Source organism: Manihot esculenta, chromosome 4 (genome assembly GCF_001659605.2).
Source record: "Manihot esculenta cultivar AM560-2 chromosome 4, M.esculenta_v8, whole genome shotgun sequence".
Classification (NCBI taxonomy): domain Eukaryota; kingdom Viridiplantae; phylum Streptophyta; class Magnoliopsida; order Malpighiales; family Euphorbiaceae; genus Manihot; species Manihot esculenta.
In genome coordinates, this window is record NC_035164.2 from 27643053 (window position 1) to 27715141 (window position 72089).

Sequence of the window (72089 nt, forward strand, 5' to 3'; positions counted from 1 at the left end):
ATTAAATGATATATACACCTAGCTTATAAGACAGCTATTAATTTAAATTTGAATATTGATATACCCTGATTTTGAACATTATATTAGTTTATTTGTATTTCTTTCCAAACATAAGAATTTCTAATTAATAAAATATTTTATTTTGTTTAGATATTAAGTATAGTCATAATTTTATTTTGACTTGATGAAGTTGAGATGTGAATTGAAATCCACCACCACATGCAAGTTGGAGTCATGAATTCAAGCTCATGTCATTTCTCCGATATTTCTGCTTGCTCTCTCTCAATATTTGGCTTGCTTTATCAACCCAACATAATTATTACCATCTCACTTGCTTCTTCTTTCAATTCATTGCAAATTATAAACTATTCTTTATTAAAAATAGTATTTTAATAAAAAAATATAAATGAAAATTTATATTATATTAATTTATAAGACAAATGAATTAAATAATATAAATGAAATCCTATTAAAATAATAAGAAAAATATAATTGATAAGAAAGCTAAAAAAAAACTCTTAAACTCTCTTTTTCTTTAAAAAAATTATTATTAAATTTCATAATTTCAGAAAATTCACAATAAAATTTTCAAATTAAATTTTGTGATAATTTACGGCTCTAATTTCACTTTTAAAATTAATGTCCCTCGATGGATCATAAAAATTAAATTAAATTAAATTTAAATCTATCATATAATTTAAAATTAATTATTTGATATTAAAATAATTTTACAGTGATCCTTCCAAAAGTAAGGAAAGTGGTAGGACACAAAAGAGTAGTAGTTGCTGCTTTGAAACAAAGATCCAAAAAACACCACTACCAATAGGGATTCGTAAATGGAAAAGGTACACACTTTTCAACTATTCACCTCTCTTTTTCTTTTTCTTTTTCTTTTTCTTTTTCAAATGAATTAGGTAGAGACATTAGAAGCTTCCATGTGAGATTTTTTTTAAAAAAAATCTCATAATCTGAAGAATAAATTATTTAAAAGCATTGGGATTAATTATTAATTTATTTTGCTTCCATCTCTATTAATAGTGTAATTATTATCAATTGATTATAGTTCAACTTCTACCAATATCACATGCATTTGACTTTTGGAGAGTCATCTAAGCTTTTCTTTAACTCACTCTCTATTCTTCATTTTTTAACATCAACTGTCTGTGTTACATTTAATTATGCATTATTTTAATTAATTTTTTTATTAAGCCACTAAAATAGCTTTAACTTGTAATTTTCTTAATTTTGTTTAAATTATTTTAAATTATATTTAAATATCTCATCATCTATTTCAAATAGATATTAATTATTCAATTGTTTTTTAATAATAATAATAAATTATATTATATTATAAGAAAACAAATTTCCATTCAAACTATGGAATATTATTTTCATTAATTAAATTTTGTAAGTGTTTCAAACGTCAGAAAATATGAAAAATAGTTTTTTTCGTAAACTTAATATAAAGAATTTTGAGTCTTATTGTCCCTTTGAATTGCTTAATCTATTGGTCAATTTTGATGAGCTTGAGACATAAATTGTTGTTTAAAGATATTTATAATATTTTATCATTTAGAAGATAATTTTTTCTATGAAGTTTCCACTAAACTATATGGTATCATCATATTATGTGAATTCATAGTTTATATAGTAATTTTACATTTACATCTAACTAATCAATAATTATTATTTTCATTAAAATTATTATAAGTCCATATAAAAGAGATTAAGAATTAAAAATTAATTATTGAAATCATGCAGAAGCAAAGAGCAGTTTTTCTAAAGTTGTTGTCCGACAGAGTGATTGAATTGTCTTTTCTTTAATAAAATTTTCTTCACACATAAAACCTTCAGAACCACAACTGGAGAGTCATTGCTATTACTTATAATGCAGAAAATAAAATAAATGTTGTAGTTTAAATTTTATGTAAAAAAAACAATATTTTTATTTATGAATTACTAAAAAAATAATAATTATATTTTTTTATACTTGAACGAGATTATGCCTTAAAGGAAAATATAGATGTAAGATTCACTAGACTTTTTTCAAAGCAAACTAGCCCCAAGTGATGCGACTCAGTCCAATAACGAAAAATCGGTCAGTTAGACCACACACAGAAAATTTAGCTTGGTAATGTGATAAAAAATAAGGGTGTAGATCAAATCATCTTATAGTTCTACCTGTATGCGCATCGAAAAAAATTAAATGATCGATTGGTATAAAAATGGATTATAACATTTCAGTATCTACAGATTTGAGTGATAGAAATAGATGATTTGTCGTTACGGGTGGATCGGGTGGATAAAAAGAAAAGAGATTAAAGGTAATAAAAAATAATAAAAAGAAATTAAAATTTTTTTTATTTTAAATAATTTGTATCCATGTCACTCAACTTAAATAGTAATTTTATTTTAATCAGTCAACTTCAATTTATTAAAATAAAATTCCCCAATTTAATATTTGTTTAAGTTGAACCATGATTAATGCAAATTATCCCAAATAATCTAAACACCCTTGCAATTTATCTCCATCTCCTTCATCGGCCTAATCTCTCCTCTCTCTTTATCCACAATTATCAAATTAAAAAAAAAAATGTAATTATGTCAGATGTGATATAAATGCTTCAACGCCACCTTAACATCATTTAATAGTATAATAATTTGAAAGATATTTACCAATGAAGATAAATATAAACATTAAATTCATAAAAAAAAATATTTCAATTTATTATCTAACAAATTGGAGGCCTCAAAAAAAAAAAAAAAAGAAAATCAAAGGAATAGAAAATGGTAGGATTGTAAATAGAGAGTGCTTAAGAGGCAAATAATAAAAGGTAGGACACGTCTGTATCCTATGCGATACCAACTCCTCTCGTTTTAGGCGGTGGTTGGCAGCCATCTGATGTAAGCTCATGTGATAGGTTGCGGCGGTGGTCCCCACCGTCTGTAACCTTTTTCTCCTACCTCTGGTCCCCACGTCCTCCCTTTCCCGGATCAACTCCTTTCTCATACTATTTATTTTTAATTTAAAATAAATTATGTTTTAATTTTTAAATTTTAATATAATTAATATAGTAATTTTTATATTTTTAAAATTAAATATATAAATTTTTTAATAATTAATCTGTATAAATTATAATTTTTTTATTTTTATTGTTAAATATATAAAATATTTTTATTATTTTTAAAATAGATAAATTATAATTAAAATTTTAAATTTTAATATAATTAATAAATTAATTTCTATATATTTTTAAAATTATAAACTTAAATTTTTTTATAATACGTCTATACTCATTTATTATAACTTAAATATTTTAATTTTTTTTAAAAAATAATACTTAAATTTTTATTAATTTGTATATAAAATATCCTATTTAAATAATTTTTAACGCTCTTTATTATTAATTTTTATTTATTAAAAGATTTTAATATTTATAATTTTAAATAGATCATAAACTACTTTTAAGAGTATTTTAGAAAAAAAATTATATTTTTAGAAAAAATTTAGTTATTCATTAACTCTAAATTAATGTCTATAATAAACGAAAAAAATATAATTTTAAAAAAATTAAACATACAAAAATTTAAATTTAATTTTAAAAATATAAAATTTATTCCATTAAAATTGAGAGATTAAAATATTATTTATATAATAAAAATTTTTTACCTATATTAAAAAATATTTAAATAGTTATAAAAGTATTTTAAATATTTTAAATATTTATTTTTCTTTTAATGATTTTATTAATAGAATTATGGAGGTAAAAATTTAAATGAAATGATTATAAATAATTTAAATATTTAATTTTAAAAATATAAAAATTAATTTATTAATTACATTAAAATTTATAGATTAAAATATAATTTATTTTTAATTTAATTATACAATAAATTTCACATCGATGATTTTGAAGACCAAGTAAATTTCTTAATGGTGGAGAGAAGAAGAAGATTAAGGGAAGGAAGAACAATTAAGGTTGTCCAAAAATTCCAAAAACACTTAGTGATGGAAGTCAATGAAGAAGCACGAGCTCTTATTTCCAGGAAAATTCTGATTCTAATATTCAACATCCTCATTGTCTCCTTTATGTCATTTTCTATTAAAACGTGAAAATTGGCAAACAAATTGTTGATTAAAAAACAATTAAGTTAGAAATCAGAGTATAACCTGATTGATTGATTGATTTTAATAGTTAAGATCTTGAATTTGAATTTCTCTAATTATTTGTTATGAATTATTTATTTTTATAATTAAAAATGTAAATTACTTTTTTTTAAACCGAAAACTGAAAAGTGAGGATTATAAATTGATAATGGAAAATAAAAAATTATAAGATAAAATTTTTAAATTTATTTAAATATATTTATTATTAAATTGAATCTGTGAGTGTATTTTTTAATATATTATATTTATTTATTTTAAATTATTTGATTAAAAAATATTAAATTAATTTTACATGTATTTTAATATAAATAATTTAAATATTTGTATTTAATAAATATTAAACGCTTTTATCTTTTAATTATTATTATTAAGACCAGACATTGATCCTTATTTCACATTTTTCAAGCTTTCTAAAAGTTTTAATTTTAAAATAAAAAGATTAATTTATGAATTATAATAAATTTTTAAAAATTAAAATATAATTTATCTTCCATAATAATGTATGGTGCGCAGGGTACACACAGGCGTAAGTTAGGAAAAGACTGATAGGTAAGAAAAGTTAAGGAAGTTTGGTGAGACATACGCGTAAGATGAGGCATCGGAAAGAATTAAATAATAATAAGAAATAATAGGAGATAATGTTAGTGTGTGGTTGAGGTGTATGAAAGTTTTTGTATGATTAGGCTGTGGTCGTTTAATTGAATGTGATTGATGTCGTTCAATTGTATGAGTCAACTACCTGTCGTTTTCAAAATTAAAACTTGACCTTTATTTTCCTATAAATAAAATAAATACATAATTGGACCGTCCTTTCACTACCTTACTATTTAACATTAATCTCTCTCAACTGCCCATATTTATGTGTATCCCTGCACCACTGCCTATGGATTAATATCATATTTTCATTATTTTTTTAAATAAAAATTAAAAATTAAGAGAATAAAATATAAAATTTTTTAAATTTATTAAAATATATATACTATTAATTTAAATATTTGGATATAATTATTTTTTATTATATTTAAATTAATACTTCATTCATTATTTTATTTATAATTTTTATTTATTTTATTTATATATATATATTAATAAAAAAATTTATTTTATATATATATTAATGAAAAATCAAGCCAGATATGATAAAATTTAATTTTTAATAATATGAAATAACTCTCAATATATTCAAATTAATACCACACAATGATTTTATAGGGACGACGTACCTTGAGGAATTTTACAAATGATCTTATCGAAGAGAGGACACAGGGAATGGGCCCACCACACGATGTACATGAATTAATCGAGGCCGTCCATTGGTGGTAAATATTATATCGGAAGTCTCAAGTGAGACATGTCAATTTTGGTTAGGTGGAGTCTTCCATAACCTATGAAGTTGCATGGTTTTGTTTCCCCAAGGCTACTCAATATAGGTTTCTTTTTCTTTGGACCCATTGAATTCGGATTATTAATAAACCTAAAGGATACGAATTTGATAAAAAATATATATAATTTTAAAAATAAGAATTCTACTAATTATTTTTTTAATTTTATAAAAAATCTATTAATAAATACTTTTATATTAAAAGAATTTTAAAAAATTATTCAGTAAATTTTTTAAACTTAAAAAATTAATTAATATATATATATATTGAATTTAGAGTTTATTAAGATTGATTATTGTTTTTTTTTATTCATCGCAAATTAGATGTCATTTTCTTAATTTTATACAATAATTATTTAACAAATTTTTATTTAATATATATTGAAAAATAAAAAACAATTAAAATTTACTACTTTTAACTATATTAACTATACATTTTTAATTCATATAAAAAAAAAAAAACAAATTTACCTATGTTTCAGGCATGGAGGGGATATAATAAAACTGTTTTTTTTTTTTTTTTACCTCTATTAAAGAATGTATGAGTCAACTTATTCTAAACATAAATATTTATAATCTATAGTTTGTATATCTTAATGCTATTAGTCCTTATAATTTTATTTTTTTTCATAAAATATCTAAAAACTTATTTTTATAAAATACAGAATTATTTTAATTAAATTTAAAAGTATAATGAATTGTAATCAAATAATAATTTACTTGTTGGATGTGGCAATAAAGCTTCTCAAGTTGAGAACAAAGGAGGCTGAGTGATTAAAAGTCCAGAATTGCAAGGCGAATCCGGTAATAAAGTTTCTTTCAACCTTTTAGGCTTTTCGTCTGAATGACTTTTTGTATTCCCATAGTTTGAAATTCCCATAGCTTTAAATCAACAATTCGTAAGAATTTAATGATTTCTTTTTTAATAAAATTTTTATTTGAAATAAAAGATTTTTTTTTAATTTTCATTTTTTATTTTAAATAATAAAATTTTTTACATAATTCTACTAAAATTCATTCATTTACGCGAACAAATCATGTCAACGAGGTATCGTCTCATGACCTTTTCGTTTGTTTGCTGCACTTTCAAACAACTGCTTTTCTTTTCTTTTGTTTTCTTAATTGGAGAAATGGCTTCAACGTTTCAATACCATATGCTTCAATTCATTAAATTAGTCCATTTTACATTGTTCATTTTCATATCTTACAAACATTTTACAAACAATAAGGATATTGGAATGATTTGCAGACAAATGGTTTGCTGGTAAAAACTGGTGAGCCTTTGGACAAAAACAATGATACAAAAGAAAGAAATTATGAGGGGGGGTTAACAGCTAAGGCACAGATGAGGAATCCCACCGACCTTTTAGGTGATTTCTGATCTGGAAGAAATCTAACTGGCCAATGCAGCCGCAGGGAGATCAGTTACTACTACTGCAATATCATAACTAAAACTGCAAATTCACCTTCTCCTACCCACTGAATTCAGTAGAAACCAAGTTCTTCAAGAAACGTCAACATTTTCAATTATGCCTATAATCTACCTAATCTTACCTACACTCGCATCTTGTGAGGGGACTGGCCTCGGCCTCATACCATCATAGAGATTTCAACTTTCAATTATTACTTCGTTGAATAAGCCTTCAGGTTTGTTACCAAATGTCAAAAACACAAAAAAAATCAACAACAAAAGCATTCAGGTTCCAAACTAAGCAACCATTTCAATAAATAAAGCAATACCCATAACATCCAATATATTAACAGATTAATCAAAACAGCAATCATAAGAGAGAGAGAAACGCTACACTTTAATCATGAAATAAGGTATTGCTTTAACAAGGAAATTAATCATTCAGTACAAGATGATAAATTAGAACTGCAGTAGCTCTAGGTTTCCTTTGATGGAGCTTTCTTTGCAGCCTCTGCTGCTGCTTTCTCTGCTTCTATCTCAGCAACAATTGCATCAATCTCTGCTTCTTCAAGCTGTCGAAGGCCATGCTCTTTTGTCATCACAGCTATTTCTATGTTCTTCCCCCCACTCTCAACAACCTAATAAGAAAAAACACCAAACATATAATAATACAGTCCAAAAAATTCACTCTTTTTTCTTTGACAATCTTTTTCAATTACAAACTTAAAATTGCAGACCTAAAGCATAAGAGAAGTTGCACATACCTAGCCTGGATAGATGATAATCTAGCATTAGCAAAACAAAAATTCGTAGTTAATTCAGAAATAAGTCACCTACACATAAACCGCTTCCACTAGTGTTCATTGATGCTAAACTAATAGATAGGCAAACCATACATTAACAGAAGTTGCAAGCAACTAGCCAACTACACTCCATTTTCAGTTAGATTTTCACCTGATGCAACATTGCACAAAATAAATCTCCATCATGTTTTACCCACAAATTAAACAAACTTTTTATGTGATGCGGAGAAAGCATAAACAAACACAAAATTCATCAACTAGATCATCATAAAATTCATTTAATGCTCGACTGCACGTCTGGCACTTGGTTATTCGTTCATTTATCGAGCAGGCAACTGTTCTTCAGCTGCTAGCATACCTTTTATGTCCTAATAGGAGAATATATCCAATTTCAATTTTCAATGGTAGAGTCAAAATACTTGTAAACAAACAAAATAGCAAGGGTCTGTCCATCAATCAAATTGAAATTTACCCAAACCTATTTTAGAATCAAGTTGCCACTTAAATCTTAGTAGATGACAATTTTTCTGCTTCCTTCTTTTCTATTTTAGATCCTTGTTACTGGTAATTTTTTCCCTTTCCACTTTAGTCTTGAGGCAGCTTAATTAAAATAGCTCAAACACATTGGAAAAAGGAAAGGGAAAACCCTTACAATTACTTGATCTAGATTAAAGGCAAGTATAAGTTAGATTAAATGCATCTTGCTAGTATGATCAATTGCTTCTTAATAGCTTTCCCTTACAAACTAGCACAAATATAAGCTTTGACCTCAGATGGCCCATGGTTTGCATCTTTAGACTTGTGTTCTGCTATGCAATAAGAAGCTACAGGTGATTACTCTCAAAATTCAGAAAAGCCTGTGATATGATTGTGGTTCATCTTAACACAGGTCCAAATGCTCCATGAAAGAAATGCCCCACTAGTTATTCATGGAAATGATACAGAAAATGAGCTAAAATATCTAGAATTCCAGGATAACAAATTTAGGGAAAAAAAATCAATTGCTTATATGAACAGTTGTTCTGATAGGTCCAGAGTACACATTAGGATAACCACAGCTTGTCACAGTTTATCTGCTGGTCACTTTGCAGTCAGCATTTAATCAGCAAAGAAGAGTTCTTACCTCAGATAACCTGGTTTATGGTTTGAGTTCTGCCCCATAGAGAACATTTTGAGTTTATACCAAGTGACGTGCTAAAGGTAGTTCCTCAACACTTAAAATTTAAAAGAATTTATTCAATGGTTATTTGATCATTATTCATCTTTGCCAGATGCCCAACAACATTTTATAGTTATCCGCTTAAAGTTCTATACATACATGACCACCTCAGGAGATCAAAGATGTTCTTCAACAAACACACTAGTTTTACAGGAAGAACTATACACAAGGAGGAGGGAACCTTCAACAACCAATGCATTAGACTTTCTAAAACAAAATGAAGGATGGTTGGATGATGCTGCATTGCCAGATATTCATATAATACCCATTCACAAATTGACTTATACAGGGCATACTGAAACCCACTCAATCAAATGGCAAGATTTTGTTCAAATAGAAAATTCAGTTCTGGGTAGAGGCACCAGGAACATGTCACAAATAAAAGCCTTAGAAGGAGGAGATATAAGAAACAGAATGGCAGGAATGTAAAGGGAATGCAGTTAAAAGTTTGTTAGTTCTGTTTCTGTTCTGTTCCTGTTAGTTAGACAGCTATTGAGAGAGCTAGTCAGCTTAATTGATATATAGGGAAGTGAGAACCTGTTGTATTCATTCAGAAGACCAATAATGAAATACTTTCTCTCTTCTCTTTCCCAATCTCCTCTTTCTCGACTCTAATTCTCTTCTTGCTTCTCTCCTTGTTTTCTCATTCTCTTCTCTTCTTCTTCTTCTTCCTACCTTCTTTCTCTCTTTCTTCACTCAGTTAAGGCGCGATACCTTAACAGAATGCTCCCAACCAGAGAAATTGTGCACTTGTATCAATTGGATTACAAATAAAGTAGTTCAAAGAAAAGATGAATAAGCAGAATTGGCAAAAACAAATAAAAGAATCTCTGCTGACCAAAGTAACTGAACAGAAAGAAACAGCCACAGGGGCCTCAGCTTGGAGGGAGAGAGCGAGGATAGACTAAGCCAACAGAAACATAAGATAAGAGCATAGGAAATGTTAGAAAGGACATTACAAATTGAAACTCATGAGACCAAGTAGCAGTCTCATGGTATCTAACATAGACAAAGGGAAACCCGCCATAAATAAAAAATAAACAATATCATGAGCTTTGTTTATCCTTACTACTCACAGATCTGTTCCTAAATATGAACTAATAAGGATAACCATAAAATAAGACGTAAGACACAAACAACCTGAAGCTGCCATGTAAAGCAAATACACCGTGAACCAGCATAAGCCATGGTGCAGGTGCAGGTGCAGGTGCAGCTAATTAGGCCAACAACACTAGCTACTCCAGATGTGGAAACTTCTCCCAAATTTCCTTTCTGTAAATTTTAGCATTTTATGCATTCCATAATCCATTCCATAATTAGGCCAACAAGATTAATAGAATAGACACAAAAAACATCCATCATAATGAACTAAGATGGTGATCAAAAGCAGTAAGGACAAAACAATTACAGACTACGTCACTTAGACTCAGATACGGGTGTCAAAAATGGTTGCATATCCCTATGTCTGACTTGTCAACTTTCTAGATGCAAAATACAGGATATGGATCTAAGTTTAGATCACCAACTTAGTTCAGACATGGATATTTGGATACGTTATGTTATATAAGATAAACTAGAATAAAAAAAATAAAGTTATATAGTAATTATTATAGTCTAAATAGATAATCAAATACAATAGAATTATCGAAAAATACAACCAAATAACTATTTTTATCTTAACCCATGCTCTTCATCTTGACAAAAAATTATGCTCAATTAACTATGTATGAATATATCACTCAAGTATTCGAGTGCATGAATATGTGTTGGACACATAATCCATATCGTATCCCATGATGTCAACACGGGTATGGCATGGCAAAATAAAGAGTCGGAATATCATAGATTATTGAATAGAACATAGTCAAAGCATACCACAGTTTATACAAGTCCCTATAACTCTTCATTACACCCATTCACATATGCAGCTAAGTTAAAAAGCAACTCACCAACAATATATGATAACACCTCATAATCAATGGCAAATTGATCATTAGCTTATCCATATCAAACTACAAATACTTTAAAAGTCAACTGCATATGATCAAGCCATTCCATCAGGCATTGCCTCATATTCATAAACTAAAGTGGAACACATCAAATGCAACTTCAATCAAGAGGTCACATTCCAATGAAGAATATGACAGTTCAGGCAATTTGTGGCATACAGAATTGGCAATAGCATACATAGATATAAGCATTAACTTACTTCCAGCAAAGCACGAATTGCTAATTTCACGGTTTCTTGCCCAGATGTTTCTTTATAATTCTTTTCTAGGAACTCCCGCATTGAATTTGAATTTCTCCCGGTAGCATTGGCTTTCCATGCTGAAAATGCTCCCGATGGATCTGTCTGGTACAGAGATGGGACACCAGTATATGGATCAAAACCAACAATCAAGGTTGAAAGACCAAATGGTCTCACCCCACCACTTTGTGTATACTTCTGTTGTAGACCAGCAATGTACCGAGTAATATATTCAACAGTTACAGGATCCTCAACAGTAAGCCTATGGCTTTGACACTCAATGCGAGCCCTATTGACCAAAACACGTGCATCTGCTTTCAACCCAGCACATACTAGTGCTACGTGATCATCCAAAGAAACAATTTTCCTCACCGTTCTGCAGAAAAAAGCAGCCAACAAGATGGTGAAGTTGAACTTGAACAGATAATGATGCGTACTAAAAATTACATAAAACTTGAACTGATAATGATGCGTACTAAAAATACATAACACCTACAAGGATATGCCAATGAAGTATAGCACTAGAGTCTCAATATTATCATATACAAAATTATGGGTTCCCTCAAGCATGGACAAAGCATGCTAACAACTGCAAGAAAAAATAGTAAAAAACAAAAGGTAATATAATAATGACAAGACATAAATAAGGATCTGTAAAAAAAGGGCCAAAAGTTGAGACATCACCTTAGAAAGAAAAAATAGTCAATGTGAAGCTATTGTCCTTAATTTTAGGTGAGGTTACTAATACAAAATAATTATGAGTTCAAGGAAGAAACTATGGGTTCATTCCTGATTTCATCTGTGAACAAATTGCACTTAAGGTATTAACTCAAAATTAAAATGAAAAAATATTATGCTAAACTCAACTGAATCTTAATCACAAACTAGTTGGTGTCGATTATATAGATACCATTCCCTCTATTCCACTTCGGGAGCTAGTAAATCATTTCTCAGCTCAAATATGTCATCCTAATTCAGTCATGTACCTTTATCTATTCACTCCAAGATGCTCAATCTTCCATAAAATGCATTGCTCGTCTACAATCAATGTGCTCAGTTCAATCCAACTCAATCTCCAATCTCTTGACTTTTCCTCAATGATATTCAAATGACACTATGACAGTACATCCCAATGCAATTAATCTGAGTTTCCAAGAGTGTAGAACATATACACAAACAGTATACAAAAAATCGTTGGCTCGCTACCCAAGCATCATAATGCCCATATCAAAAAAATTCTCCAATGTCATTATGAACTCCACTTATTCAAAAATAAGGACAAACAAAAGGATAAAAGAAAAATTAATAATAACCAACCCTCACATCACCATTAGTCTACAGAAAATTCCAACCAGCAATTACCGTAACGCAGAACTCCTTCAAACTAACATACATAAAGGTGCATATACACATTACCTAGAGTCTTGAAGTTTGGCAGTAGATTTCTTCTCAACACCGAGAACGACGACATCGGTGCCGCGAACACCTACGGCAGCGTTTCCCTTGCGGACGGCTTCGAGAGCGTATTCTACTTGAAACAAATGTCCATCCGGCGAGAACACGGTAATTGCGCGATCGTATCGAGCCATTTCAGTTTAAGCCTCTGAGAGTTCCTTTGCTGCGCGATCTGGTCTTTGTTTGCTTTTGGTATAGAGGAGAAAGGAACTGCTCGACTTAGGCGGCAAGCCACTGCACTGATGCGCAGCGCAAACTATCGTCACCCCGCCGACGTCGTTTGCATTTGTTCAAAATAACGATCGTGGCCCAAGCCAATTATTTATTTTTGGGCCCTCTTTATTGGACTTTGGGCCCATACTTTCAAATTCTATTGATTTCTACTTCTGAATTCGAGTTTTGCTAAATTTTGCTTTTTCATTGTAAAAAATTCGAGAAAACGGCAGGTGAGTATAAAATGTATGATAAAAGATTGATTAAACCGGTAGTTTTGATTAATAATATTTGGTTAAATGATATATAAGAAATGAGAGATTAAAAATTGAAAAATTTTATTAAAATTTTTAAAAAATTAAAAAATAACTTTTAAATAGTTAAGAAAATACTATTTATAATAAAAAAATTTTTATAAAATTATAAAAATATTTAAAAAAAAATTAAAATATATAATTGATTCTTAAACGGTGAAATTTTTATTTTCAACTTTATTATAGGTTTATGATTCTCAGCAGGCATATCACACTTTTAAAAGTAGTGCATTTTAAAATTTTCTTTTCAAAAAATTATTGTAAATTTTCATCAAACGTTGCAGTAAAAATTAGAATCAATCTAAATTTACCATAAAATTAAAGATTAGTTACTCCATATCAAATCTCATATCCTCTCTATTGAGCTAAAGTTTTTAATGAACTCTATCACATTTTCTAGGTTGTTTGGCTCGGCATGATATTTATAATTATTCTTCTTTCTTTAGTTCTACTCTTTCCTTAAGTTTTGGGTTACTGTGAAATGAAGCTTATCTATCTATTGTTTTATGCCTATCATGCACTTGGCTAATTGGGACTCTGTTACTATGAGATGGATTTCTATATAATTATAAGAGATGGGGAAGCAACTCCCTTGACTTCTAGACCCTTTTTACAGGTCAAACCGAGTCTACATTTGGGACTTTTGTTTCTTGGGCTTTTGGCTTTTATGGGTTTTGAGCCAGTGTATGGGATTTCTAATTACTTTATGCATTGTTTGAGTCCGTTAGTGGATCTGATTTCTAATTATTTTATTATTTTATTTTATCATAATAATTATAAATATATTATTTAATTTAAAATAATAGTATATATAAAATAATTAAAAATAATATTTATTATAAAATTTTCATAATTATTAATACAAAATAAAATTTATTTACTTGTCAATAACATATTTAATACTGTTACTTTTAAAATTAAATATATCATTAATTATAATTAAATATTATTTAATTTATTTAATATTATTTTTATATATAAAATTAATTTATATTTAAAAAATAATAAAATATTATATTTACAATTTATTTAAACTCTTATATTTTAATTTTTGAAAATCAATTAAAATTACTTTCAAATATAAATATTAAGTCAATTCATTAATTTATATAATAATAATAATAATAATAATAATAATAATAATAATAATAATAATAAAAATAAAATAAGATAATATAATACGTGACATGTCAGCTAAACTATCCAATTAATACTATTAAATTTAAAATTTTATAAATTAAATAAAATTATATTTTGTTAAATTAAAAAAAAAGTAAATTAAAATATAAATACATGCAAATGTTAGGTTTTTTAAAACAATTGACTTATAAATAAGTTTTTTAAAACAATTGATTTATAAATAAGTTTACAAATGGTTGCATATAAAAATAATTTATGATATTATAATAAAAAATAAAATTATTATTTTTATTAATTAGTCTTTTAACTTTAAAAAATATATTAAAATATTTTCGAGATTTTAAAAAGTCTATTAGTTAATTCATCTATATATTTTAGCTTTTAAGTACTAAAAAATAAAAATTATTATTTAATTTTTATAATTTAGGAAAACTTATTAATTAGCTACTAAATTCGAAAATATATTAAAACATTTAAGAGTTTTTAAAAAATTTACTAATTAATCTCTTTGTCAATTTTAACCGTTAAATATTATAAAAAAATTTAAAATACTCTCTATATAGAAGAATTAATTATTATACATTTTTATAAAATTGAAAAATTAATTAATAAATTTTTCATACTATAAGTATTAAATAGTAAAATATTTAATGAGTAAAACTAATGGAAGGACTAATTGATATATTTTAATACATCAAGAATATTTTAATATAATTTTTAAAATTGAAAGACCAATTAATAAAATTTTTCATATTAATCTATAATAAATTATTACACAAAAATCTATTATTTAATTTCTGTAATATAAAATATTATTAAATATTATTCATAGCCTATCTAAAGTTATTTGGTATCACTTAAAAATAGCTAAAATTATTAGTATTTTTTGAAAGTTTTAAAGTTATCGAACATTAAAATATTTTAATGAATGAAAATTGAAGGATAAAAAAGGTTAAAAATTAGTTGAATGAAATAAATTAGACAAAAGTTAATAAAAAATTAAGTATTTTTTCAAATGAAAAATGAAGTATTAAAATATTTAAATTTTAATAGATGAGAAAAAATAGATAGAATTTTAACTTCTTAATATTTTTAATTTTAATAGGGAATACTGAAGATATTTTCAAACTTTTAATTGCAAAAAACAGATGAAAGAATTAAAGTTTGGATAGAATAATTATAAAAAGATTTAAGTGTACGATTTTAAAAATATAAAAATTATTTTATTAATTATATTAAAAATTAAAGATTAAAGTGTAATTTATTTATTAAAAAAATAATAAAAATATTTTTAGACTTAAATACATTTAATTTGGATAAAGGGAATATCTTCGATTTTAAAAATATAAATATCGAAAGATTAATTATATTAAAATTTAAGAATTAACGTGTAATTTATTTAAAAATTTAAAAAAAATTTAATTAAAATAATTATTATTTCATAATTTATGTGAAAAAGTAAAATAAATAAAATTGTATGATTTTTAAAGTTCTAAAATCGATTAACCTTGCTTGGTTAAAATTTTACTTTAAACATTCCAACTCATCTAAAACAGAATATTATAGAGATATCGGGTTGTGCCTTCTGGGTCTTTTGGATGGCCAAGGACTGACTTAAGACAAAAAGAATCCTACCACCTCCACTTAGTCGTCTGTACTTTGAAAATCTGCAATTCCAGTTCATGGTTTTGGCGCTCCATTTGCTTTCGGCCTACATATCTTAAATCCCTTCTACACCTTGGATTTTATTTTTTCTTTCGCTGATCTATTGGCTCTATGGCTGGGGTGGCTGTTGATTCCAAGACTTGTAAACTTGTCCAGAATTATAGAATTAGAGACCCAACAACATATATTTTCGGATTTATGCTTCCATGGTGAACCATATTTACCTTAGAATTCATGTACTTCTTTTGAGACGCAGGTCAACCTTTAATTGAACAAATCATTAGATATAAAGATCGAGATATAAACTAAATATTTCATATATTGTGATTGTTATTAGTAGGTTCATGTAAGAGCCAAACAAGTCTTACTTAAAAGCTGTCAGACGAATATTACATCACATTAATGAAATTATTGACTATGATGTCTTTTGCAAGAAAGAAAGCATATGTGAACTGCATGGGTAATGTGATACAAATTATGCTGAAGATCGAGATATTCTCAAATTAACAACTGAAAATGTATTTAATTTTGGCTCAAAAATTATTTCTCAGTGCAATAAAAGACAACTAACATGCTTTTTATCTGGCACAAAAACATAATACAGAGTAGCAGCTATGACAATATCGGAATGCAACTAGTTAATCTAATTATTAAAAAATTTACACCAACCAATAGATTATGCAGTATAACTATACTCTGATTATCTATCAGCAATACATCTTGTCGAGATTCCAATATTTCACAGCATGTGAATATACATTATCGCTATATGAGGGAGAAAATTTCTATAAGAACATATTCAAATAATGCCAATAAAAACAGAAGACTAAGTAATCGATATTTTTACAAAGAATCTTAAGGAGATAATTAGTGTTGCAGTCAGTGTTAAAAGTCAACAATAATTATTGAATTTTTAATTTATAAGAATGAATGTTAGAGAATAAATTTAATGTATTTATGAGGACTTGATGGGTTTTGAGCCATTGTTCTCCTCTTGAGTCTAGCCTCACTCAGAATAGAGAAAGTCTGGCGGTCATCATATAGAAAGTTTAGACTATTCTCTAATTACGAAATTTCTCTAATAAAAAAGAGAGAATAGTTATGATTTTGAAATAAAAATTAAATAATTATATTTTAAAAAATTTTAAATTGATAATTATAATTTTAAAACTGCATAAACTAATTAAGAGTAATAAAATTATTTTACATATAATTAATGGCATATTAAAGACTAAATAGTTTGTGATTTAAAAAAATAAAAATAAAGTACATGATCTTAAAAAAAAAGTAACTATAGAGTTGATTTCACTAAACTGTGACGATTTTTTTAATAATTAATTAATTTCTTTGAATATTAAAAAAATAAAATAATTACGTATTAATTTAAATTTTATTATTTATTTTTAAAGTGATTCCACCAACAAAACATTCTGAGTTTTTTATTCTTTATTCTTTGTTATTTTCTTAAGTATTCAGAATTTTTGATTTATTACTAAATAGTCTCTTATTTATTAATATTGAATTTCTCATAAATATATTACATTTTAATATAATTTAAACGATGAATTTGAGTTAAAGGTTATGTACTACTTGAGCTGATGATTGCCTCTATTATATGCGGTATTATGTTTGCTTATTTGAAAGAATTTTTTTTTCAAAAATAAAAATAAAGAAATTTTTAAAAGTTTAAAAATTTTACATTCGTGTTTGGAAGAAATTAATCTCTTTTTATAAATTTTGTTATTTGTTTAGAACCTCTAAAAACCTCCATTTTCAAAACACTAATTGTTTGATTGAGAAAATATTTTATTTATAACTTTCAAATACCTTAAACAATTCTAAACAATAAAAATTACTCAGTCTAATATTTTTTTATCATTTTTTTTATTTTTAATTATCCCAAAACATTGTAATTTTTTTTTATAATGATTCTTTGCTATTATAATTTTATTTTATTTCAATAGAATCAATCATTAATTACATTTTTTCCCAAATAAAACTATTTTAGAGCTTTTAATTCAGACTATATGTTTGTATCAATAAAATTTAATATCTCATTTTATATTAAAAATTATACAGAAAAAATTATATTTTAATTAAAATAATTATATTTCTTAATTTATATAAAACAACTAAATGAACGATACTTATAAAATAGGAAGAACAATAAAATTCTAAAATCTACGAAAAACCATACTTCATAAAAATTTTACTTCGCATAGTATTTGATGCGTAAATTTTACTTGGACTTTCTTTTTCTTCCTTTTGCTGATCTATCGGCTCTATGCTGGGGTTGTTCTTGATTCCAAGACTTGCAAGCCATTTGAAGTTGCGTGTACGTGCGTGAAAGAGGCAAAAATACCCAAAGGACCAACCCACATCAACTAGTTAAAAAGTAGTAGAACACGCACACACATGGCTCTATGACGGAACACAACGCTGCTAACCCACATAAGCCACTTGCACACACCCACGTCCATGTGGCAATTTCAGGTTTCGAATTTGCGGTATTTTCCCTAGAATACATCCACAATGGCAAACCCACCTAAAGCAATTAATGCTGCAGAATACATGGCAATAATAGTTCCCGTCTTATAAACTTGTCCAGAATTATAGAACTATGCATCAGATAAAATAATAAGCCAACAAATACAAATGACCCGTTCACATTCTCTAGCATGCTACCAAAAAGACTTAACTTCTACAAACTCAGAGCAACAAAGATCACAAGTGTCGTATAATTTTCTGTCCCTTCTACCCATAAAAAGCTATGCAACATTTACTTCTTGTTTTTAGACTTCAATTCAGTAGAATTAGCCTCTGCAGCAGCCTTGGCAAGAGTTGTGGGTTTGAAGACACTCTTTGGGTTAAGAGCATTTCTTAGCTTGAGAACTGCCCAAGCAGTGCCAATGGCGTGTCCTGCAGCATCCAGCCCTTCATTTGTCGCCTTCGCTGCCTGTTCGCCGTACCTAAAATTTTATGAAATATAGATCAGTAAGCAACTTAAAATTTTAAGAAAACGTTCCCCCCATACCGGCGTGCAAGACGCGTCTCAATATCACTAGTAACCTCACAGAAAGGGAGTCGTTTAGAGACGTACTTCTCCGAGACCAGACCCGTTGTCACTACTGATGATGTTGACATGACATTCTTTCCAGCAACCTCAATAGCATCACAGACCTTATCTGCACAAGCGCAAGGCACATAGAAGAAAACAACATTGTAAGAAAAGGCTATAGTTATGTAACTAGGGCTTAAAAGGGAATGTCAGAATGTAAATATACCCAAAATAAACTTCTACTTCTCTGCCCATCTTTTGTATCAAGGAAATATCCAATCCACTGAAAGTTTTAGAGCTTTAGTTTTGAATTTTTCAAAATATTAAAACGACATTTACCATTACCATCTTTGCTGAAGTTCATTTCCCAAATTTAAATTCTTTTTGTTACTGATACATGATGTTCTAAATTTCAACTTCCTAAAATTTAATATGGGGCACGTACTTGAAAAAGGTTGAAGATAGAAGGACAAATAAGAAAAACATTATGGCTCCTAAAGTTGCTGAATGCCACTAAACAGAACCTTAATGTTGCAACTCTTAGTTCAATTTTGCCATGTCTGCTGCTAGATTTGTGATTTAACAAAGCACATGTACACTAATTGACCATAGCAAACAAATGGGCACAAAATGAACAATCCACAAATTACAAGGAATGAGATGAAGCGATTCTCTCTGCAGCACTTTTAAGAGAAATCTATTATTACACTGTTCATTAGCTGGGATGCCTGAAATTGGGTTCGCCATGACATTACACCACCAGTGAAAACATTTGAGCAAAGTATAGATACTTATAATAGAAAGATAAATTAGTTGCAAACATACACACACATAAAACTGAATTCTCAAATTGCAAGAGACCAAAGAGTTGGAAATGAATGACTTACTAAATCCTTCCAAAGAAGCAAGAAGAATTTCTCCAGGCAACAGACTAAAAAATTTCTTCCCAGCTTTAGAGTTCACAATTGAACTTGTAACAAGTCCTGAGACACTCACAACCCCTGAAAGGATTCCTGTTGCCACTTTCTCAGACATCCTTGTCAACCTCTTTACCCTGGAAATATCCCAACACAAAAATTGCATTACAATACTGCTAGATACTATGGCATGAACTTCCAAAGAAAGAAAGAAAGAAACCATAGTTTTAATTTTCTCAAAATGAACATCTTAATCTTAGGTATTTGCCCCAAGGAAATGCCTGAAGCCTGCAGCCTTTAGTTAATTAAATAGACATTAGAACTCAAAATATGTAAAAAAAAGAAATCAAACCTTTTGATTCTCCTTATTGCTGCTGGGCTAATCTCTGTATCTGATTTCTTCCCCATCCTCTTCTTCAAGAACTCATTCCCCCACTTCAGTCTATCGACAGTCACATCCCCACACCACAGAATCCCCTTAATCAGCTGCCCTGATCCAGCTGCAATCATCCTGGAAACAGACCCACTGTAATCCTCCACATTTGGGGCCAAAACAGTCCAATACGCAGCTGAAGATTCCTCCATCAACTCTTTCTTCTCCTCCTCCATCTTTAACTCCTCCGGCGATATCCCCCTTGCCGTTTTCCCATATATCAACTCCCAGTTCCCTTTCTCCTGCACTTCTTGCACCGTGAAAGCACTATAACGCTCCAATATATTATCGAATTCCTTCAATAAACCCTCCTGTCCTTTCGACGCAATTGTGACTCCATAATTCAACAACTCAACCTCCTTTTCAATCTCACTCTTACCTTCATTCGCCCCTCTTTCATTTGCAGGAACGCGAAGTGTAAAGAAATAATGGGATTCATCGAGTTTAACAGCTGCCTCATCTTTAGCTAAAGGCCACTGAATATCATCTCCAACACGAGCAAGAACAGCAACTACTGTGTCACCCTGTTTAAGACTGACGATGGTGAGGTCACCACAAGCGAGCTCAACGCTACGGTCTCTCTCAATAAGATGGACTATCGTTCCGGGGATGGTGATGAGAGGTTGCTCATAAGGTTGAGAGTTGGAAGCCTGCAAAGCGGCGTCGTTTTCAGGGACGAGATTGTCGGCCAGGTCTTTCATGTCAAGAGAAGCGTACAAAGAAGAAGAGGAAGATGAAGAAGCAGAAATGGCTTCTGGGTTTGAGAGAATGACTTCTGGGTAGAGCTTATTGGTAGAAGACATTTTTTTTTTGTGAAGATGATGTTGAGTTTGCTGAGACGGATTTAACGGGTGAGTAGCCTTAATGTGGAAGAAAATAAAATGCCTTGTCGGTTTGGATTTGAATAATCAGATGACGTGGCAGGCAGAGGAGTAGCCGCGTAACAACCGTTTTCTTAGCACTTGGGTTGCTCATCTCTCCCGCGCTTTCATTAGTTACGGACACTGAACAGCTGCTTGGAGTTTGGGCCACCATCTGCTTGCATACTGCCACGTTGGTGTACATTAAAAAAAAAAAATCTAAATAAGCTCTATATTTTTCGTCACTGTGTAAGAGTCCGACAATTTTTTTTTTTTTACTAAATAAAATCTTTAAAGTTTATGAGAAACTTTTGTGTTTATGAGCCTTCAATAACTAAATCAATTAAATTTAAGTGGTGTAAAACTTGGACTTTTTGTAAAATTAGGGTTGGGGCTGCTTTTATTTGTGAATTTGGAGTTGTGGAGATTTTATTTGTGATTTTGGAGTTCAACTGCCACGTGACAGCCGAAAAGGGCGCCTAAGAGACGCCAAGCGTGGCCTGACGCCTCTTTAAGAAGCACTAGCTAGAGTCAAGTTGGCGCTTCTTGAAGAAGCGCCAGACTGACCCTGACGCCTCGGGAAGCTTGGATTGACGCTTTCCGAGCCGCCAGGGTCAGTCTGGCGCTTCTTTAAGAAGGATCAGTCTGGCGCTTCTTTAAGAAATGTCAGCCTGCCTCGAAAATTCACTTGGCGCCAACCCATCCCAACATTTTCCTATAAATACCCCTCCAACACCAGTGATGTTCCGCCTCTGATTTTACTTTTTCTTAATTCTTTCGTGGTGATTTATTTTCACACTTATTTTCTTTCTTTTTCTGTTTTAATTGATTTATAGCTTATATTTATGTTGTTCCAAAAGTTTTACGAGGTAAATTGGTTAAAAATAGAGTGAAAAAAATATAGAGAGAAATATATAAATTAAGAATAGATTCTGAAAGTAATTTTTTTCAACATATTTTATGACTTAATTATTATTTACAAGAAATAATTTGTTCTGGTTATAATATGCGGAATATAGAAATGGTTAATATTTTGATTGAAACTGTTTCGTTATGTTATTTTAAAATTTTAAGTTTTATTTGGTTAAAACCCAAAATAAAAAATTATTCTGATATAGTCAATTATTATTTTCATATTTACGAAAAATTGGATTATGCACTTTGGATGCGTCTGCAACACAGTCTTCCTGTTTCGCAAAAAGAATTCTGTAAAAGAGAGAATAGAAGATTAAGAGGTACGTATTTAGTTAAACTTAATATTTAATATAATGTATATATTTATTGACTTATTAATTTCAACTGGAGGTGAACGTACCAGTTATAAAGCAAATATGTATGATTATTTGGAACAAAGAAGGAGAAAAACATTTAAATCTGCTAAACGTTCAAGTGAAGGTCGCAAATTTGGAAAATGTAAAATTAAATAGAAAAATTAAATTCTATGTAATTAGTTAATATTTTAAATTTGTAATATTTTTTTATTTTAAAATGTATATTTTGTTGTGTTTAATATATTTAATATTAATATTATTATTATAATTTTATTAGTAAAAATTTGATTTAATAATAATTTAAATACAGGTTTTAGAATAAAAATGTAAATATAGTTAATTTAATTTTAATTAATTATAAATGCATTAAAAATTTAAAGTATATTAAAAATTATAATTTTAACTTACATATGTAATTAATTGTAAATTAATTGTAATTAATTGCAATTAATTACTAATGACATTATATTAAATTATACCATGTTATTTTGATAATTATGGAGAGAAAAAAAAAAAGCTAAATGTTCTATTCATTTTATAACATAATTTGGACTCATTTTAAAATTTTTATTTGAATTATTATAATCATAAAGAATACAACACCAATAAATTAAAAAAATATATTTTAAAAATATACGAACATTTTAAAATTTAAAAGAAAAAAAAAAGTTAAGACAGCATCCTGGCGCCAATATAAGTGGCGCCAAGTTCTATTCATGGCAGAGATTCTCTGCCATGAAGAGACTACTCTTCATGGCAGAGAATCTAAGTCTTTTCATGGCAGAGAATCTCTGCCATAAAGAGAAGAGCCGAAAGTGGCGCCAGCCCTTCAGTCCCGAGGCGTGTACCAGTACACGCCTCGGGACTGCTATATGACAGCATCCTGGCGCCACTTAAAGTGGCGCCAGGATGCAGTCCCGAGGCGTGTACTAGTAGACGCCTCGGGTCTGCTAGAAGACAGCATCCTGGCGCCACTTAAAGTGGCGCCAGGTTGCAGTCCCGAAGCGGTCTTCGAGCTGAATGGAAACTTGGCGCCGCTTTAAGTGGCGCCAGATTTCCATTCATAAAACCCCACCCATCTCATCCCACTCCACCCTTACTCACACTATTTTCCAACCCCCTTACTCAACTCCTCACATTCACTCTCCTCTCCTCCACTGTACTCAATTTCCCTAACAATTTTCATTCTCAATCTCAACACACCATCAACCATCCTTTCAATCTTAAAAAATTTGTGAAGGTTAGTTACATTATTTAATATATTTATTTAATAATTTATGTGGTGTAATATAATTATTATTATGCTTCAAATTTTATGATATAATAAATTTATTTTAATGATATTTATGTAAAAATATAATGTATTTGGTGCTAAATATAAAATTTAAATTGATATTGCAGTTTGGGGTACAATTTTTATTGTAAGGCTATTAGATCAAATTATTCAAAACAAACAGGTATGAGTACTTATTTTGCACTTAATTTATAATTTTAATTAAAAACTTACTCCATTTTTTGTTATGTTTGAAATGTGGACTAGATTTGACAAAAATGAGTTTTCCGAGTTATGGAATTGTACACTGGGATTGTCATGTTATTAGAACCGAATTAGGTTATGACTATGCTGGTGGCCAGCACAATTTCTTCCGTATGAAACGAAGGTTGACTTATGAGGATCTTCTTTTGAAAATAGTTCGTTTCACAAATTTGTCAGACAATAATCAATTCATATGCAGGATTGAATATAGGAAACCAATTATTAGTGATAACAATTACAAATTTGAACTAGTTAAGCTGCTCAACGATGCCGATGTAGAGATGATGTTCGATTACGTTTGTACACTAGGATCTGAAAGCATAGTTTTTTATGTCGATGTCGCTAGAGATATTCATAGAAATTAGAAAGATGATTGTGCTGGTCCCTCTTATACTGATGATCCAAAGATGAGTTCACAATGTATTTTGCGTCCGAATACTGAAGAGCAAGATGAAATTATAGTATGTCCTACTAGTCCGTTTTGTGCTGAAGACTTTAACATTACTAGTGTTGACCATATTGTTAATGAAGTTGTGGATGAAGTTGTGGATGAAGTTGATGAATATGTTGATTCAGAGAGATTATCTGATTCTGACATTAATGAGTACGAAAGTGGTTGGATTGAGGATGACGAATTATCATCAGGTGATGATATTGTTGTTGCTCAGTATTCTAATCCTATTTTACCACTTGTGCATCCACCGCCATTTTCGGAAATAGATTTTGAATTAATGCGTGCCTTATGCAAAGCCACCGACTGATATGTTTTGGAGTCCGAATATGGAGTTTTCTGTTGGGATGATTTTTCCAAACAGAGATGATGTCATGGCAGCAGCAAAGGTGTATCATTTGCGTAGACATTATTAGTTTTGTTTTGATGAGACAAAGAGAAAAACATATAGTATTAAATGCAAAAATAAAAAACATAATTGTAAATGGCATATGCGTGCATTAATGAAGGAGGGATCTGAGGTTTGGAAAATTGTATCGTATAATGGGCCGCATACTTGTTCTAATCCAATGGTTGAAAAAGACCATCCTCAATTGGATAATAAATTTCTATGTCAATTTATTTTGCCTATGATAGAAGAATAGCCACACATAAAAATAAAAACACTTCAGGCAGAAGTTAGAGATAAAATTGGATATGAACCATCATATTCAAAGACATAGAAGGCAAAACAATTTGCAATTAGAAAAATTTTTGGTGGATGGGATGAATCGTATGGAAGGCTCCGTAAGTACATGAATGCAGTGTGCCACTTCAATCCTGGTTCGATCTTCGTAATTGAAGATGATCCCCATTATGTAAACGATCGTTTGGATCGTACTTCTCGTGTATTTGATCGCATGTTTTGGGCTTATCGTCAATCTATTAAAGGATTCAAGCATTGTCGACCAGTCATTTTTGTTGACGGTACATTCCTATACGGGAAATATAGTGGGTGTATATTGTGTGCAACAGGGCTTGATGGAAATAATCAGATATTTCCATTGGCTTTTGCAATTGTCGAGAAGGAGGATTCAGATAATTGAGGATGATTCATGTCTTGTTTGAGAGCTTATGTCACAGAACGCGAAGATTTATGTGTCATTTCTTATCGTCACATTGGAATAAAGAAATCTATGGAACAAGATTGGTGGCAACCACCAAGTGGACATCATCGATACTGCATACGACATATTTTGAGCAATTACAATACAAAATTCAAAAATGCAACAATGAAGGAATGTTTGCGAAAGGCTGGTAAAACTTCACCCCACGATTACTTGTAAAACAATTTAAATTTTTATTTTATATAACCTATTCATATTCAATAATATATTTTGACCGTAACAGCTAATCATAATCAAAGGAGGAAATTCTATGAGGCGATGAATAAAATTAAGGAAGTAAATCTCGAGACCTTTGAATGGGCTGTGAAGATTCCTTTGGAGAAGTGGACTCGTTCGCACGATGGTGGGAAGCGATATGGATCAATGACGACTAACACCATTGAGTCTGTCAATGGAATGTTGAAAGGCTTTCGAGCTTTGCCTATTACAGTAATGGTTGAAAAAATATTTTATCAATGTGCGCATTACTTCGATACTAGAAGGAGTCAATTTTTTCGGCAGCAACAAGATGGCTATAGATTCACCCAGTCAGCTGGTGAAGTCATACAAAAAAATGTATAGTCAGCAAATAGCCATCGTGTTACTACATTTAATCGTGATGATTTGGTTGTCGAAGTCCAAAGTGCAAAATCAGGTCAAAAACAAGTTGTTAAGCTTATAGAAGGGACCTATAGTTGCTGTAAATTTCAAGAGATGCGTATCCCATGTTGACATGCCATAGCAACATGCATGTCGAGGTCTGTTGATTATGAGCAATTCGTTGATAGCTACTACACTCTGGAAAGGTCACTTAAATGTTACGAAAACATGTTCATTCCATTAGGTAATTCAGACTATTGGCCTTCAGATATGGAATTACCACTAATTCCAAACAAGAGCCGAATTAGGAAAAAAGGGCGACCAAAGTCATCGAGGATCCAAAATGAAATGGATTGGAGGGTTGCAAAAGTTAATATTCCCGAAAAAAATCACTGTTTTATATGTGGTCAATCGGGACATAATAAAAAGACATGTACTGTGAATAAAAATTAATGATTTTCACATGGCCTATTTTTTGCAAATATCTGTAATTTGTTATGATTCATTGATTGTTTATGACATTTAACCATTTCATCTTACGCATGTTACATCCAGAAAATGTCATCCTCCAAAGATCTTCCTGAGTCATCAGCATGCCAATCAAGCAAAGGAAAGAGAAAATATAATAGTCATAACACTCTAATAGACAAATATATTGATCCAAACAATTGTTCATGGTATGGTCACAAGCGATGTTTTTCAAATCAACCAATTAATGCTTGTTTGGAACAAGGTTTTGCTAACCATATATTTGTCGGATATCATTCCAAAAAAATTTCTGATTTCGAAAATGCGACAATTGCTCCTCAACCTAATTGGCAATGTTTGTGGGAGATCCGATGCGAATTGGAAGCTTATTGTGGCTACCATGAGTTGCCTATTCCAAAAGCTAAATCGGCAGACATGGCTCGCAATACATGTAAAGAAGTTAAGAAACTCAGTGATCAACTACTTAAGGAAATTAGGCTTATGGAAATTAGGCTAGATAAATATCATGCTGAGCAAAGTGAAATTCCAAGTGTATACGACGATAGTCAGTTATTATGTTCCAGCAATTTCAACGTACACGATAATGACTTGTCCGATTATAGTGACAATGATTGTGGCGATTTTACAAAATATTTACCACATTGTCTACCGAAATGCTGTTGAAATATCTACATGCATTTATCGTATTATGTAATATGTTACTCGGGTCGGGTATTAGGGTTTAGGAGGTTAGGTTTATGTCTTCATCACTTGTACCAAAACAAAGAATTGCCTACTAAATTCACATTATTCTTTTATTTCTGTTATGTCATCCTAATGTCTAGCAATAGAAATTATTGACATAAGGAATTGATAGTTCTAATAACCCTTTGCAGGAATGGAGGGCTCAAATGACAGTAGATTATTCATCAACCCAGGACCACGTGATACTTCATTGTTATATTTCCAAGCATCTCATAGGTCCCAAGTCGTGTGGGATGATCCACAAGAGGCTGGTGTAATCACATGCCGACGATCATCTACCGTATTACACGATCATGATATTGATGAGAGGCTTATCCCTTATCTCTATGCTAGTGGATTTAACGGAGCTGTTCGATTAGGCTTCTTCCACTTAGATCACCACCTCATAACGGCTTTGGTTGAGAGATGGAGACCAGAAACACATACTTTTATGTTACCCCATGGAGAGTGTACTGTTACACTTCAAGATATGGGACTGATATCTGGATTGCCTATTGATAGTAGTGTTGTTACTGGGACTACGGGATAGCCTTGGCAATTAATATGTCAAGATTTGCTTGGATTAGTCCCGGATCATAAAGTTATGGAAGGAAATACTGTTGCACTTACCTGGTTGAGAGATAACTTTGACCAAATTCCAGAGTACGCTGATGATGTTACTATTCAGAGGCATGCTCGGGCTTTCCTTTTACGACTAATAGGTGGATCCCTATTTGTTGATCGGTCTGCTCATAAGGTCAATCTAATGTTTTTGCCACTACTCTCTAATTTCAACACCTGTGATCAATATAGCTGGGGTGCAGCCTGCCTTGCTTGGCTTTATAAAGAGCTTTGCAGGGCAACATCACCACAAGTGCAACAAATTGGCGGGCCACTGCATATTTTACAGATTTGGGCATGGGACAGAATAAAAACAATTGCCCCTACCATCTCCCAGATAAATCCCCTTCCAGATACACCGATTGGCAATCGGTATGTGCTATAAATTGTGTACTACTATACTATCAAGTCCAACATCTTGTTACTAATTCCAAACTATAAATTGTATAGGTGGAGTAATGCTAGAAGTATTACTGAGGTTACAACGCATGTGCTTGTGCAACTTTAGTACCAACTTGATCGCATGGAAGCCGAAGAGGTCATCATTCTATACCTTTAAATTACATGTCAATTCAAATTATACAATTTTAACCTTTGACATTATCTTATCTACACAGTTTATATGGGAGTCATACTCTGATGTTGTGGTGGACGGTATGTCAGATTACTGTCTACAGAGTAGACAAATATGGAGATCGGTTGTTCCACTGATTTGTTTTCATATTGTTGAGTGGCATCAACTTGACAGGGTGCTGAGGCAGTTTGGATTTTCTCAGCCCATTCCACAACCACCCCGTCAAACAGCTGATATGCATTCAATAAAATTAACTTCTTCAGCTACGAACTGGATAACCGAGAACCAACATTGGATTACACTCTGGAAATCAAGGCACCGACGGATTATCGCCAGCAATACTCTGACCCAGCCATTACATTACTATTCACAGTACATGGAATGGTACAGAATGATTGCACGTCGGTGGGTGTCTCAAAGGGGTGCATCAATCGGCGCTGTGGTAATGGGCGATTCACTATGATTTATGTATTAATTATATAAATATTTACATTACTTAACTTTGGGGATAGAAATCTTAATAAATACATTTTACAGGAGGATGGTCTGGAGAACTGCCGCTTATGAGCGAGTCAAGTTCGTCACCCAACAGTAGACAAGATTGGAAATGCGGTCAATTCAATGTTTCATGCACTTCGTTTGTTCGATCGCATTTCCCAAATACCACCTCCACAGCCGGCGCCACCTTCCCAACCGCTTCCAGATGATGTACACGACGACGCACCCTCCTCCTCCAGGAATCCTCCACGATATCGTCGCCACACTACCAAGCCATCAAGGGAGACGGAGATTCCACGGCCTACGCCAAACCCTGGTGTAATGCAGATACCATCACTAGTTGCATTCCATCTATACGGCTCATACACAGAATTGGGCCAATCTTCACAAATGCCCACTTATGGAGACGATTTTCAGAGTCAGTATATAGGATGGACATCGGGGCCTTCTTCTATGCCTTTTCAGTCATTTACTCCAACTCCTCCCAATTACGATCAGATTGGAGGGGAAGGCATGGCTAGCATGTCGTTCGACTTCTTCTCCCCTGCGCAACCACATACTCCATCAGAGTTTGTTTTTCCGGCATTCCCTCGACAATCACTGGATGATCCCTCAAGCCGACTTAGCTTGTTTTCTTCAGATTTTTCTGAGTTATTTTCTGCAACCCCTTATTCAGGAGATTTCGACTTTCCAACTCAGAATCCAGTTGTTGAGGAGAGTTCAAGACCTCGATCTCAACCTCCTGATTTAAATATATCTACGGCTGACGATGATGTTGGAAATTCTGAAGAAGCTCAACAGGAGCCATCATTTGACGGACGTCGATACAACACAAGACGCTCTAATGAGAGGAGACCACGACATTGTGGCACGGGTGGTCATTTACATGGTCATCGTTAGACATAATTGAGAATATTACTGTCAATTTTTATATAATTAAATTTAATTATTATTAATATCATTCTTATTTCTTAAATTATATTTAGTGACATCATTACTACTAAATTCACTTTTATTTTTTTATTATAAATTATTAATTTTATTTAAACATAATAACAAGTGTGGACATTTATTATAATTTTAGTTTAAATATATACAAATACCATAATATTAATTTCTTAATTCTAATATATTCAAATAATAATATATAATATATTTAATTTTATAAATATATTATTAATAATATATTTTAAAAAGGTACAAAAAGGCCCTGGCGGCTGGCGCCTCTCAAAGAGGTGCCAGCCCACGCAAAGAGGCGCCAAGCGTAACCTGGCGCCTCTCAAAGAGGCGCCAAGCGTGGCCTGGCGCCTCTCTGAGAAGCGCTAGGGTCTGGTGCCTTTCAAAAAGGCGTCAGGCGCCCTTTTCGACTGCCACGTGACAACCAAACCCCAAAATCGCAAATAAAATCTCTCCAACCCCAAATCTGCAAATAAAAATAATCCCGACCCTAATTTTGTAAAAAGCCCGGAAAACTTATAGAGAAAATCTAAATTATTAGATTGAACTTGAATTTTAATAATTAGATATAAATATAAATATTTAAAGATCAAAACATAGACATTTAAAGCAGTTTTGTAAATTAATAAATAGTTTTTATTTTTTCTAGTAATAAATATGTTAATTTCTCTTTATCATTCTTTTCTAGTAATAAATATAATTACTATTTTTTAATTGTTCTAAATACCATCTCCTATCCTCTACTTTCTTGTTCAACTCTCCAATCTCCAATCCTAATAGGAAGTGCATTGGAGTGAACATGAGTTCAACTCCTTCAATTTCCTATCTTTTTATAATTTTGAAAGAAAAATAAAATTATTTTTTATAATTTTGAAAAAAAAAAAGAGTTAGAATTAAAATATGATCATCGAACGTAAAATAGTTATTCGTTAATTTATTAATAAAAATTACATAAAATAAGATTAATGACAAAAAAATACTATATTTTTATTTATTATAATTATATCATGTATTTTTTATTAATTAAAATTTAATTTTTTAAAATTACTTTAATTATATTCTACTATTATTTATGTCATTAAAAATTAATAAAATTATCACGCATCATGTGAGCAAATTTTAAAATAAAATTAATAATAATTTAAAAATTTAAGATGGAATTGTAATCAAAATAAAAGTGTAGAATTTTTTTTATAATTATCTATTATGTTTTTTAAGAAATAGAATAATAAAAACTAAATTTATAATTTTAAATGAATTATATTTTTTTTTAACCTATACTATATATTAACTAGGCTACTTATTAATTTTTTAAAATTCACTCTAAATATTAATATAATTTGAAAAAGTAATAAATTAACATTATACTTGAAAATTAAAATAATAATTTTTAAAAAATATTTTATTATTTTTAATATTTTTAAACTGAATTATATTTTTTAAGAAAAAAATTAAATTATATTAAATATTATTTTAAATTATTTTTTAATACTTCATATATTTAATAAAATTATTTTCTTAATGTAATTCTAGATAGTAAACATACTTGAAAGATTTAACAAGTTAAAATAAGATCAAAATAAATTATTATTATTATTATAAAATTATTGATAAAAATTTAAATAATAATTTTTAAATATATTTAATAGTAAAAAATAATAATTTGATAATATTGTAAATTTTCAACACTATACATTTAATAGTGGATTTGATCAAACATTAAAAAAATAAAGTTTAATTAACAAAATATAAAATTATATAATGGAATTACAATATAAATAAAATATAATTTTTTTATTTCTAAATTTTACTGATGTGGTGTTAATATAATTAGTCAAATGATAATTTTATTAATTTTTTAAGAATACAAATAACAATAGCTCATATTGCAATTCTGTTAATTTTTTAACGGATAATATTATTGGAATAATATTTTTTTTAAAATGAAAAATTGAAAATCGGAGGAGTAGAATCTAAAATCTTTTAAATTTATTTAAATATATCTACTATCAGACTAAATATGTGAGTGCACGTTAGAGCAATTTTAAAAATTAAATTTTAATTAATAAAATAATATTGAGTATAATTACCATAAAATTAAAAATATAAGATGATTTTGGGATTAACTCCATAAAATATTTGTTTTATTTTAAAGATTGCTTTGAACCACAAAAATCCAATGGTTTGAAAGACTCTTTCATTTAAGAAAATCTAAAAATCTAAGGACTTTTTTTTCACTAAAATCATGTTTGGCTTCAGCCTCTTCAAGGTCCACCTTCCTTGAATATATAAAGCATTATTATTTAACAAAAATAATTAATTAAATAGTTTAAGTTTTAAAAATAGTCCGATCATATAAGTTTTTTTAAAAATTATACTCAGTATCGAATCTAAATAAAATTAATTGTATTGGAGGCAATAAATATAAAGAATTAACTTTATATTTTTTATAATAAAAATAAAATCTATTTACATGAAAATTTTAAAATTTTTCACTATTTTATAATTTAATTTAAAATTTTAAAAATTATTTAAAATTATAAATTTTATTATAATTATATTCAAATTTTTTGCTACCATAATAATATATTATGTGTATTATTTTATTATATTATTATGGTACATAAATAAAGGCTATTAATATAAAAAATTTAATTTTTTATTATTTTAAAATTTAATCTAAATATTTAAAAATTAATATAGTTTAGTGGCATCCTGCAAAAAAAAAATCACAATTTTAATTTTTTTCTATTTATCATTAATTTTAATAAAAATTAAAATAATTCTCACATTTATTAGTTTTTTACTTTTTAAATATATTATTAAGTATCTATTATAATAAATTTCACAAGAAATCATTTTAATAATGAAAAATAAAAATTATAATCTTTTAGTTTACAGTTGTGTTATTAACTTTCTATTACTGTTCAATAGCATAAGTCAATATTTGAAAATAAGTACAGATATTACATTAAAAATATATATAATGAAAATCTAAAAAAATTAAGAGAGAATTAAAAAAATAGAAAAAAAGTCTTATTATGATTTCTTGAGCTAAATAAATGAGAAATAATAGGGTTTTAAAAATTTAGTGACGAAAGATAATAAATTTAGAAATTTTAAATTAAATTATATTATTTTTTAAAATTTTAGATTAAATTATAAAATAATTAAAATTTTTAAAATTTTTATATAATAACATTTATTTATGAGATGTATACGTGTAATAAAATAATTTACATTATATTAACACTGAGACACACTATTTTCGATTTAAAATTTAAATTTTAATATAATTGTAATAAAATTTATAATTTTAAAATTTCTTATTAATTTTTAAAATTTTAAATTAAATTATAAAATAGGGAACAGTTTTGAATTTCAATTCTAAATAGGCCTATAAGTAAATACTTTAAAATAAAAATATTTAACCTCAAAATTTTACCAACTTATTCAGTGAAAGAAGAATAATAAAACTGTCCATATTTAGCATTAAAAGAAAAAGTCAGTTTCGATGTGACGATTTGTAAGATATTAATTTTTTTTAAAAATATTGTTTATGCATAGTTTTGAATTTATTAGACTTGGATTCTCTTGAGTAACCTAAATTTCGCCTCAAACTCGGATAGACCTAAGCTTACATGAAGGTTAGGCTACGAAATCCAAGCCAAATATTATGGATTTAATGTCAAATATTTTCTACTCAAGTTAATTCTCGTAGTTTGTATAGTTAATTTTTAAATATTTTTAGAGTTTCAAATTTAATTAAATAATTTTATCTAAATAAAAGATTACGTTGAACACCCATGGATTTGATTTAGTGGCATGTACATAAAATTTAACTTTTAAAAGATCTTTTGAATCACAAATCTCCATTCTTTATTTATTATTTTTTTTCTAAAGATACCAAGTTGATTAAGAAGAAGACTAAAGGCTCAAAATTACATTCAAAGGCCCAATGACTTAACAAAAGAGCCATGGGCTTAAAAAGAGAAAAAGAAATGGTATTGGTGTAAATAAATTGAGTCTAAGTTGAATTTTGAATAGTTTAAAGTTGATTCATTTAAAATTTTGAATTTTAATGAATTTAAAGTTGATTCATTAAAATTTTTTCAAGTTTAAGTTGAATTCAAGTTTTTTTCATTCGAGTATTAATAATATCAAATTTGATTCGTTTATCAAATGAGTTTAGACGAGTTAAGTTTTTATCGAATTTAGTCTCAAATAGTTTAATTTATTTATATGTATAATGAGTTTTAATTCAAAACTAATAAGTTTGAAATTAAATAATTTTAGTTAAATAAATATAAATACATAACGTATAAAGATGAACTTTGAAATCTATTGATCCAAATATATACAATTCAGTATATACAAATTGTAAAAGTATAATTAAAATATATAAATTTAGACTTTAAAAAATTTAAAAAATTTAAATTTAGTGAAAGTTAGGATTTAAGTTATTTAAGTTTATTTCTCTTAAAATATTAATTTCAGTTTACTTATTAATTTCAGTTTACTTAATAAGACTATTTACGAGTTTATTCCAGTTTACTTAATAAGATTATTTACGAGTTTATTCGCGAGTCTGTTCACGATCTCAAAAGACAACTTAAAGACAAGTCATCCATTACCAAGTTCGATAGATGATCAAACTTTTATTTGGAGGCAACTCAAACACATAGAAACCCTAAGACCCAAAAACTCAGTTGCCATGGCCGATAAGAGGAAATAAGTTTTTTTTTTCCGAACAGTAGTTCTTTTCCGGCAACTAAAGCAATAGAAACAAAGGATGGCACCGAGCAGAAAAACGCATGCAGCCCTAGCAAGGTTGAGAGATGAACGATGAATACAATAGAAAGAGAAAAGAGACTTTTGCAATCGAGTCCACCCACCATCCTCTCGAGCCAAGGAATGAGAACTTAGGACAAAAGCGTCGATTACGAGATTGAAAAGTATAGATCTCTCCATCGTTTCCTAATGGCAGAAGAACAAACTAGAAAAAGCACCGCCAGGAATCCTCCATCTGCAAAACACAAAGGAAGAGAAAAAGAAAACAAACATGCAACCAAATTATTTGGTAGGAAAATGGAGACTCCCTCACAAATAACTATCTCCTGCCGAAAAACCACAGATCAAAATCTATTTACACTCTCACCCGGAAGGACAGGGAGGAAGAAACACATTTTTGAGAGAGGTAAAGAGAGCCACATCTGTCCAATTGAGGTAGAGGCCGTAAATTGACACGAATCAAAATCCTTTGCCTCACAAAAAAATAAAAACCTGTTTCTCTAAAATCGAGAGAAAATTATAATTTCCATCTCAACTCTCTCTCTAAAATGGAGAGAGAATTGTAATCTCCATCTTTTATTTTTAAAAAAAATCATGTTAAACATAATTTTATAAAATTTATTTAATATACTAATTAAATCAAAGTCATGTTCAAGATCCTTGAAATGATGGCCTAGAAATTTGAATTTCATTAAAGAAGGGGAAGCTTATCATGTGAGGATCCATATTAAATATTTTTTTTTTTTTTGGGATAAAGCAGGTGAAAGTGGGACTTTGAGCAAGTGCAGAAACTTTTTAGAGCTAATATGACGTGTACTTGATTAATCATTCAGCTTTTGATTGAGATTATCCTCTTCTCTCTTATATCTTTTTTCACCGTTTGGCTATAACAATCTCCTCAGTTTCTTTTGTTTTCTTTGAGACTATTGATAAATTAATTTGGCATTATGTGAAGGATGAGTAGTATAGTGTTCGCTTAGACTATAAATTTCTGATGGTCTCTTCCTTGATAACACTTCACCGAATCACAATGGTTCCTCTCTCTACTACATCTCAATGGCATAGTGTTTGGTCTTTGCAGGTTTTATTTAAGTTCAAATTCTTTATCTAGAGATATTTACATAATACTTTACTGGTTATGACTAATTTGATTCGTTGCGGTTGTGGTCATACTTCTACTTGCGGTTGTGGTCATACTTCTACTTGTCCTATTTGTCACCCAGTTTGTGACACTGAAACATATATTTTTTTTGAGTCAATTTGCTCATCTTATTTGGTTTCCTAGTCCTTGTGCATATAAGCTTTTTCTACATGATTTTTCGACTTTTCCTATTTGGTGAAACTCTTTGCTATCTAATGCAACATCTTGCCATGATGGACCTTTACTCATTGTCTTGGTAGTCCTTACTTTGTGGCACATTTGGAAGGTACGAAAAATATGTATTTTTTATCAAGTTTTCTTTAATATTTAAGTGGTGTTTTTGTTGATTCTCCCTTATTGGAACGCTCTTTACCTTTTGGTAGCAAGGGATCCCCTCCTCCTAGATGAATATTTAAGATTCAATATGATGTTGCTTAGAAGGATTAGTTTTCCCTTGCGGCAGTGGTTGTTGTTCTGCTTATTAATGATGATGGTTTACTTTGCATGGTTGGCCAAAAAGGCATGGTGCTTATCAGCTCTTGCGGATGAAATTCAGGCTCTATTGGAAGGATTGAAATTTACAATTAGTAGTATAGGCCTTTCATCACTTCTTTGTGAGGTAGATTTCGCTCTCGTAATTAATTCTATTCGACATTCGTCACTACTACTTCAGCTATGGAAAATCTGGACAACATTACCTTGTATTTTAACACTTTTTTCACGCTTTCAATCTATGTTTTTTTATCATATTCCTGTTAAACTAATTTATGAATAAATATACTAACTAAACTTTATTTTAAAAGTTAATTACCATCCGATAGGATGTTTTAATTCTTTTCTTCATTTAAATGGTTATCGTAAATATTTATTACCGTTTGATACTCTTGTAATCCAATCTCATTGCTGTTAAAAAAAATTAAGAATTTTAAAAAGTAACAAAATAGAATAAATGGAAGTGTTAAATACTTCACAATATAAACTACATTGTAAAAATAAATTGGTGATGTGTCTCATGCTCATCAAGAGAAGACTTCCGGATTCAATTTCATCAGTTCATCCCGATAACATGGTCATGATTCGGTTCTATTTAATTAAAATATTAAAATGATAATACCTCCTTTAGTAGTTAATCACCAAAAAAATTTTATTTCTTTTAAAATTTTTATAATTATATTTTATAAAAATTTTATATATTATCTCAAATATATTCGACCATTATTTTACTAATAGTCTAACAGAATTATCACGTTAGCAAATTTTAGCGTATAATTGATAAAAACTTAAAAAGTTAGAATATAATTATAAATTATTTTAAAGTTTAAAATTCTTTTATTATTTTACTTAAAAATTAAAATTATAATAATTAAAATATTTGATATTATTATTATATTTATTTTAACTTTATTAATAATTTAGATATATCAATTTACATTAATTCAATTCCTAATAACCTACTTCCTAAACTATTTTTTCTAAATCAACTCTAATTATTATTTTAGTTAAAAAATACATGATTAACAATATGGTTGAAAAATATTTTATAAAAAAGCTACTTAAAAAAAGTATATTATAAAGATAGAACTTAATTGGGCATTAAATTAGTATTTAGTGAAATTACAATTCTATTATTAATCCTACTTTTTAAATTTTTTTATTTTTAATTATATTTTTAATCATGTATTTTTTTTAAAATAATAATATCTAGAGTAAATTTCAGAAAAAATAGTTTAGTATGTGAATTAATTTAGAATTAAATTAATATAAAATAGTATATTAAATTATGGATAAAATTAAAAAAATACATTATAATAATAATATAAATTTTTATTATTATATTATACTAGAATTTGCTGACGTGATAATTTTATTAGACATAATTAAGTATATTTAAAACAAAAAATTAATAAATAATCATCGTGTTTAGTTAAATTAAGTTAACTAAAAAATTATGAAATTATCACAGTGTTTAGTTGAAATTAAGTTAACTCAAAAATTTTGAGTTAACAAAAAATTAATAAATTTAGATTGTTGGATTTTTTTTATGACTTTTTAAAAATTTAAGAACATCAAAGAAAATAAATAATTTACGGCAGATAAATTATTTTTTTAGAAAGTAAGCTCTTAAAAATAGAAAACGTAAAATAAATAAAAAAAAATTGACTCGTTAATCCTTACAAAATTTAATTTATTGATACAAAGAGAAAATCTCCTCCTTAGTAAATATGGAAAGAAAAGACTAAAATATCATTATAAAAATTGAATTATTTTAACCAACGAGTATTTGGATGAATCATTTCGGTATTTTTTTTTCTAAATGAGATTGAGATTTTATTTTTAGAATAAATACTAAAAAAAAAAAGAAAAGATTGAATCGTTTTAGAATATTTAAATTTCATAATAAAATTTGCTTTAATAATAATTAGATTTATAAATTTATATTAAATTTGTAAATGTGTAAAAAAAATATGCGAGGGTAAATTTATGATGTTTTATAAAATTATGTCATATGAAATCCATTTAAATGGAGTTATAAAAAATATTTAAAAATTAATTAAAAAAATCAACTTATCCAAAAATAACATTATTTCAATTTCTACAAGTCCTTTAAAGAGATTTTGTCTTTATGTACTTTTAATAATGCCTATATTTTAAATATCATTATCAAGTAATCACCCAATTGGAAGAATGATTACTTGATGAGTTGGCTCTTGATTGTGTGCGTATGAATGGTTAAGAAAACAGCTCACACAACGTAGAATTAATGGTAAGCATTGGTTTGGTTGGATTTAAAAATTGATATAAATTAAATAAATTAAAATTTTAATATTTATAAAATTAAATTGATTTTAATAAAAATTAAATTGAATTGAATTTTTTAATTTTTATATTTTATTTTATTTTAATATTTTAAAATTTAATTAAAATATTTTAACCTTAATTATAATATAATCTCTCGATCGGGTCATATAACATTATTTTATTATAATATAATTGAAATAACCTTAATTTTTTTTATAATTAAAATTGAATTAAATTTAAATTAATTGAATTCGATGGATTTGAACGCAATTTATAACAATAAGCCAATAGATTAAATTGCAAGCAAATGGTTTGGCTCTGAAGAAGGAGAGCATAGTTAGTTTAGCAATCTCTATCATAAAGGACCAAATTCATCCAAATGGGTCATATAATTGAGTTGTGGTTTAGCTAGAAGAAGTGGGGAGCCCACTGTGATTTTCAAATTTGTAAGTACAACATAATGGAGTGACACATGAAAAACTGTCACATTCATATAAATTTGATGTGATCTCACTTTGATGCTTATTCATTGGTTAACTTTGATCAACTGTTATTAAAAGGTCATTGGTATTTTAATTATTAAGATTCTATTTATTTTATAAAAAATATTTTTTTATATTTTTTAATATTTTTTAATTAAAAAAATTAAATTATTTTTTAAAAAAATAATTTTCCCTCTCAAAAGAGAAAATTAATTTTTATATTCTAAATTTTTTTAGTAATTATAAAAAATATCTTGTGGTTTAGTAATTTTTTTTAAGTAGGGTTATCTAATTTAATTTGTAATAATAAGAGCTATGTAGTTTCACTCTATTAATAAAATGAGATTTTTTTATTTTATATTATTAATAAATGATATTTAAAAATTAATTAAAAATAATTTTTAAATAAAATAAATTACATTTTAATCCTTAAAATTTTATAAAATATATAATTTAATTTATATATTTATAAATTTAGTTATAAAATTTTATTTTATAATAAAAGAGTGCCTTTAATTATAATTTACTCTCATATTCTTATAAATTAATCTCTAAATATTATAATTATTTATAAATAAATACTTATATATTTTTTAAATTAATCTTTTATATTTATTAAAATTAATATTTTAAAATAAATTAATAAAATGAACATTAAGTCAAGAATCTTAGCACATTAAAAATATAAAAAGAAATATCAAATTTTTTATTTTATTATTTTTTATATCTAAAATATTAAAATTTAATAAACAAGTAAATTAATTTATAAATTTAAAGACTTATTAATAATTATAATATTTAAAAATCAATCTATAAACATATAAAAATTAATTTTAATTAAAAATTAAAAATTTAAAAATTATTTTATTAATAAAATAAAATTTAAAAATACAAAGAATAAAATATAATTTTTATTAAATATTAGAGAATAAATTATAATTTTTTAGTGATATCTGATGATATTGGAGAAAAAAATCTCACTTTATTAATATTGTTATAAACTAATTTTTTATAATTATTTTAAAATTTTTTATTAAAATCGTATATAAATTTATTAATATATTTTATTTTTTAAATTAAAATTAAAATTAATAATAAAAAATAAATTATTTTATTAAAAACTATTTATTACGAAAAGATTTTCTGAAAAAATATTTTTAAAATATAAATTATTTTTTAAAAATAAACGGAAGCTAATAAATAAAAATACCCATAAAAAATATTAACGGAAAACCATCAGAATATTAACTGTAATTGAAGTGCAAGGAGCTCCATATGAAAATGCCGCCGTAGGACGTGTCCCGGCTGCTGTGACCGAGAATTTATTGTTGGTGCAAAGATAGCTGACAGTGATGACACAGGTGCAGTGGTGGTCGGTGCCAACTGAGCTCCTGCATCCCAAGAGGGTACCCTGCCCTACTCTTCCTCTTTGCAACTTGCAACACAAGCGGGTCCCTTATTTTCTTTTATTCAAATATCTATTTGGATAAATATAATAATAATAATAATAATAATAATAATAATAATAATAATAATAGCAAATAAAATTAAGGATAAACTGTAATTTAGTTTCTCTAGTTTAGTGAAATATAACTTTTCGTCTCTCTATTTTAAAAAATCATCAATTTAGTCACTGTAATTTTTAAAAATTATGTCATTGGTTCCTCCCGTTAGATTTTCAGTTAAGTCAACGTTACTCTCAGTTAAAAAACTAAAATACCCATCATTAATATCATTTTCTAACGGGATCTAACCTGCTTTCCATTCGATTTCTCAAAGCATATGAGAAACAAGGTGGAGCTCCATTTCTCTCATCCATCTGGATCTGTCGAACCTCATCTCTATTCTGCTCATCCATTTGGATCTGTCGAACCTTATCTCTATTCGGCAAAGCTGTGGCGCTTATTTTATAAAGATTAATTTTAGGTAATATATATATGAATTACTTGGTCGAATATAGTAAATATTAGGGTATTGTGTTTTTTTATGATTTAGGGATTAGGGTTAGGGTTTTACAATATGATTAAGTGTTTGATAATTTAGGGATTAGGGTTACCTGTTTTACAATTTATGTTTTATTATTATTATTACTTTTTTGTTATTTGACAGAAATGGTGGCTCCATTATATGAATTGGACCGGCACTTTGAGAAGGAGATTGTCATTGTGCGAAATGTTAACCCATATATGTACTCATACTTTAGTCTATTATCAGATTGCCATAAGACATTTAGGATTAAGTCAGACTTTATAGATATTATTTCTAGTTGTGGAATACATGTTCAAGGGGATGATGATGTGAATAAATTATTTGAAAAGTATGCTGATAATTCTCTTATAAAAATGAATTGCTATGAGAAACATTATGCATTATTTGTGATTGCTGATGGACCCTTGAAGTTTGCTTTGGACACTGAATCTAGTAGGAAAAGTGAACCTCCATCTTTCAAGCCCTTCTAGTTGAAGCAATATGAGATGAAAGAAAAGTGCAATAGTGAAAAATGTGAAAGTAGTAAGGGGACAGAAAAGATTATTTTGGAAGTTGAGGATAGTGAGAGGAATTCTGAAAATGATGCATATAGTTGAGGAAGTTATAGGTTATTGTCATGTAGAAATGATAAATTTGAGGTCACTGAGGGTAAGCTGAAATTTACTGTAAAGCTTCAAGAAAAAAAATGTTCTTGCAAATGGTGGGACATCAATAGATTGGCTTGCAAACATGCAGCCTTGTGTATTGGATACATGCGTCAAGATATTGAGGATTATTGCCATTATTACTATCATGTTTCCACATATTTGAAGGTTTGTGAAGGGACTATTCACCTAATGCCACAAGCCAATTACAGTATACAAGATAAGTCTCAATGCATTATGCCACCACTTTTGAAAAGGTTACCTAGGAGGCTTAAAAAAGCAAGGAAGAGGGAAAAGATGAAGCTGCTCCATCAAATGCAAGGACCAAATCAAAGACAACTAGATGTGCCACATGTAAGCAACTAGGGCATAATAAAAGGACCTGCCAAAGGGCACCTAGTAAAGAGAAGGTAAGCATTTGTGGATATTATTTTTTGGATTATATAGTGAATAAATTAATTAATCTCAATTTTACTTTGTAACAGAGAAATGACAGTTCATCTAACATACATAGGAGATCTATCTGAGATGTCACAAGTAATTGAAGATTTTGGAAGACGAAGATACCACCAATACCCTTGAAGATTTTGGAAGCTGGTTGAACTCATTCAATAGATTTTTAATGGACAATATTGATTTTGTACTTTTGTATTTTTGTAATTATGGGTACAGATAGTCCTAATAAATAGGTAAATTTTTTTGGAATATATATGGGTACAGACTTTTGGAAGCTTATGATAAATTTAGGATATGCAGAAAAAGGTTATTAGTATGATTTTGTACTTGGGCACTGAATGGACAAACTTTGATATTGTAATGGCTAAATACAATGGTATGATCTTTGTTTTAGACAACTAATTTATGAGCTAATTATGTCAGTAATTTGTTACCAATTTCATAGCAATTTATATTTTGCCTAATCTGGTTATTAATAATTTAGTCATGAATTAAGTCTCCAGATAATAAGTTCACCATCAATTTAGTCCATTCGTTTGCAATTTTAACATACCTTTAGCCCCTATATTTTCATATTTCATAGCAAATAGTCCCTCGATATTTTAAATTCAATACATATTACTCCCTATATTAATAAATTATACAACCATTCAGTCCAACTAAGATTTCAAATTTTGCTATTGCCAATAATTTTAGATCTAAACAATATTGATTCAACCAATTTACACAAACACATGAAAACTCAGAATGTATAAAATACTGGTCATTATTCATAGTAGCTTGCATCGCATCAGATTTACGTACTACAAAATATTAACCCATCAGCTATAATACATCAGATTAACTTACACCCAAAATAACCCACTATCTATGAAACTTAAGATTTCATTAACCCAGATCCAACTACTTCGACAATCTGCCCCTTTTCATCCATTTACTTACACCAAAAATAACCCCAATAAGCAAATACTAGAAAACCCATTACACAGACCTCATTCTCCCCTCAATGAGAAGAAAAATAAATACTATTAACACCAATATAACAACTAAGACAATCTTTGTAAAACCCATCATATTCTCCATATTTTCTATCTTCATTATCATCTCTCGCCCAAGATTTCTTTGCCTCAGCCCGACTTCAACTGTCTCTGCACTTGCTGTAAACCTCGATGCCAGTATGCACCATCCCAGGAACGAGCCACATATGTTGTTACGACAAGCATAATACAACCAGTTCTTGTTCCTTTCAGATTCAGAAATCCTCACAGCAACCCTAATGCCACACTTGCGATTCTTATTCAGATATCTTTCCTCCCATCCGCCGCTGGTATTGGGTGAGCAACTGGTGACCAACATCCTTGATTAATTTGTCTGCGCTTTAGTTTTTCCTCATTCTTAAATAGCCCCTTCTGTAATTGGAGGGAAAAAATATCCATCCTTCCTGCTAGTTAAAGGGCAATTTAGAAATTTTCTATTTAACTTTCTATTGACCAATTTATAAATTAAAGATTAATTGTGACTTAACTGAAAATCTAACGGGAAGTACCAATCGCATAGTTTTTAAAAATCGTAGTGACTAAATTGACGATTTTTTAAAATAGAGGGATGAAAGATTATATTTCACTAAAATAGAGGGACTAAATTATAGTTTACCCTAAAATTAAATATTAAAATTAATAATTTAAATAAAATAAAATTAGTTTTTTATGTGTATACTTTAAAAATATTAGTATATATATATTGACAAACTATTATTTTTCCTTTTCCCTTATATATATATATATTATAGATAAAAAATAATAATTTAATTTATATATAATTATATTTTATATAGACATATTATATTCTAAATATAATTTTATTCTACAAATATAAAATTATACTTTGAAATATTCATATGAGTTAAAAATTTTATACCTTACTATTATAACTTAAATTAACAATTTGTAATAAAATTATAAAAATTAATTTAAATTATATTTTTAATAAAATTTAATTAACATATAAGTTTATTTTTTTATTAAATTAATTATTTATAAAAATTATTAGTAATTAACATATACATATTGCAATTAATATATTGAATTTTATTGAATTCAAGTTTATTTTATTTAAGTATATTACCTGTTTTTAGGCGTTGTTATAATATTCGTGATTTATTTTATAAATAATATATTTTTAATTATTATATAAACTATTTTTTATTTAATTTTAAATAAAATAATAAAAAAATAATAATTTAAGTGTAAATAGTACTAACAATTTTAAAATTTTATGAATCCTAAACTTTTCTCTTTCTTCAATGATTTAATTTATTTTTATTTAATAAGAGAAAAAAAATTGACAGATATTTTATTAATTTTAATTTATTGTTTTTTATTTATAAAATATTAAAATTTAATTAAAAGATATTTTATTAATAATTATAATATTTAAAAATTAATATAGCACTCACAATCTAGTGTTAAGTGTATTTAAATAAATATAAAAATTTTCATATTCTATTTTTTTAATTTCTGATCACTATTTTATAAAAAAATTAATATAAAAATATAAAATTATTTTTAAATTAAAAATATTTTTATTAATTAAATAAAATTTAAAAGATTTAATATAAAAATATAAAAATTTATTTATAGGTTTTATTAAATATTAATTATTAAATTATAATTTATAAATAAAAAATAGTTTTACTTTATATTTCTCTCTCCTTTCATTTTTATAATTTTTACTCATCTTACTTTTTTATATACATTAAAAAATATAATTTTTTATTAATTATTTAATTATAACTGTTTTAAATATATTAAATTTTAAGATATATTTTTAAAAATTTAAAAATAAAATAAAATAGAATTATAATAATTAATACTCTAAAAATTAATTTTAAAATAATTTTAAAAAATTAATAAAAATTATGAAATAAAAAATATGATTATTTTAACAATTTTATTAATGTATTTTGCTGTTAAAAAAATATTTTTTTTCAACAAATTAATTATCAGACCTAATTTAAAAGGCGATAAATCATATGATATTGGGTTTTTTTTATAATTTTCCTTTATTTTTAACGATAGTTGTCCTTTTTGTTTTTCAAATAATTAACGAACTTTGTCTTTACCTATTTCAGCCATCAAATTCTGGAAGTCAACAGATGCGGCTACTCGCTTTTAAATTATCGTTAACTGTAGTTCTCCCTAGTATTTTGATGACAACAAGTTTGAAAAATATAATAATTAATAATTAATTAATAAAAATTTAAATATTTTTCACATGTATTAAAAAATATATTTTTTTATTAATTTTTTTAATTATATACATCTTAAAAACATTAAATTTTATAAAATATTTTAAAAATTATTTTAAAAATAAAATTATATATTATTATAGTGCAAAGATTTATTTCAAATTATTTATCAATTTAAAAATATTAATTCATATTTAATCGTATCCTTAATTCTATAGTGCCCATAATAACATTTATATAATTTTTTAAAACAATTTGAAAATTATATTGTTCTGTATCTTCTTATTAAAATATTAATTTACTAAATATTGAAACATCACTTAAATAAATGTTTTATATTATAATATATTATTAAACTTTATGCGTGAGTAAAATCAATATATAATTTTCATATAATACATTAATTGGTAAAATATTAAAAGTATTTAATTTTATTAAAATGTGTTAAATATATAATTTTCAGTTGTATCAAACATGCTAAATGAATTTAATTTTATTAAATTTAAGTATATGATTTATTCGTATCTATTTGTGGTAGACAGATAATGTTGTATTAACCTAAGATTAGTTTTTGAAATTAATTGCATTTTGTAACTAGTAAGATAAAAGGGATTTTTTATATAATTAATTATGAGTCACGCCAATTTTAAAATTTATATTTTTTAATTTTAAAGGATAAAGATATTTTGCCACTTTTTTCTATTATAAATTAATAAAAAAAATAGGTGAGACAAAGATTTAATTAAAATTAAAAAATATTTTATTATTTTTTATCTTATAATTTTTATACACTTTATTTTTTCACATCTACTAAAAAATATAATTTTTATTATATTTATTTTAAGTACATTAAATTTTATAAAATATTAAGAGATATTTAAAAAAATTAAAAAAAATAATATAAAATAATAATAATTAATTCATATATTACTATATTTTAAAAAATAATAATTTTAAAACAATAAAAAAATAATAAAAATTATAAACAACAAACAAAAATGAGTGGAGAATGTTTATTAAGAAGTGGTGGTCCTATGAGAGATGAAATCTATTCCGTCACTAATCACTATGATGATGGCCTGGTTACCGAGTTGCAAACTGAGTTAAAAAGATTCATAATGCTTAGTGCAATCACGCATCTGTTTTATAATTTTAAATAAAATTATATTCAAATGCGGTAAATAAGATGATAATATATATAAATTATCTTAGACTCGCAACCTATAATAATACCTTCACCATAACCCTCCAGTCAACTCCGCTATCAATGCCGCACTTTAATGCTCTTAACGCATCAACCGCAGTGAACTATAATTCTATTAAATTCATTCAAAGATTAATTTTTTTTTAATATTCAAAAAATTCCATAATTAATATACAAGAGAGAATTATTTTCAAAATACTACTATTTTGCGTATATAATAAACTTGGAGTTTATACATACAACATTGCATAAGACAATAAACAATAATTTAAAAACAAAAGAGCTCTCAGAACCACTTGTTCTTTGCTTCTACTCCTACCCTTCAACTGCAACAAAAAGTTAAGGAAAAAACACACACAAAAACAACCACTAGAGAGTAGAGACTTCACACTACGCGTAGCAAAATCTACACTTATGCTTAACTCTCTCTTCCTCTGCTGCTACTACTGCTTCAATTACTATAAAAGCTTAGTTACCCACCTAACCACCATCGATCAAACCCGCAATTTGATCACAATGGCTCTATCTGGGTCACCATAATGGGACTCCTAACCACGTGCGTCCCGTCAGACCATGAAATTGACCCGAACGCAGCACCCGAATCATCCAGCACCAGGTTTCGTGTATCTGCTGTTATTGTCACAATATAGCTCTGCTTCTTCACTCCCTGATTGAACACCAATCTCGCTGGTTTCACGGCCACTGATGTCCCTTTTGGAGCTTCAATTCTTGGCCGGTAGACTGCGTTTGGTTGACCCACATTCGTGACGGTTCTAATGAATGCCTTGCTGCTTGTTCCTACAAATGAGCTTGGAAACAATGCTGCAATTGATGGGTAGTTGAGGTTCCCAGGCAAAGGCCTCTTTGCTGGACAAGTTACTGGAGATCGCGTGATCACCTGAATTGCTTGAGCGCTGTATCCAATTCCACACAGGAAGTTCACATAATCATTGTTAGTAATATCATACACAAGTCCAGGATCCATTGCACGATCAAGATTGAGATGGCCTGCACCAAAATCGTATGGTGTAGATGCTTTTCCAGTCGCCTCATCAGTCATGGGGCGGTTCAGATTGTTGAATGTGTTGGCTGTGGTCATCATTGCAGACCTAATTGCTGCAGGACTCCAATCTGGGTGTGCAGACTTAAGCAAGGCAGCTGCGCCGCTTACATGTGGGCAAGCCATTGAAGTTCCAGACAAGATGTTGAATTCAGTTCTTCTTGTATCTGAATCCAATCCACTTGGACCAACTGCATTCGTCCAACCAGCAAGAATGTTAACACCCGGAGCAATCAAGTCGGGCTTGAGAATCTCAGGATTCAAACCATTTGGCCCTCTACCAGAAAAAGAGGCCACAACAGGAGCTGGTTTAATCCCAATAACAGTGCCTTTAAAATCAATAGTGGCAGTAGGATTGGGCGTGGAAGAAATATAGGCCTTAACGGCATCACCCTCGTCAGACCCAACAGCACAAGCAGGAAGAAGATGAGCATCTCCAACAAGCCCTTCACCGTTGGAAATTCCATTGGCAAGAATCATAGCTAGACCTCCTGCTTTCTTCACAACTAACCCTTTAGCCACTCTGGGACTACTTCCCCGATCGCAAATAACAATTTTACCTCTAACCATGTTCGGATCTAGTGAATTTTCCATGCACAACGAAGTCGATAGCACCCCTGATTTTCCAGGATAAACCAGAGGAAACATTTTTCCATTCAGTGGAACACCAGAGTAGAGAGAGACACCAGATAGCCTACGCCCATTACCCAGAATTACATTAGCCGGAAAATTCCTATCAATTGTGCCTGCGCCAACAGTAACAACCCATGGTGCGAGGTTTGTCACAGACATCAAATTGGGTCCATCATTACCAGCAGACGATGACACGACAACCCCTCTAGAAACGGCACCGTAAGAGCCAATGGCTATGGGATCAAGATAATACGGCGAGGAAATTCCATCACCGCCACCAATGGAGATGGATATAACATCCACTCCATCATTAACCGCAGCATCAAAAGCAGCTAATATATCAGAATCGAAACATCCCGAATTTTTCCAACACACCTTGTAAGCAGCAAGTCGCGCTTTTGGAGCCACGCCTTTCGCAATCCCAGGCGCGTAACCCGACATGCTCGCCCCGAACGAGTGCCTTCCCGCCGCAGTCGACGCCGTATGTGTCCCATGTCCGTCCGCATCTCTCGGAGATTTAAACTCAATAGTTTCGTTTATTCCACTTATCGGCCCAGCCGATGCTACAGCTTCATGACCTTTCATGAAAAAACGAGCCCCAATTAACTTCTTATTACAGTTTCTGGGGGAGAATTTCACTCCAGCCTGGCAAATGCCTTTCCACCGGGCCGGCACCGGGCCAAGATTGACATCCGAAAAGCTACGATGCTCCGGCCAGATTCCGGTATCAAACACTCCAATAATAACGTCGGATCCGTAATCAGATTCGGACCAAAGCCCGTGCTGATTTCTTAGCCCGAGGAACTGAGGAGACCTTGTAGTGTGAAGCTGGCGGCGACGGTCCTCGAAAACATAGAGAACCGAAGGGTGTTTGCTGAGGTAGGAGGCATGATCTGGTGTAACAGAGGCAGAAAAGCCATGGAAAACGGTGTCGTATACATGCAGTATGTGGATTGGGTCAGCGAACTCGGAGGTGTACCAGTGGTAGTGTGTGGGGAAAATGGTGGGCTTGGATTCAAAGTCAACACGGAAGATGAAGGTTTTGAGCGTCTGATCGGAGGAAAGAGCTAGTAGAAGGGTAAAATTGGAAAAGAAAAGGAAGAAGAAGAGCAGAGTAGCCATGAGAAAGGAGCAGAAGAGAAGAGATGAGTGAAGAAGGAAGTGTGCTGTGAAGTGTGATGACCGACAGATATACTTGAGTTTTCTACTTTTTTTATCGTCGTTTTATGCTTTTCTATTTTTAATTAGCAACCGTATTTATAACCTATCTTACTTATATTAATGATCTTAATTTTTTTAATTATTTATTGGAATTTGGGAACATCAGCTGAACCTTGTCGTCTGCTGAGTCATCCCTATATTTGCGGGACCTAGAAAATATCAATAACCTGTGCTAAGATGTTCAAACGACATCGTTTATTTGCATTATTTTACTATTTATTTTAACATATAGAACTGGGACTAAGACATAATATTAAACATATCGTATAACGTCTCTTTATTTTCCGTTTTTTTATAAAAAAATTTACCATATCTCAAAATTAATCTAAGACTAAGATTACGAGTCAACATCAGATACCCATAAGGGGAATAGTACTCTCCTCCCATAATTCATAAAAGACGGGCTTATATTTATTTTTATATAAATGACAAAAATGTATTATTAAATTAATAAATAACTTATCTTTATACAAAAGAATAATTTAAAAGGAAAAAAAATATTAGAAAAATAAGAACATGATTCAAAGAGAAGGAACGGTGGTTGTTTCTTTTGCTTTTAGAAATGTGGGGAGTGGGGGAGGAAGTGAAATAATCATGCAAAAATGGTTAGTCAAACATGGTGTTGAATCATTACCTTTGGATTAGTGGGGTGTAATTTTCAAAAAAATTTTATATAAAAGCAAGTTTATTAATTTTCTTATAAATATTTATTTTAATAAATTATTAACTTTTATTTTTATAAAAAAATGATGTTACTAATTCTGTGGAAAGGAATATAAATAATGGTAAATGAATGAATAAAGTGTCAGCTGGACCAGGTCCTTTTTATTCAATGTCCAAACTGACTTCACTGTCTGGCAACTGATATACACGCGCGGTTTTAAATGCCTAGCCCACAATCTCTAGCCCCCCCCCCCCCCTCCCCAATCGTCTGTGAATTTTCCTGAAATAGCCTTAGTTACCCATCTTTCATCTTCCTCTTCCGAGAAAGCTCGGCTGGTAAGTACTTCTTCATGTCTTTCTCTCTTTCCCTTGCTCTTGGAGTTGTTTGGTACCTAGGAAAATCTCAGGAAATAAAGCCTGAAATAGCTATTATAAAATGCTGGGCAGTGTCCACCATCAATATTCTAACTGCTATTTTCATACTTAATATTCCTCCACATTCACTGCTTGTACTGAAAATGCACCATGCGGCGATTAGCAGCAATAGGGTATCATTCATTTTCAGTAGCGCAGTGGTAATCTTTCTTTCTTTTTTTTTTGGCTGAGGTGGATCATACACAACTAGAGCACGAATCATTCCTTCTCAGAGTCGATATTCCCATAACACTATATATCTTTAAGTCCGAGGCACAAACTGCACCTGTCCCTCATTCACTGCCCCTCTCTAATAGCTTCTTGGCTGGAGCTAGTAGTGTTTACTTGGAGGAGCTAAACGAGTGCATGGAAAGTTGAGCCAAATAGTGTGAATGAGTTGAGGGACAATTCTTTAAGAATTTTGTGGGTCAGGCTGCCACATCCTCTGAAATTTCAGGCCAGACAATTAAGGAGACTCTCCGCGTACATTTGTCATCTTCTCTTGCCTCCTAAAAATCTAAAGAATTTTGTGAAGGAACAATTGGGGGAACAACCCTGTGGAGATCTATGGGCGTTGGTGGCAACAACTGCGGGGGAGGTAGTTGGCTAGCGCATAGGCAGTTGGCAGGTGTTGGTAGGCCTACGGAGAAGGGCCACTGCTAACTGGGCCTGTGGAATGCGCAGCAGTGCTGCGGGCGATGGGAAAGCGCTAGGCTACAGTGTTCGCGGAGCGGGCGCGCGCAAGGAAAGCTGCGGGGCAATTGCTGGTTGGCCTACGAAGCTGCGCCAAACGAGGTTCCAATCTACGGCAAGGTAGTGCGAGGCGCAGAATAGGTTGGAAGGCGCACGAAGCTTTCAGAAGCGCCTAGGGCATGCGGGAATTTGCTAGAGATGCCTGGTTGGCTGTTGGAGGTTCCAGAATGGCTCAAAATTGGCCAATTTCTCCCAAGACAACCAGCAGCCCGCCAGAACAGTCCAAAAACTTGTTGGCCAGCAGGAACCCACTCCAGCCAAGTGGGTCCCACAGTCATTTTGGCAACCATATCCAGAATTCTCCCAGGGTGAAAAATTACGATTTAGTCTTTAAAAGTTTTAGGGAGACATTTCTAACCAAACAATAGAGAATGCATCTCCACCACATATTGAGGAGGTGGGATGCCTATAAATAACCACTTAGGGATTCATTTGTACATATGGTGTGATGGTGTGATAGAGAGAAAGTGAGATACAAAGACATCTTGGCCACCATATCCAGAATTCTCCCCAGAATGAGAAATTATGATTTGGTCTTTAAAAGTTTTAGGTGGGGCATTTCTAGCCACACAATAGAGAATGCATCTCCACCATATGTTGAGGAGGTGGGATGCCTATAGATAGCCACCTAAGGATTCATTTGTACATATGGTATGATGGTGTGATAAAGAGACAAGTGAGATACAAAGTCATCTTGGCCACCATATCCAGAATTCTCCCCGAGGTGAGAAACTACGATTTAGTTTTTAAAAGTTTTAGGGGCACATTTATCGCCACAGAATAGAGAATGCATCTCCACCATATGTTGAGGAGGTGGAATGCCTATAAATAGCCACCTAGGGATTCATTTGTACATATGGTGTGATGGTGTGATGGATAGACAAGTGAGATACAAAGTGATAATGAAGCCTAGTGATCACGCTATCGGAGGAGGCTGGAACCCATAGGAAACTGGGTGTTGATGAAGCAGATGATTGAATAACGGTTTTTGCCTAGTGATCACACTCAGATTTTGTATAATTGATATCATGACTGTGTACAGGGGAATCGAAGGGTGGATGAATATACCAAGGAGTTTTTGAGGTTGTAGACGAGGTGTGAAAACTATGAGAACGAAGCCCAACAGGTTGCTCATTATCAGAGGGGGCTGAATCACAAAATTCACTGTATGATGGGACTAGCTGCGATTTTCACTTTGGCAAATGCCATTGAGATGGCAAAAGGGTAGAAGAGCATGTTGATTGGCAGCCTCGACATCAGTATAATTGAAATTTTAATTACAGAAATTCTAGTTCGACAGGAATGCAGCAGTATAGAGACAATTACAGCGGACATCCTTCTAAGGTTGTAAATTTTGGCAATATCAGAATACTATAGAAGAAAGGAGAGACAGTAAAGGAAAAACAATCGCCACTACAGCAGGCAAAAGAGGAAAAACTAATCCTTGTTAGAAACCAACGGAAGACATATGTTACCGCTGCAGGCAACCTGGTCATTGATCAAATAATTGTCTAGAACATAGAGGAGCTAATAATGATCGCTGACAACTTAATGTGGTTGAGCAAATGACTGAATCTGAGGAGAAAATGGATGACGATGACGGATCTATTGCTGGTTCTGAAGATGAAGAGGTCACCTATGTAGTGAGTAAAATCTAATGTTCGACGAAACAGGAGGAAGATATTTATGGCAAAGTGTCGAGTAGGAGAAGCAATTTGCAGGCTAATTATAGATAGTTGTAGTTGTGAGAATCTAATAGCTAAGTAATTGGTGGAGAAATTGCAGTTACCTACATAGCCTCACCCTTGGCCATACAAAGTCGGATGGATTAAGGAAGGTTCAACAATTGAATTCAATAGAATCTGCAGCGTGCCTATCTCGATCGGTAAATCTTACACTGAATCTGTTAATTGTGATGTTGTGGATATGGATTACTATGAAATTTTGTTAGCTCGCCCTTGGCAGTTCAATGTTGATGCTTTGCATAAGGAGAAGGAGAATTCATACATGTTCACATCGAATCGAAAGAATATTAATATTTTGCCTACCAGTTCAGCAAAACATTATAAAATGGAAGGGAATAATGTTGTTACTATTTCCACGGGAGTGCAAAGGCTATTAGACGCAGTTGAGAAATTTGGAGGCACACTGGCTTTATTGGTGAGAGCAACAGGTGCAGCGGAGGATGCACCATCTTTACCACCACCCGTCAAAGAACTATTGAAGGAGTTTCCCGGGATAGTGGAGGAATCCTCCAAGCTTCCACCTTTGCGGGATATCCAACATCTTATTGATCTCATTCGTGGATCAAAATTACTGAAACTGCTTCATTATAAGATGAGTCCAAAGAAGAGTGAAATCCTCTAAGAACAGGTTGAAGAGTTATTGAAGAATGGGCATATTCAGCAAAACATTAGCCCTTGCGGAGTCCCTGCCTTAGTAGTTCCAAAGAGAGATGAAACTTGGAGAATGTGCGTGGATAACAGAGCCATCAATAAAATTATAGTTCAGTATCAATTTTCTATTCCGCGGCTGGATGACATGTTGGATCAGCTATTAGGGTCTAAAGTCTTCTCTAAGGTCGACCTTAAAAGTGGCTATCACCAAGTTCGAATTAAGGAGGGATATGAATGGAAGACAGCCTTCAAGACTAAGACTTATATGAGTAGCCGGTTATGCCATTTGGTTTGACGAATGCACCTAGCACATTCATGCTACTTATAAACCAGGTTTTGGATCATATTTTATGCAAATTTATGGTTGTTTATTTTGGTGACATCTTATTTTTTAATCGCAGCAAAGAAGAACATTTATAGTACCTCCGTCAAGTCATGACAACCTTGCAAGAAAGTGAACTAGTTATTAATTTAAAAAAATACATTTATATAACGAAGCGCGTTCTGTTCCTTGGATTTATTGTTAGTGCAGAAGGGATATACATGTTGATGAAAAGAAGGTAGAAGCAATAAGGAACCGGCCCATCCCCAAAACTATTTTAGAAGTTCGCAGCTTCCATGGACTTGCTACTTTCTATCGGCGGTTTATCAGAAATTTCAGCAGCATCGTTGCCCCTATCACAGATTGTTTGAAGAAAGAGAGAGTGCAAAATTTTGCCTGGACTGACACTGTCAACAAGAGCTTTGAAGAGATTAAAGATAAGCTTACTTCTGCCTCTATTATTGCTTTACCCGATTTTGATAAACTATTTGAGGTTGAAGGTGATGCTTGTGGAGTTGGGATTGGCAGAATATTGTCACAGCCTAATAGGGTTATTGCTTTCTTTATTGAGAAATTGAATGAAGTTAGGAAGAAGTGGTCTACTTATGAGCAGAAGTTATATGCAATATTTCGGGCCTTTAAAACGTGAAAATAATATCTGATGGAGTGGGAGTTCATTATTCACACAGACCATCAATCTTTAATTAACTTTAAAACTCAAAAACATATGAATAAGATACATGCTCGATGGGCAGTTTATTTTGAAACCTTTCATTATGTCATAAAATATAAGACTGACCATAGTAATAAGGTTGCAGATGCTTTAAGTAGGAGGGCTACTCTGTTGATTACAATTAATCAGGAGGTTGTGGATTTTGAATTTCTAAAGGATTTGTATGCTACAGATGATGATTTTGCTGATATATGGGCTAAAGTCCAGGCTCACTAGCCTGCTGATGGATTTTTTATATATGATGGCTTTCTTTTTAAGAAGAGCAGATTATGCATTCCTCAATCTCTTCTGCGGGAAAAACTGATTCGAGAGGTCCATGAAGGAGGTTTGAGTGATCATTTGGGGCGTGATAAAACTATTGCTGGTTTGGAGGAGCGTTTTTGCTGGCCACAATTGAAAAAAGATACAAGTCGGATGGTCAAGAAGTACTCAGTTTGTCAAACTCAGAAGGGTCATTCGCAGAATAGGGGCTTATACACTCCACTGACTATTTCAGAATACCCTTGGGAGGACTTGTCAATGGATTTGTTCTTGGTCTTCCATGTACTCAACGTAGATTTGATTTCATTTTTGTTGTTGTTGACAGGCTCTCCAAAATGGCGCATTTGATTGCTTGCAAGAAAATTAATAATGCTTCTCATGTTGCAAAACTATTTTTTCAAGAGGTTATTCGCTTACATGGCATTCCTAAGACCATTAGTTCTGACAGAGATGTTGTAATACCCGGCTCGAGTCCGGCATCGGCATTCCTGTAGTCCGGTGGAATCTCGGGTGTCGGAACCCTCGAGAAGGGTAAGACATATGTTTTCCAAGTGTTTTCATGTTTTGAATTGTTAAAAGCATTTAGTTTTGAAAGAAAAGCAACAAGGGAGAAATGCAAAGGTTCGGCCGCCGAAGGGCACTTTCGGTCGCCGAACATTGCATGGTTGCGGCTTCACGTTCGGCTGCCGAAGGTGGTCTGGCCAGCCACCTATAAAAGGGCCAAGGGTCGGTGGAAGGAGGTTATTTCTCCTCCACTTGCAGCCAGAGGTGAGTTCCAGCCTCTCCTACGTTGACTTTCATGTTTTCCATGATTTTCATCAAATCTTTCAAGAGTTTTAAGAGTTTTGGTGACTTATGAAGGTTTTGAGCAAAAGAACCACGTTTTGAAGCTTGGAGCTTTGGAAGAGCTTTTCTTCATATCTCCACGTTAGGATCCTTCATCCTCAAGTGGTGTAAGAGGTAAGTGAAGATCCTGAGCTTCTTTGATGCTTTTGAAAGGTTTTATGAAGTTTGTATGGGTAGTATGCATGTTTAGGTTTAGGTGAGGTTTTTGGTGATTTGTGGTGTTCAACATGTTTAAGTGTTATGTGCTATGTTTGTTTGGGGTTTTAGGATAGTTTTAGACCCCTTTGTGCATATATATGTGTATATGCTAGTTGGGAGTAGTTGATATGCATGTTTGTAGGTTTTTGGGCAAAGTTTGCATGAAACAGAGCAGGGTTCTGCCCTTCGGGCAAAACCAGGTTCGGCCGCCGAAGGAAGGTTCGGCCGCCGAACCCCTTGTGGAGGCAGTTCGGCTGCCAAAGGTTGCCCCCAAAAGCTAGGCTTTCGGTTTAGACAGAGACTTTCGGTCGCCGAAAGAAGAAGTTCGGCCGCCGAAAGAGTGTGAGTTTCGTCTCTGGACGAGACCTTCGGCCGCCGAAGGTGCCGCCGAACATGCATGAGGTTCGTCTCTGGAGAGGGGTTTCGGCCGCCGAACCTGCCGCCGAAAGTGCCCTGTCCAGCTTTCTTTTGCATGTTTTATGTGATGGTTTGAGGATTGTTTAGAGGGGTTTTGGGGAGTTTCTTAGAGATGTTCTTGAGTGAGTTTAGTCCCTCATTTGAGTCCACCTGTGTAGGTACGGACCAGAGGAATCAGGGACATCAGCAGTGAGTCCAGAGTCAGAACCTGCAGAGTCAGTTCAGAGATAACTAAAGGTGAGTGGAATTTAACTTAATGTTTTAATATGAGAACTGAATATTTTATCATGCTTCATGCATCATGAATATGCTATAGGGTGAGTGCATTAGTGTACACAAAGATGATGCATTGCATTTATCCTTGTACTTGGCATTGCTCCTTGTACATTGCTTATGTGAGACGGCACGGACTTCGTGAGGATTCATTAGCCCTCAGAGGAAAGACCTGGAACAGCCCTACGGGGACCAGGCACAACACAAAGACCTGGAACAGCCCTACGGGGACCAGGCAAATGGTACTCAGGTACCCCAGATGAGATAGAGGGAATTTTGATCCGTCCGGCCGAGGTGATGTGCTTATGTGTTGCATTCCATGAGAGCATGTTTTATCACCTGTTATTTGCCTATTCTACTCACTGGGCTATCGTAGCTCATCCCTCTCCCCTAACTCCAGTTGTGCAGGTTCAGAGGTCAGAGAGAACTCAGCAGGGTACAGGAAGAGTTCAGAGTCTTGTAATAGCTAGTGTGGACATGTAAATGTAAAGAGATCGTGTATATGTACAGTGTATAGCATAGTGCTTGACTTATAAGACTTGTAATCCCTTTGTGGAGCCACATGATCAGCTTATGTATGTTTCTTTATTGTTGTATGTTTATGAGCAAAACCAGGCTTAACATTATGAGTTTGATCCGCCTAGAGCCATGAGGAGCTCTAGTAGGGATTAGTAGAGCACAGAGAGAGTGCATGCACAGGTTAAGCCTTGGAAAGAAGAAAAGTTTTATGTTTTTACAGCAAATGTATGATCATGTATGGGATTTCACAGGTATACAGACAGGATAGCAGGCTTACTACGGGTCCCGGCGACCTTAAGTCGATCTGGATCCTAGTGCCGGTGGCAGTTCGGTTTCCGGGCTGTTACAGATTGGTATCAGAGCCCTAGGTTCACATGGTCGGACCTATAGAGTGAGAGTTGGGCTCATAGAGAGGTTTAGTAGGTCAAGCACCATAGGAAAAAACATGTCCACAAGGATAGGATGTCAGTCCTGTCGCTATATGCTGATGTGCAATGCTATGAGTTATGCATGTGCATGTTTTTATGTGTTGCTGATGTGTTATGTGATTTGTTGTTTTCCAGAGAGTGAAGATGCGAGGAACTCGTCGATCCGCGAGATTGACTGGAGTCCCACCCGTAAGTGAGGGTACAGCTGCTCGTCCACCTGCCTTGCCAAGGGCAAGATCGCATAGGTCAAGCAGGGAAGGAACGTCACGAGACCCTAGAAGGTCTTCTGACGAGAGCAGGAGAGGAGTAAGCAGAGGGGGAAGGTCAGTAGAAGAAAGAGGTGTGATGGAAGAGGATCAGAGTAGAGAGATAAGCATGGGTGTCGGAAGGTCAGAAGAAGGTATGGGGGAGTCCCAGGGAGGCATGCAGGCCTCGGGGTTTGGCTATCCACCCTTTCCTCAGGGCCCAGAGTATCCGATGGGAGGCACGTCGGATTACTCCAGTTTTGCCCCATATCCACCCTACATGCCCTATATGCCCTATCCTTCCTTTTATCCACCATATCATATGTATCCACCCCCACCTGTTCATCCAAGTTCAGTACAACCTGAAGTGAGGGAACCAGTTCCTCCACCACCACCTCCTGAACCAGTAGCCCCTGTTGTGGAAGCACAGCAACCCAGTTCTTCAGGGGGAAGTAAGGTGAAGATGACCGAGTACTTAAAGTTGGATGCTCCGAAATTCAATACAGGAGATGATCCCTTTGAGTATCTCAGTGCAGTCAGAATGATAACAAGTGAGTTGGGAGCAGATGATGGTAGAGCCATTGAGATGGCAGGGTTCACGTTAAAGTGCAAGAAAGCTAGAGAATGGTTCAAGAACTATGTGGACCCGAAACTTGAGAGTATGACATGGGAAGAGTTCGCCAACGAATTTGCTGGATGGGCTTTTCCTGACAGTTCCAGGGAACTAAAAGTTGTGGAGTTTGAGCAGTTGAGACAGACGGAGGTGATGAGCGTTGATGAATATACAGATAAGTTCCTGGAATTGTTGCCATATGTCGGTCAGGCATATGATACAGATCAGAAGAAGGCAAAGAGATATGCCACAAGGCTTCATCCCAGGTATTTCTCTTTGATTCTTCATGCGGAGAAGGAAAGTTTCCACTCTATTGTGGATGCTGCTAGAAAGATGGAGGCCAGTGCCATAAGTCAAGGTGTAGTCAAGGCACAGTCTTCTGGTGTTAAACCAGGTTCCTCCTCACAGAGTACAGCAAGTGCAAGTAAGAAGAGATGGGAGAAATTCAGAGGAAAGAGAGGCAAGTTCTGGAACAGGCTTAAGTCGGGTCTGGGAATGAGTAGTGGCTCTAGTTCTGGCGCAGATTTTCCAGTGTGCAAGAGGTGTGGTAAACAGCATAGAGGAGCTTGTCAGTTGGGATCCACAGCCTGCTATAGATGTGGGCAGGAGGGACATTATGCACGAGAATGTCCTCAGGCGACTTTAGTTGCACCATCCCAGCAGATGAGTACGGGCAGTGTCGTACAGCCAGTAGCTTCAGCCCTTCCACCAAGCAGTGGCAGAGGAAGAGGAAGAGGGGCAGCCTCTTCATCAGGGATGGGTTCCCGAGGTGCAGGGCCGTCAGCCCCAGCACGGATTTTCACCCTGACTCAGCAGGAGGCAGACACGTCGAACACGGTGGTGTCAGGTAATCTCATCATTGGGTGTTCAGAGGTGTATGCTTTAATGGACCCCGGTGCTTCTCACTCTTTCATTTCTTCTAGAGCTGCAGAGAGGTTGGGTCTGATAGTGTCTGAGTTAGCGTGTCCTCTATGGGTCAGTGGACCCAAATGTGATCCATCTTTGGCAGAGTCAGTCTGTCGGTTCAGTCCAGTGTGCATAGAGGGTAGATACCTTCCAGCTGACCTGGTGGTTCTAGAGTTGACAGATTTTGATGTCATTCTAGGGATGGATTGGTTATCTACGTATGATGCTACCCTGAACTGTAGAGACAAAGTAGTCAGTGTCAGAGACCAGGATGGGTCAGAGTGTGTCTTCAGAGGAGACAGGAGAGGGACACCTAGGGGTTTGATATCAGCCCTCCAAGCTCGTAGGATGTTAAGGAAGGGGTGTCAGGGGTTCCTAGCTTATGTGAGAGAGCTAGAGAGTCAGGTTAGGGAACCATCCGCAGTACCAGTTGTTAGAGACTTCCCAGATTTGTTTCCTGAAGAGCTTCCAGGCCTACCACCTGATAGGGAAATAGAGTTCGAGATTGAGTTGATGCCCAATGCTAGACCGATCTCTATTCCTCCCTACAGGATGGCACCAGCAGAGTTGCGAGAGTTGAAAGAACAGTTACAGGATTTGGTAGCTAAGGGTTTCATCCGCCCGAGTACCTCACCCTGGGGTGCTCCAGTATTATTTGTCAGAAAGAAGGATGGACCTCTGAGACTTTGTGTCGACTATAGATAGTTGAACAAAGTCACTATCAAAAATAAGTATCTGTTACCCAGGATCGATGATCTATTCGACCAGCTGGCAGGAGCAAGTTGTTTTTCTAAAATAGATCTGAGATCCGGATACCATCAGTTGAAGATCAGGGAAGGAGATGTATCCAAGACTGCTTTCAGAACCAGATATGGGCATTATGAGTTCCTTGTGATGCCGTTTGGGTTGACTAACGCCCCTGCAGCATTCATGGATCTCATGAACAGGGTTTTCCGGGAGTACTTGGATCGTTTTGTGATCGTCTTTATTGATGATATCTTGGTGTACTCCAGGAATGCAGAGGACCATGCCCAGCATCTGAGGATAGTGCTGCAAACCTTGAGAGAGCATGGCTTATATGCCAAGTTCTCCAAGTGCGAGTTCTGGCTAAGGAGCATTTCCTTTTTGGGCCATGTCGTATCAGAGGAAGGCATAGCAGTAGATCCCAAAAAGGTAGAGGCAGTAGCCAACTGGCCTACACCCACTACAGTGACAGAGATCAAGAGTTTTCTGGGTTTGGCAGGCTACTATCGGAGGTTTGTTCAGGACTTCTCGAAGATAGCTGCTCCTATGACCAAACTGACCAGAAAGAATCAGAAGTTTGTGTGGTCAGAGGAAAGTGAAGAGAGTTTTGCAGAGTTGAAGAGACGTTTAACTTCAGCACCGGTGTTAGCGCTGCCGATTAGTGATGAAAATTTCACAGTATTCTGTGATGCATCCCGAGTGGGATTAGGTTGTGTGTTGATGCAAAATGACCGAGTGATAGCTTATGCTTCTAGACAGCTGAAGAAGCACGAGCTAAATTACCCGACACACGATCTGGAGATGGCAGCTGTTATCTTTGCACTTAAGATGTGGAGGCATTACCTCTATGGGGTAAAGTGTGAGATCTATACGGATCATAAGAGCCTGCAGCACATCTTAAGTCAGAGAGAGTTAAACTTGAGGCAGAGACGGTGGGTAGAATTGCTCAGTGATTACGATTGTAAGATTCAGTATCATCCGGGCAAAGCTAATGTTGTAGCTGATGCCTTAAGCCGAAAGTCACTTGGCAGTTTATCCCACATTGCAGTAGAGAGAAGACCGGTGGTGAAGGATTTCTACAAGCTCATGAAAGAAGGGTTACAGTTGCAGTTATCTGGTACAGGTGCTTTGATCGCACAGATGAGAGTGACACCAGTGTTTCTAGAGCAAGTGGCTCTAAAACAGCACGAAGACCCCGAGTTAGTGAAGATTGCCAGGACTGTTCAGTCTGGCAACAGTGCAGAGTTCAGATTTGATGGTGAGGGGATTCTTCGGCACGGTAAGAGGTTATGTGTACCAGATGATAGCAGTTTGAAGACAGACATTATGAGGGAAGCTCATAATACGCGGTATAGCATTCACCCGGGAGCCACCAAGATGTATCAAGATCTGAGAAGGGTGTATTGGTGGCCAGCAATGAAGAGAGAAGTGGCACAGTTCGTGTCAGCCTGCGAGACATGTCAGAGGGTGAAGTTAGAGCACCAGAAGCCGGCTGGAATGCTTAACCCACTGCCGATTCCAGAATGGAAATGGGAGAACATAGCGATGGATTTTGTAGTGGGGTTACCGGCGACGTCTAACAGACTAGACTCCATATGGGTGATTGTGGATAGACTCACTAAATCTGCTCACTTCATTCCAGTTAGGAGTAACTACTCTGTGGACAAGTTGGCGCAGGTGTATGTAGACGAGATCGTAAGGTTGCATGGAGTTCCAGTGTCGATCGTATCAGATCGAGGACCTCAGTTCACCTCCAGGTTTTGGCGGAGTCTGCAAAATGAAATAGGCACAAGGTTGGATTTCAGCACTGCTTTCCATCCACAGACAGACGGTCAGTCAGAGAGGACCATCCAGACCATTGAAGATATGCTGAGAATGTGTGTGTTAGACTTTGGCGGTTCTTGGAGGCAGCATCTACCTCTGGTGGAGTTTGCCTACAACAACAGCCATCATGCTAGCATAGGGATGGCCCCTTATGAAGCTCTATATGGGAGGAAGTGCCGAACACCTGTTTGCTGGGAAGAGGTAGGAGAGAAAACTCTTGCAGGGCCAGAGTTAGTTGAGATCACCAGCAAGTTAGTGCCTATCATTAGAGAGAAGATCAGAACAGCTGTAAGCAGACAGAAAAGTTATGCAGACATCCGTAGGAAGCAGATAGAGTTCCAGGAGGGGGATATGGTATTGCTCAAAGTGTCTCCGATGAAGGGAGTGGTTCGGTTTGGAAAGAAGGGTAAACTAGCCCCACGGTACATTGGTCCCTTTGAGATCTTGCAGAAGATCGGGCCTGTGTCGTATAAGCTAGATTTACCAGCTTCTATGGAACGAATTCACCCGGTATTCCATGTTTCTATGTTGAGAAGGTTTGTGTCAGATCCAGAGAAGGTTCTTAGTGAACCGGAGGTGGAAATCTTAAGTGATCTCACCTATGTAGAGCAGCCAGTGCGGATCCTTGACACCCAGATCAGAAAGCTGAGAAACAAGGAGATACCAATGGTGAAAGTGCTGTGGAACCATCACAACCTAGAAGAGTGCACGTGGGAGACTCGGGAGTCCATGCTCCAGCAATACCCATATCTGTTTTAAGGTTAGTGTTTCCCCTTTTCTATGTGTTTATGTTGTGTTAGGGACATTCGGGGACGAATGTTCTTAAGGGGGGGAGAATGTAATACCCGGCTCGAGTCCGGCATCGGCATTCCTGTAGTCCGGTGGAATCTCGGGTGTCGGAACCCTCGAGAAGGGTAAGACATATGTTTTCCAAGTGTTTTCATGTTTTGAATTGTTAAAAGCATTTAGTTTTGAAAGAAAAGCAACAAGGGAGAAATGCAAAGGTTCGGCCGCCGAAGGGCACTTTCGGCCGCCGAACATTGCATGGTTGCGGCTTCACGTTCGGCTGCCGAAGGTGGTCTGGCCAGCCACCTATAAAAGGGCCAAGGGTCGGTGGAAGGAGGTTATTTCTCCTCCACTTGCAGCCAGAGGTGAGTTCCAGCCTCTCCTACGTTGACTTTCATGTTTTCCATGATTTTCATCAAATCTTTCAAGAGTTTTAAGAGTTTTGGTGACTTATGAAGGTTTTGAGCAAAAGAACCACGTTTTGAAGCTTGGAGCTTTGGAAGAGCTTTTCTTCATATCTCCACGTTAGGATCCTTCATCCTCAAGTGGTGTAAGAGGTAAGTGAAGATCCTGAGCTTCTTTGATGCTTTTGAAAGGTTTTATGAAGTTTGTATGGGTAGTATGCATGTTTAGGTTTAGGTGAGGTTTTTGGTGATTTGTGGTGTTCAACATGTTTAAGTGTTATGTGCTATGTTTGTTTGGGGTTTTAGGATAGTTTTAGACCCCTTTGTGCATATATATGTGTATATGCTAGTTGGGAGTAGTTGATATGCATGTTTGTAGGTTTTTGGGCAAAGTTTGCATGAAACAGAGCAGGGTTCTGCCCTTCGGGCAAAACCAGGTTCGGCCGCCGAAGGAAGGTTCGGCCGCCGAACCCCTTGTGGAGGCAGTTCGGCTGCCAAAGGTTGCCCCCAAAAGCTAGGCTTTCAGTTTAGACAGAGACTTTCGGTCGCCGAAAGAAGAAGTTCGGCCGCCGAAAGAGTGTGAGTTTCGTCTCTGGACGAGACCTTCGGCCGCCGAAGGTGCCGCCGAACATGCATGAGGTTCGTCTCTGGAGAGGGGTTTCGGCCGCCGAACCTGCCGCCGAAAGTGCCCTGTCCAGCTTTCTTTTGCATGTTTTATGTGATGGTTTGAGGATTGTTTAGAGGGGTTTTGGGGAGTTTCTTAGAGATGTTCTTGAGTGAGTTTAGTCCCTCATTTGAGTCCACCTGTGTAGGTACGGACCAGAGGAATCAGGGACATCAGCAGTGAGTCCAGAGTCAGAACCTGCAGAGTCAGTTCAGAGATAACTAAAGGTGAGTGGAATTTAACTTAATGTTTTAATATGAGAACTGAATATTTTATCATGCTTCATGCATCATGAATATGCTATAGGGTGAGTGCATTAGTGTACACAAAGATGATGCATTGCATTTATCCTTGTACTTGGCATTGCTCCTTGTACATTGCTTATGTGAGACGGCACGGACTTCGTGAGGATTCATTAGCCCTCAGAGGAAAGACCTGGAACAGCCCTACGGGGACCAGGCACAACACAAAGACCTGGAACAGCCCTACGGGGACCAGGCAAATGGTACTCAGGTACCCCAGATGAGATAGAGGGAATTTTGATCCGTCCGGCCGAGGTGATGTGCTTATGTGTTGCATTCCATGAGAGCATGTTTTATCACCTGTTATTTGCCTATTCTACTCACTGGGCTATCGTAGCTCATCCCTCTCCCCTAACTCCAGTTGTGCAGGTTCAGAGGTCAGAGAGAACTCAGCAGGGTACAGGAAGAGTTCAGAGTCTTGTAATAGCTAGTGTGGACATGTAAATGTAAAGAGATCGTGTATATGTACAGTGTATAGCATAGTGCTTGACTTATAAGACTTGTAATCCCTTTGTGGAGCCACATGATCAGCTTATGTATGTTTCTTTATTGTTGTATGTTTATGAGCAAAACCAGGCTTAACATTATGAGTTTGATTCGCCTAGAGCCATGAGGAGCTCTATTAGGGATTAGTAGAGCACAGAGAGAGTGCATGCACAGGTTAAGCCTTGGAAAGAAGAAAAGTTTTATGTTTTTACAGCAAATGTATGATCATGTATGGGATTTCACAGGTATACAGACAGGATAGCAGGCTTACTACGGGTCCCGGCGACCTTAAGTCGATCTGGATCCTAGTGCTGGTGGCAGTTCGGTTTCCGGGCTGTTACAGATGTAAAGTTTCTAGCTCACTTCTAGGTGACTTTATGGAAACATTTTGAAACTGAATTTTGATACAGCAGTGTTGCCCATCCCCAAACTAATGGTCAAACTGAAATGGTGAATCGTACTCTTAGCAATCTTCTGCGCTGCATCTGCAGTGATAAGAAAATTGCTTAGAATCTTGCTCTTGCCCAAGGTAAATTTGCGTACAACAGTGTTGTCCACAGCTCCACAAAGATGTCACCTTTTACAGTTGTGCACAGGAAAATCTCAGCGCATACAGTTAATCTTATTGCCCTTCCTATAGGTTCTCACAACAGTTGTAATACCCGGCATGTTCAGACATCGAAATTCCTACCGTCCGATGGAATCTAGGATGTCAGAGCATCCCTGAAGGGTAGAGTGAAGGTTTTCTAAAATATTTTTACATGTTTTAAGCTTTTGGTTTAGAAAAGAAATGAGTTTTGAAGAGAAAAGGCTAAGGAAGTCTTTGCCACTTTCGGCCCCCGAAAGTTGAAGTTCGGCCGCCGAAAGTACCCCATGTTCGGCCCCCTAAACTCTAATGTTCGGCCTCCGAAGGTGGTGAGGTGTTGCATGTAGCTTTAGCCACCAAATGTGAAGCGGTGGTTCTTTGTTAAAGGTGCTTTTGGCCGAGAAAGGAGGTGCTTAAGCTTTCCTTTGGGTCAGAGACATGTTCATGCTTCCCCTTAGTGACTTACCTAGTTTCTCATCAAATCTTTCAAAGAAAAACAAGTTTAAAGTGAGTTTAAGATAGTTTTGAGAAGTTGTGGAGTTTAAGAACTTGTGAAGCTTGAATCTCCATCTCTTCAAGTTTGGAGTCACACCAGCCTTTGTTCTTCAAGAGGTAAGTGTGAATCCTTAGTTTTTATCATGTTTTACATAAGCTTGATGAAGGAGAAGGGGAGTTATGCATGTGTATGCATAAGTTGTGCATAGTAGGGTGCATAAATCGTTTATGCTATATGTATGCCTGATGTGTGTTGTTGGTTGGAGTTTTAATGTGGTTTAAGACTCCTATATGCATGATTAAGTGTTAGAGCATGTTTGGAGAGGTGGGATGCATGTTTGGAGGGTTAGTGTTTGGATGGCATGGTTGTGCACGAAGCTGAGTTCTGGATGAACTCAGGTTCGGCCGCCGAATGTGGGAGTTCGGCCGCCGAACCTCTTCTGAAGGCAGTTTTGGCTGCCTAAGGTTGCCCCCGAACATTTGGACTTTCGGATCTGTCATGCACATTCGGCCGCCGAAGGTGCCCCCGAAAGTGCCCTGTCCAGCTTTCCTTTGCATGTTTTCCATGGTTGTTCTAAGGTGTTTTAAGGGGTTTTTGGGAAGATGTTTAGAGATATGTTAGAGTATGTTTGGTCCCTCATTTAAGTCTATCTGTGTAGGCACAGACCAGAGGAACCAGAGAGTTCAGCAGTGAGTACCGCTTCAGGAGCCTGCAGAGTCAGTCAGAGTCAGTCAGAAGTGAGTGGAACTAAACTTAATTCTTTTAATTACGAAATGTAATGCTTTTAGCATATTTCATTCATCATGAGTATGCATAGGATGATTGCATTAGAAATCACGAATATGTTGCATTGCATAGTTAATTGTTGATGTGGGTGAATGCTGAATGATCCAATAGTCCCAGACAGGAAGTCCAGGACCCCATTCTACGGCCTGGCAGGTATAGAGAGTTCAGGACCCCATTCTACGGCCTGACAGGTTTATTTTTGTACAGGAAGTCCAGGACCCCATGCGATGGCCTGGCAGATTTATTATTTATACAGGAAAAATCCAGGACCTCATCAATGGCCTGGAAATTTAAAATATGTGTGTATGTATGTATGGATGTATGTATGCATTACAGGAAGACCAGGACCCCAGTCGACGGCCTGGCACGGATTAGATACTGGGACTATGTGGTGACAGGTTTACCCTAGATGTGAATTGTCTGTGATATGATGCATTCCATAAGATCATGTTTTAATGACAGGTTTTATTGTTCTACTCACTGGGGTACAGAGTACAAAGTATAGAGATTGTGCATGCACAGGTTAAGCCATAGTTCAGAGAAAGAAAAGTTTTTATTTTCACAGAAAATATATGATCATGTATGAGTTTTTACAGGTACACAGAGAGTATAGCAGGCTTGCTACGGGTTCTGGCGGCCTTATGCCGACCTGAATCCTAGCGCCGGTGACGGTCCATTCCCGGGTCGTTACAACAGTATTGCAGCAAGCAACTTAGCAAAGAAGCATGTGGACATTTTCAAATAGGTACAACAATGCCTTACAGAAGCCAATGATAAGTATAAAGTTACAGCCGATAAACATAGGCGTTTCAAGTCCTTCAATGTCGGTGACCAAGTTATGGTGTATTTATGCAAAAAACATAGTGGGTGATCAAGTATAATTTAGCTACATTTTTATTATCTTTATTACTGTTTAAATACACATTTTTCTAGTTTAATCTATGCTTTTATGATGTTTTTGCTGAAAAGAAAGAAAACTGAAAACTTGGAGAAAAATTGCAGAAAAAGCTGAAAAATTGATTGGGTCAAAGTGATTTGGCCAAATCACTCGCAGGAAGCTGAAGCAAAAAACTGGGACTGACTTGCAGAAACGATCTGGGCAAGCGATTTGGGCAAATCAACTGCCCAAATCAAATTGACGCAGAAGAGGACAGCAGCGCGGGAAAAAGGAAATTCAGAATTTAAAAAGTATTGAAGTCTCATCCTACTTCAAACACCACATGACCAACCCTATGACAACTCCAAGAGCCACTCCAAAGGAAGACTTTCTCCAAAAGAAGAATTATTCATGATTAAATACAAAGGTAAAGAAGGAATAAAAGACTCCAAAAGACCAAGTCAAATTAGGATTCCAAATTCTAATTGGACTAGGACTCCTCTCCTATAAAGAGAGCCAGCAACAAACCAGCAGGGGGGTATCGAATCCACTGTAGAATTTGGGTAGCAACACTGCAACTCTCTTCTTCTATTTTTCTTCTTTCTTTTTGTATATTTTTGTCCACCATGAGTGGCTAAACATCTTATTTTCTAGTTGAAGTTGGGAAATTTTAGTTTTGTGATGAATTGGGAGATTTAAAACTCCATTGTTAAGATTTTATTTTTAATATTTATGCAACTTATTCTTCATGCTATTATTGCTTTGTTATTAAAATTAATTAAGACCTATTGCTTTTAATTGCATAAGTGATAATTTGTTAGTTTAAATAATTTAGGTCCGTAATTGCTTAGATTGTTTGAACACAAGCACACTTGGTTGCATAATCTAAACTTGACCACACGGTTGGCAAGGTTATAATTAGGTTTCTCTAAGTCTTAATGCAGTTAACAGTTGAAAAGTAAAAAACCCCAAGGACGTTTCTTGGCAATTTGTTAACTAGTGTTTGGTTAGCGAACGTTTCCAAGTCAAACTAAAACTAAGAAGGAATTTGGTTGTGAGAAGCGTCTTCCACAACCTAAACTAATTTATTAAAATAAATAGGAGTATCAAATAATCAATGATCAATTCTGAACAACTGAAATAGATCAATACTTCAACTAGAGTCCTTCTCCCATTGATTTACTCATCTTTTCAAATTATTGCTTTCTTCTACTACTTAATTTTTAAATTTCAAATTCTCTATCATAAAAAACAAACCCCCCTTTATTTTTACTTTTATTATTTAATTGCCCAAGTCATTATTAGGAAGATCCTTAGTGTCAAATCCATGTGATTCGACCCTATTGCCACTATCTATAAATTATTTTGTTGATTGATAATAGGTTTATTTTTTACGTTTTCGACAACCGCTATCAGTGGGGGATAGAAAAAACTTGACCCAAAGCAGATTGGTCCATTCCGGATTATCCAGAATATTAATGACAATACATATATTTTTTACCTCCCAAATGAGATGAAAATTTCTAAGACGTTTAATGTGGTGGATCTATTTCAAGTTATGGTGTATTTATGCAAAAAACGTAGTGGAGGATAGAAAAAACTTGATCCAAAGAAGATTGGTCCATTCTGGATTATTCAGAATATTAATGACAATACTTATGTTTTTTACCTCCCAAATGAGATGAAAATTTCCAAGACGTTTAATGTGGCGGATTTATTTCAGTATTACCCTGCTGATGACAACTCGAGGTCGAGTTCTTTACCAGTGGAAGGGAATGATACGGAGCAATTAGTCTTGGACTTTACAGAAGACTTGAACCAAGTCTAACTTTTGCTGCCGACGTCCGATAGAGACCCACGATAATTTTTTGGAAAGAAAATTTCAAGACGCACAACTTTCAAAAATGTGACAACGGCCAAAGAACTGGTCACAAAATTTGAGGTGAAAATTCCATTGGTTAATTTTGCATTTTAATTATTTTTTGAATATTTTTGTAATTTTGCATATCATGATTTTTTTTTCTATTATAAATAGCGTTTTCTTGATTATTTGAGATACTTTTCAATCTTTCAAAAGTTTCAATAAGACTTTTTAGCTCTAACCTTTCGTTTCTATTATTTTGTCTTAACTAAACATTATTGGTTAAAACTCCTAATGGAGTCTAAACATAGGAGTTAATTTTGTATTTTAATTATTTTTTTAAATATTTTTATAATTTTGCATATTAGAGTTTTTTCTATTATAAATAGTGTTTTCTTAGCTATTTGAGATACCTATCAAACTTTCAAAAGTTTCAGTAGGACTTTTCGGTTTTTAACATTTCATTTCTATTATTTCGTTTTAACCAAACGTTATTGATGAAAACCCCTGACAAAATCTAATCAGTCCTATGTTATTAATAGAGGGAAGAAGTAAGAACTAAAAGAGCAATCTGGAATTTAGAAAGGCAACGTCTGATCTTGACTTGTTTGCAACTCCAAGAATAGAGATAGATGAGCCATTGATATTAGAATTATGAGATTTGAGAGAGATGAAATGGGAAAGAGAACGAGAGTTCAACGAAGAGTGTTTATAGAATTCAAATTATTTCTCTCTTTTTTAATAGATTTGAGAATAAAAAAACCTCTAATTTAGATGAAATAAAAACACAAGAGTTTAAATGTTCGTTTTTAAACATAGAAGAACTGATTTATTAATTATGCTAAAACTTAAAAATTAAAATATAATTTTAAAAAAATATAAAATAGACATTTTCTTTTCTTTTCTTTTTTCTTTCTAAGAAAAGAGAAAGCATTCTTATGCTTGTATTAATGATTAATGGTTAAATCAATGGTTTAAAATGTTAAGTTTATTTTAAGAATTCTTCATCATTTTTAATAAGGATGTATTCTTTTTATCCTTAAATTTTGTCAAATTAACACTTTTTTGGTTTGACAGATTACTCCGTTTAGAATTTAAAGTCATTGTATTAGATGTGTTTTCCCTAAATTAAATATTCGGAAATACTTTATATTCTCTAACCCTTAGAGCAATTAAAGAATCTCAAACCGAATGCCTTTAATAGATGCACCAAACCTTCATGAAACAAGAGATGATTCATCTAGAGCATGCGTGTGAGAAAAATAGAGAGTTTGTAATCGGTCTGTTCAATTTTAAATTAAATTGAAAAAATTATATTCATTTAACATATTAATCGAATTAAGAAAATATATTAAATTAAAATAATTGAGTTCGATATAATAGAAATTGTAGAATAAAAAATAAGAATACAAAAATAAAAATCATCTCCAGATGAATCATAAATATGTGCCTGCTATTTGAAATATCATAATTTTATATTCTTAAAATGATTACTATTAGAAATAATAAATATGTGCCTGCTATTTGAAATATAAATATAAAATAATTAATATTATTAATTTTAAAGAAGAGTAAGTTATTTTTTAATTGAAAATTATAAATTAAAACAATAAAATCTGAAATCTTTCAGATTTATTCAGATACACTTACTGTTAGACTAATTCTGTGATTGCTATAACATTACTTGATATATACATCAAAGCAACCTATCTCATAAAGTTTTCTAGCCACTTTTGAAGGAGAAATTGCTCCTTCCATTGAAAACCCAATAAAAAAATTTGTTTGGGTTGATCTTTCTCTTCAACAGAAGCATCATAACACAACTCCACCTATATAAAAAAAATTTTAAAATGCCATAAAAGTAAAAATGGTTTGATCTCCAAGAAATTTCAAGGTGAGGAGAGAGTAAAAGGAGAAGATGGTCTTTTTCTTAACATATGTTAATAATTTGCCGGTCACATATTTTTTTTATTATACTTTAAACTAATTATTTATTATTATTTAATTTAAAATTCTTAAATTAATATAATAATTAATATAAATTGATTAAAATATTTTTACTAATTTAACTTAAATAAATTGTTTTGTTAAAAATTAAATTAATTTGTGATTTTGGAGAAAGTTTATGATTTTATTATAAATTACATGATCTAAATGTTCCAAATTGATAAAATTATACAATAAAGTATTACATAAAATGATGATTTAATAGTCAAAGCCAATTAAAATTGGTCAGCTGATTAAAAATCTCAGTTTTATCCAAACGTTTAAATGTTAAATTAATTCAACATTTATCTTTATATATAATTTTAATTAATTTTTAAAATTAAAATTAAATATAAGTAATCAAATTATTAAATATATAAATTATATTTGTAAGATAAATTTTATGTTATAATAATAATTATAAATATTTTATTGTAGATATATCATTTAATTTAAAATAATAATATATATAAAATAATTAA

At 32.4% G+C, this 72089-nt stretch overlaps 3 protein-coding genes and 1 long non-coding RNA gene across 5 annotated transcripts; all 4 read right to left on the reverse strand.

Moving 5' to 3' along the window:
- Positions 1-7244: 7244 nt before the first annotated feature.
- LOC110613964 (proteasome subunit alpha type-7) lies at positions 7245-12957 on the reverse strand. Its single transcript, XM_021755405.2, has 3 exons — positions 12647-12957; positions 11192-11606; positions 7245-7598 (listed from the first exon to the last, which is right to left on the reverse strand). The coding sequence occupies exons 1-3, from the start codon at positions 12817-12819 to the stop codon at positions 7437-7439; spliced, it is 750 nt and encodes a 249-aa protein (XP_021611097.1). The 5' UTR covers positions 12820-12957; the 3' UTR covers positions 7245-7436.
- A 5628-nt stretch (positions 12958-18585) lies between these two features.
- Positions 18586-21274, reverse strand: LOC110613966 (protein EARLY-RESPONSIVE TO DEHYDRATION 7, chloroplastic). Of its 2 annotated transcripts, none has more exons than XM_043956331.1 (4): positions 20345-21274; positions 19963-20129; positions 19092-19202; positions 18586-18986 (listed from the first exon to the last, which is right to left on the reverse strand). In XM_043956331.1, the coding sequence occupies exons 1-4, from the start codon at positions 21226-21228 to the stop codon at positions 18898-18900; spliced, it is 1251 nt and encodes a 416-aa protein (XP_043812266.1). In that variant the 5' UTR covers positions 21229-21274; the 3' UTR covers positions 18586-18897. The 2 variants fall into 2 exon arrangements, with proteins under 2 accessions (XP_043812266.1, XP_021611099.1); XM_021755407.2 differs by having other exon boundaries at positions 19118-19202; positions 20345-21271.
- A 13510-nt stretch (positions 21275-34784) lies between these two features.
- LOC122723422 lies at positions 34785-35501 on the reverse strand. Its single transcript, XR_006350364.1, has 2 exons — positions 35310-35501; positions 34785-35177 (listed from the first exon to the last, which is right to left on the reverse strand). It is a non-coding gene; the product is annotated as an uncharacterized LOC122723422 (long non-coding RNA).
- An 11587-nt stretch (positions 35502-47088) lies between these two features.
- Positions 47089-49801, reverse strand: LOC110613469 (subtilisin-like protease SBT1.6). The gene has a single exon (XM_021754621.2). It carries the CDS (start codon positions 49717-49719, stop codon positions 47416-47418), a length of 2304 nt encoding a protein of 767 aa, XP_021610313.1. The 5' UTR covers positions 49720-49801; the 3' UTR covers positions 47089-47415.
- Between the last annotated feature and the right edge of the window lie 22288 nt (positions 49802-72089).

Excerpts from the sequence above, each read along its gene's own strand:
- LOC110613964 (XM_021755405.2), bottom strand. The coding sequence starts at position 12,819 with ATGGCTCGATACGATCGCGCAATTACCGTGTTCTCGCCGGATGGACAT. Across the intron at positions 11,607-12,646 it reads GCCAAACTTCAAGACTCTAG|AACGGTGAGGAAAATTGTTT; the intron begins GTAATGTGTATA and ends TTTTTTCTGCAG. Across the intron at positions 7,599-11,191 it reads CAATTCGTGCTTTGCTGGAA|GTTGTTGAGAGTGGGGGGAA; the intron begins GTAAGTTAATGC and ends TTTTCTTATTAG.
- LOC110613469 (XM_021754621.2), bottom strand. The coding sequence starts at position 49,719 with ATGGCTACTCTGCTCTTCTTCTTCCTTTTCTTTTCCAATTTTACCCTT.
- LOC110613966 (XM_021755407.2), bottom strand. The coding sequence starts at position 21,228 with ATGTCTTCTACCAATAAGCTCTACCCAGAAGTCATTCTCTCAAACCCA. Across the intron at positions 19,203-19,962 it reads TGCTTCTTTGGAAGGATTTA|ATAAGGTCTGTGATGCTATT; the intron begins GTAAGTCATTCA and ends GCGCTTGTGCAG. Across the intron at positions 18,987-19,117 it reads ACGGGTCTGGTCTCGGAGAA|GTACGGCGAACAGGCAGCGA; the intron begins GTACGTCTCTAA and ends ATAAAATTTTAG.